Source organism: Schistocerca nitens, unplaced genomic scaffold, assembly GCF_023898315.1.
Source record: "Schistocerca nitens isolate TAMUIC-IGC-003100 unplaced genomic scaffold, iqSchNite1.1 HiC_scaffold_528, whole genome shotgun sequence".
Classification (NCBI taxonomy): Eukaryota; Metazoa; Arthropoda; class Insecta; order Orthoptera; family Acrididae; genus Schistocerca; species Schistocerca nitens.
This window is the reverse complement of record NW_026046061.1, coordinates 7,710,186-7,782,274: the sequence shown is the minus strand read 5'-3', so window position 1 is coordinate 7,782,274 and position 72,089 is coordinate 7,710,186.

Sequence of the window (72,089 nt, the reverse complement as noted above, 5' to 3'; positions counted from 1 at the left end):
GAGCGCGGGATGCAGTAACGGAGGAATAACGAATCGGAAAAGAGATACCCGACTCCCAAAAGAAAATCCTATCGTTTCCGTAGAATCGAATCTAGATTTAGAAGGACAGTGCAGGGAACCCAGAGTATTTCATATGGACGCAAATTGTGTGTTAATTCGTCAATGTGAGGGAGCGAGGAATGCAGTAAAGGAGGAGTAATCCATCGGAAAAGAGATACATGACTCCCAAAAGAAAATTCTGTCGTTTCCGTAGAATCGAATCTCGATTTAGAAGGACTTTGCTGGGAACCCAGAGTATTTTATATGGACGCAAATTGTGTGTTCATTCGTCAATGTGGGGGAGCGAGGGATGCAGTAAAGGAGGAATAATGCATCGGAAAAGAGATACTCGACCCCCAATAAAAAATCCTATCGTTTCAGTAGAAACATATCTCGATTTAGAAAGACAATGCAGGGAACCCAGAGTATTTCATATGAACGCAAATTGTGTGTTAATTCGTCAATGTGACGGAGCGAGGAATGCAGTAAAGGAGGAGTAATCCATCGGAAAAGAGATACTCGATTCCCAAATAAAAATCCTATCGTTTCCGTAGAATCGAATCTCGATTTAGGGGGAGATGGCAGGGAAACCAGAGTATTTCATATGGACGCAAATTGTGTGTTAATTCGTCAATGTGGGGGACCGACGGTTGCAGTGAAGGTGGAATAATGCATCGGAAAAGAGATACTCGACTCCCAAAAGAAAATCCTATCGTTTCTGTAGAGACGTATCTCGATTTAGTAGGACAATGCAGGGAATTCAGAGTATTTCATATGGACGCAATTTGTGTGTTAATTCGTCAATGTGAGGGAGCGAGGAATGCAGTAAAGGAGGAGTAATCCATCGGAAAAGAGATACTCGATTACCAAATGAAAATCCTATCGTTTCCGTAGAATCTAACCTCGATGTAGGGTGAGATGGCAGGGAACCCAGAGTATTTCATATGGACGCAAATTGTGTGTTAATTCGTCAATGTTAGGGACCGAGGGTTGCAGTGAAGGTGGAATAATGCATCGGAAAAGAGATACTCGACTCCCAAAAGAAAATCCTATTGTTTCCGTAGCAACGTATCTCGATTTAGAAGGAGATGTCAGGGAACCCAGATTATTTCACATGGACGCAAATATTGTGTTAATTCATCAATGTGAGGGAGCGAGGGATGCAGTAAAGGAGGAATAATGCATCGGAAAAGAGATAATCGATTCCCAAAAGAAAATCCTATCGTTTCCGTAGAAACGTACATCGATTTAGAAGGACAATGCAGGGAATCCAGAGTATTTCATACGGATGCAAGTTGTGTGTTAATTCGTCAATGTGAGGGAGCGAGGAATGCAGTAAAGGAGGAATAATGCATCGGAAAAGAGATACTCGACTCCCAAAAGAAAATCCTGTCGTTTCCGTAGAAACGTATCTCGATTTAGAAGGAGATGGCAAGAAACCCAGAGTATTTCATATGGGAGCAAATTGTGTGTTAATTCGTCAATGTGAGGGAGCGAGGGATGCAGTAAAGGAGTAATAATGCATCGGAAAAGAGATACTCGCCTCCCAAAAGAAAATCCTGTCGTTTCCGTAAAAAGTATCTCGATTTATAAGGACAATGCAGGGAACCCAGAGTATTTTATATGGATGCAAATTGTGTGTTAATTCGTCAATGTGAGGGAGCGAGGGATGCAGTAGTGGAGGAGAAAGCATCGGAAAAGAGATACACGACTCCCAAAAGAAAATCCTATCGTTTCCGAGGAATCGTATCGCGATTTAGAAGGACAGTACAGGGAAGCCAGAGTATTTCATATGGACGCAAATTGTGTGTTAATTCGTCAATGTGAGGGAGCAAGTGATGCAGTAAAGGAGGAATAATGCATCGGAAAAGAGATACTCGACTCCCAAACGGAAATCCTATCGTTTCCGTAGAAACGTATCTCGATTTAGACGGACAATGCAGGGAACGCAGAGTATTTTATATGGACGCAAATTGTGTGTTAATTCATCAATGTGAGGGATCGAGGGATGCAGTAAAGGAGGAATAAAGCATCGGAAAAGAGATACTCGACTCCCAAAAGAAAATCCTCTCGTTTCTGTAGAGACATATCTCGATTTAGAAGGACAATGCAGGGAAGCCAGAGTATTTCATATGGACGCAATTTGTGTGTTCATTCGTCAATGTGAGGGAGCGAGGGATGCAGTAAAGGAGGAATAATGAATCGGAAAAGAGATATCCGACTCCCAAAAGAAAATCCTATCGTTTCCGTAATATGGAATCTAGATTTAGAAGGACAGTGCAGGGAAACCAGAGTATTTCATATGGACGCAAATTGTGCGATAATTCGTCAATGTGAGGGAGCGAGGAATGCAGTAAAGGAGGAGTAATCCATGGGAAAAGAGATACACGACTCCCAAAAGAAAATCCTGTCGTTTCCGTAGAATCGAGTCTCGATTTAGAAGGACAGTGCTGGGAACACAGGGTATTTCATACGGACGCAAATTGTGTGTTAATTCGTCAATGTGGGGGAGCGAGGGATGCAGTAAAGGAGGAATAATGCATCGGGTAAGAGATACTCGACTCTCAATAAAAAATCCTATCGTTTCGGTAGAAACGTGTCTCAATTTTGAAGGACAATGCTGGGAACCCAGAGTATTTCATATGAACGCAAATTATGTGTTAATTCGTCAATGTGAGGGAGCGAGGAATGCAGTAAACGAGGAGTAATCCATCGGAAAAGAGATACCCTATTCCCAGATGTAAATCCTATCGTTTCCGTAGAATCGAATCTCGAATTAGGGGGAGATTGCAGGGAACCCAGAGTATTTCATATGGATGCAAGTTGTGTGTTAATTCATCAATGTGAGGGATCGAGGGATGCAGTAAAGGAGGAATAAAGCATCGGAAAAGAGATACTCGACTCCCAAAAGAAATACTTATCGTTTTCGTAGAAACGTATCTCGAATTAGAAGGACAATGCAGGGAACCCCGAGTATTTCATATGGACGCAAATTGTGTGTTAATTCGTCAATGTTAGGGACCGAGGGTTGCAGTGAAAGTGGAATAATGCATCGGAAAAGAGATACTCGACTCCCAAAAGAAAATCCTATCGTTTCTGTAGAGACGTATCTCGATTTAGAAGGACAATGCAGGGAACCCAGAGTATTTCATATGGACGCAAATTGTGTGTTCATTCGTCAATGTGGGGGAGCGAGGGATGCAGTAAAGGAGGAATAATGCATCGGAAAAGAGATACTCGACTCCCAATAAAAAATCCTATCGTTTCAGTAGAAACGTATCTCGATTTAGAACCACAATGCAGGGAATCCAGAGTATTTCATATGAACGCAAATTGTGTGTTAATTCGTCAATGTGAGGGAGCGAGGGACGCAGTAGATGAGGAATAAAGCATCGGAAAAGAGATACACGACTCCCAAAAGAAAGTCCTGTCGTTTCCGTAGAATCGTATCGCGATTTGGAAGGACAGTACAGGGACACCAGAGTATTTCATATGGACGCAAATTGTGTGTTAATTCGTAAATGTGAGGGAGCGAGTGATGCAGTAAAGGAGGAATAATGCATCGGAAAAGAGGTACTCGACTCCCAAACGAAAATCCAATCGTTTCCGTAGAAACGTATCTCGATTTAGAAGGACAATGCAGGGAAACCAGAGTATTTTATATGGACGCAAATTGTGTGTTAATTCGTCAATGTGAGGGAGCGAGGGATGCAGTAGAGGAGGAATAAAGCATCGGAAAAGAGATACACGACTCCCAAAAGAAAATCCTGTCGTTTCCGTAAAATCGTATCTCGATTTAGAAGGACAGTACAGGGAATCCAGATTATTTCATATGGACTCAAATTGTGTGTTAATTCATCAATGTGAGGGAGCGAGGGATGCAGTAAAGGAGGAATAATGCATCGGCAAAGAGATACCCAAATCCCAAAAGAAAATCTAATTGTTTCCGTAGCAACGTATCTCGATTTAGAAGGAGATGACAGGGAACCCAGATTATTTCATATGGATGCAAATTGTGTGTTAATTCGTCAATGTGAGGGAGCGAGGAATGCAGTAAAGGAGGAATAATGCATCGGAAAAGAGATACTCGACTCCCAAAAGAAAATCCTGTCGTTTCCGTAGAAACGTATCTCGATTTAGAAGGAGATGGCAAGAAACCCAGAGTATTTCATATGGACGCAAATTGTGTGTTAATTCGTCAATGTGACGGAGCGAGTGATGCAGTAAAGGAGGAATAATGCATCGGAAATGAGATACTCGACTCCCAAGAGAAAATCCTATCGTTTCCGTAGAAACGTATCTCGATTTAGAAGGACAATGCCGGGAACCCAGAGTACTTCATACGAACGCAAATTGTGTGTTAATTCGTCAATGTGAGGGAGCGAGGAATGCAGTAAAGGAGGAGTAATCCATCGGAAAAGAGATACTCGATTCCCAAATGAAAATCCTATCGTTTCCGTAGAATCGAATCTCGATTTACGAGGAGATGGCAGGGAACGCAGAGTATTTCATATGGACGCAAATTGTGTGTTAATTCGTCAATGTGAGGGACCGAGGGTTGCAGTGAAGGTGGAATAATGCATCGGAGAAGAGATACTCGACTCCCAAAAGAAAATCCTAACGTTTCTGTAGAGAAGTCTCTCGATTTAGAAGGACAATGCAGGGAATCCAGAGTATTTCATATGGACGCAATTTGTGTGTTAATTCGTCAATGTGAGGGAGCGAGGGATGCAGTAAAGGAGGAATAATGAATCGGAAAAGAGATACTCGACTCCCAAAAGAAAATCCTATCGTTTCCGTAGAATCGAATGTCGATTTAGAAGGACAATGCAGGGAACCCAGAGTATTTCATATGGACGCAAATTGTGTGTTAATTCGTCAATGTGAGGGAGCGAGGAATGCAGTAAATGAAGAGTAATCCATCGGAAAAGAGATAACCGAATCCCAAAAGAAAATCCTGTCGTTACCGTAGAATCGAATCTCGATTTAGAAGGACAGTGCTGGGAACCCAGAGTATTTCATATGGACGCAAATTGTCTGTTAATTCCTCAATGTGGGGGAGCGAGGGATGCACTAAAGAAGGAATAATGCATCGGAAAAGAGATACTCGACTCCAAAAAGAAAATCCTATCGTTTCAGTAGAAACGTATCTCGATTTAGAAGGAAAATGCAGGGAATCCAGAGTATTTCATATGAACGCAAATTGTGTGTTAATTCGTCAATGTGAGGGAGCGAGGGATGCTGTAGAGGAGGAATAAAGCATCGGAAAAGAGATACACGACTCCCAAAAGAAAATCCTGTCGTTTCCGTAGAATCGAATGTCGATTTAGATGGACAGTACAGGGAAACCAGAGTATTTCATATGGACGCAATTTGTGTGTTAATTCGTCAATGTGAGGGAGCGAGGGATGCAGTAAAGGAGGAATAATGAATCGGAAAAGAGATACTCGACTCCCAAAAGAAAATCCTATCGTTTCCGTAGAATCGAATCTCGATTTACAAGGACAATGCAGGGATCCCAGAGTATTTCATATGGACGCAAATTGTGTGTTAATTCGTCAATGTGAGGGAGCGAGTGATGCAGTAACGGAGAAATAATGCATCGGAAAAGAGATACTCGACTCCCAAACGAAAATCCAATCGTTTCCGTAGAAACGTATCTCGATTTAGAAGGACAATGCAGGGAATCCAGAGTATTTTATATGGACACAAATTGTGTGTTAATTCTTCAATGTGAGATAGCGAGGGATGCAGTAGAGGAGGAATAAAGCATCGGAAAAGAGATACACGACTCCCAAAAGAAAATCCTGTCGTTTCCGTAAAATCGTATCTCGATTTAGAAGGACAGTACAGGGAACCCAGATTATTTAATATGGACGCAAATTGTGTGTTAATTCATCAATGTGAGAGAGCGAGGGATGCAGTAGAGGAGGAATCATGCATCGGCAAAGAGATACCCAAATCCCAAAAGAAAATCTAATTGTTTCCGTATCAACGTATCTCGATTTAGAAGGAGATGTCAGGGAACCCAGATTATTTCATATGGATGCAAATTGTGTGTTAATTCGTCAATGTGAGGGAGCGAGGAATGCAGTAAAGGAGGAATAATGCATCGGAAAAGAGATACTCGACTCCCAAAAGAAAATCCTGTCGTTTCCGTAGAAACGTATCTCGATTTAGAAGGAGATGGCAAGAAACCCAGAGTATTTCATATGGACGCAAATTGTGTATTAATTCGTCAATGTGAGGGAGCGAGGGATGCAGTCAAGGAGGAATAATGCATCGGAAAAGAGATACTCGACTCCCAAAAGAAAATCCTATCGTTTCCGTAAAAACGTATCTCGATTTATAAAGACAATGCAGGGAACCCAGAGTATTTCATATGGACCCAAATTGTGTGTTAATTCGTCAATGTGAGGGAGCGAGTTATGCAGTAAAGGAGGAATAATGCATCGGAAAAGAGATACACGACTCCCAAAATAAAATCCTGTCGTTTCCGTAAAATCGTATCGCCATTTAGAAGGACAGTACAGGGAAACCAGAGTATTTCATATGGACGCAAATTGTGTGTTAATTCGTCAATGTGAGGGAGCGAGTGATGCAGTAAAGGACGAATAATGCATCGGAAAAGAGATACCCAAATCCCAAAAGAAAATTCTATTGTTTCCGTAGAAACGTATCTCGATTTAGAAGGACAGTACAGGGAACTCAGTTTATTTCATATGGACGCAAATTGTGTGTTAATTCATCAATGTGAGGGAGCGAGGGATGCAGTAAAGGAGGAATAATGCATCGGAAAAGAGATACTCGACTCCCAAAAGAAATTCCTATCGTTTTCGTAGAAACATATCTCGATTTAGAAGGACAATGCAGGGAACCCAGAGTATTTCATATGGACGCAAATTGTGTGTTAATTCGTCAATGTGAGGGACCGAGGGATGCAGTGAAGGTGGAATAATGAATCGGAAAAGAGATACTCGGCTCCCAATAAAAAATCCTATCGTTTCAGTAGAAACGTATCTCGATTTAGAAGGACAATGCAGGGAATCCAGAGTATTTCATATGAACGCAAATTGTGTGTTAATTCGTCAATGTGAGGGAGCGAGGGATGCAGTAGAGGAGGAATAAAGCATCGGAAAAGAGATACACGACTCCCAAAAGAAAGTCCTGTCGTTTCCGTAGAATCGTAACGCGATTTAGAAGGACAGTACAGGGACACCAGAGTATTTCATATGGACGCAAATTGTGTGTTAATTCGTCAATGTGAGGGAGCGAGTGATGCAGTAAAGGAGGAATAATGCATCGGAAAAGGGATACTCGACTCCCAAACGAAAATCCAATCGTTTCCGTAGAAACGTATCTCGATTTAGAAGGACAATGCAGGGAACCCAGAGTATTTTATATGGACACAAATTGTGTGTTAATTCGTCAATGTGAGGGAGCGAGGGATGCAGTAGAGGAGGAATAAAGCATCGGAAAAGAGATACACGACTCCCAAAAGAAAATACTGTCGTTTCCGTAAAATCGTATCTCGATTTAGAAGGACAGTACAGGGAATCCAGATTATTTCATATGGACGCAAATTGTGTGTTAATTCATCAATGTGAGGGAGCGAGGGATGCAGTAAAGGAGGAATAATGCATCGGCAAAGAGATACCCAAATCCCAAAGAAAATCTAATTGTTTCCGTAGCAACGTATCTCGATTTAGAAGGAGATGTAAGGGAACCCAGATTATATCATATGGATGCAAATTGTGTGTTAATTCGTCAATGTGAGGCAGCGAGGAATGCTGTAAAGGAGGAGTAATCCATCGCAAAAGAGATACTCGATTCCCAAATGAAAATCCTATGGTTTCCGTAGAATCAAATCTCGATTAAGGAGGAGATAGCGGGGAACCCAGAGTATTTCATATGGACGCAAATTGTGTGTTAATTCGTCAATGTGAGGGACCGAGGGTTGCAGTGAAGGTGGAATAATGCATCGGAAAAGAGATACTCGACTCCCAAAAGAAAATCCTATCGTTTCTGTTGAGACGTATCTCGATTTAGAAGGACAATGCAGGGAATCCAGAGTATTTCATATGGACGCAATTTGTGTGTTAATTCGTCAATGTGAGGGAGCGAGGGATGCAGTAAAGGAGGAATAATGAATCGGAAAAGAGATACTCGAATCCCAAAAGAAAATCCTATCGTTTCCGTAGAATCGAATGTCGATTTAGAAGGACAATGCAGGGAACCCAGAGTATTTCATACGGACGCAAATTGTGTGTTAATTCGTCTATGTGAGGGAGGGTGGGATGCAGTAAAGGAGGAATAATGCATCGGAAAAGAGATACACGAATCCCAAAAGAAAATCCTGTCGTTTCCGTAGAATCGAATCTCGATTTAGAAGGACAGTGCTGGGAACCCAGAGTATTTCATATGGACGCAAATTGTGTGTTAATTCCTCAATGTGGGGGAGCGAGGGATGCAGTAAAGGAGGAATAATGCATCGGAAAAGAGATACTCGACTCCCAAAAGAAAATCCTATAGTTTCAGTAGAAACGTATCTCGATTTAGAAGGAAAATGCAGGGAATCGAGAGTATTTCATATGAACGCAAATTGTGTGTTAATTCGTCAATGTGAGGGAGCGAGGGATGCAGTAGAGGAGGAATAAAGCATCGGAAAAGAGATACACGACCCCCAAAAGAAAATCCTGTCGTTTCCGTAGAATCGAATGTCGAATTAGAAGGACAGTACAGGGAAACCAGAGTATTTCATATGGACGCAATTTGTGAGTTAATTCGTCAATGTGAGGGAGCGAGGGATGCAGTAAAGGAGGAATAATGAATCGGAAAAGAGATACTCGACTCCCAAAAGAAAATCCTATCGTTTCCGTAGAATCGAATCTCGATGTAGAAGGACAATGCAGGGAACCCAGAGTATTTCATATGGACGCAAATTGTGTGGTAATTCGTCAATGTGAGGGAGCGAGTGATGCAGTAAAGGAGGACTAATGCATCGGAAAAGAGATACTCGACTCCCAAACGAAATTCCAATCGTTTCCGTAGAAACGTATCTCGATTTAGACAGACAATGCAGGGAACCCAGAGTATTTTATATGGACACAAATTGTGTGTTAATTCGTCAATGTGAGGGAGCGAGGGACGCAGTAAATTAGGAATCATGCATCGGCAAAGAGATACCCAAATCCCAAAAGAAAATCTAATTGTTTCCGTAGCAACGTATCTCGATTTAGAAGGAGATGTCAGGGAACCCAGATTATTTCATATGGATGCAAATTGTGTGTTAATTCGTCAATGTGAGGCAGCGAGGAATGCAGTAAAGGAGGAATAATGCATCGGAAAAGAGATACTCGACTCCCAAAAGAAATTCCTGTCGTTTCCGTAGAAACGTATCTCCATTTAGAAGGAGACGGCAAGAAACACAGAGTATTTCATATAGACGCAAATTGTGTGTTAATTCGTCAATGTGAGGGAGCGAGGGATGCAGTCAAGGAGGAATAATGCATCGGAAAAGAGATACTCGACTCCCAAAAGAAAATCCTATCGTTTCCGTAAAAACGTATCTCGATTTATAAAGACAATGCAGGGAACCCAGAGTATTTCATATGGACCCAAATTGTGTGTTAATTCGTCAATGTGAGGGAGCGAGGAATGCAGTGAAGGAGGAGTAATCCATCGGAAAAGAGATACTCGAATCCCAAATGAAAATCCTATCGTTTCCGTAGAATCGAATCTCGATTTAGGAGGAGATGGCGGGGAACCCAGAGTATTTCATATGGACGCAAATTGTGTGTTAATTCGTCAATGTGAGGGACCGAGTGTTGCAGTGAAGGTGGAATAATGCATCGGAAAAGAGATACACGACTCCCAAAAGAAAATCCTGTCGTTTCCGTAAAATCGTATCGCGATTTAGAAGGACAGTACAGGGAAACCAGAGTATTTCATATGGACGCAAATTGTGTGTTAATTCGTCAATGTGAGGGAGCGAGTGATGCAGTAAAGGACGAATAATGCATCGGAAAAGAGATATCCAAATCCCAAAAGAAAATTCTATTGTTTCCGTAAAAAACGTATCTCGATTTAGAAGGACAGTACAGGGAACCCAGATTATTTCATATGGACGCAAATTGTGTGTTAATTCATCAATGTGAGGGAGCGAGGGATGCAGTAAAGGAGGATAAATGTATCGGAAAAGAGATACTCGACTCCCAAAAGAAATTCCTATCGTTTTCGTAGAAACATATCTCGATTTAGAAGGACAATGCAGGGAACCCAGAGTATTTCATATGGACACAAATTGTGTGTTAATTCGTCAATGTGAGGGACCGAGGACTGCAGTGAAGGTGGAATAATGCATCGGAAAAGAGATACTCGACTCCCAAAAGAAACTGCTATCGTTTCTGTAGAGACGTATCTCGATTTAGAAGGACGATGCAGGGAACCCAGAGTAATTCATATGGACGCAATTTGTGTGTTAATTCGTCAATGTGAGGGAGCATGGGATGCAGTAAAGGAGGAATAATGAATCGGAAAAGAGATACTCGACTCCCAAAAGAAAATCCTATCGTTTCCGTAGAAACGAATCTCGATTTAGGACAATGCAAGGAACCCAGAGTATTTTATATGGACGCAAATTGTGTGTTAATTCGTCAATGTGAGGGAGCGAGGAATGCAGTAAAGGAGGAGTAATCCATCGGAAAAGAGATACACGACTCCCAAAAGAAAATCCTGTCGTTTCCGTAGAATCGAATCTCGATTTAGAAGGACAGTGCTGGGAACCCAGAGTATTTCATATGGACGCAAATTGTGTGTTAATTACTCAATGTGGGGGAGCGAGGGATGCAGTAAAGGAGGAATAATGCATTGGAAAAGAGATACCCAACTCCCAATAAAAAATCCTATCGTTTCAGTAGAAACGTATCTCGATTTAGAAGGAGAATGCAGGGAATCCAGAGTATTTCATACGAACGCAAATTGTGTGTTAATTCGTCAATGTGAGGGAGCGAGGGATGCATTAGAGGAGGAATAAAGCATCGGAAAAGAGATACACGACACCCAAGGGAAAATCCTGTTGTTTCCGTAGAATCGTATCGCGATTTAGAAGGACAGTACAGGGAAACCAGTGTATTTCATATGGACGCAAATTGTGTGTTAATTCGTCAATGTGAGGGAGCGAGTGATGCAGTAAAGGAGGAATAATGCATCGGAAAAGAGATACTCGACTCCCAAACGAAAATCCAATCGTTTCCGTAGAAACGTATCTCGATTTAGAAGGACAATGCAGGGAACCCGGAGTATTTTATATGGACGCAAAATGTGTGTTAATTCGTCAATGTGAGGGAGCGAGTGATGCAGTAAAGGAGGAATAATGCATCGGAGAAGAGATACTCGACTCCCAAACGAAAATCCAATCGTATCCGTAGAAACGTATCTCGATTTAGAAGGACGATGCAGGGAACCCAGAGTATTTTATATGGACACAAATTGTGTGTTAATTCGTCAATGTGAGGGAGCGAGGGATGCAGTAGAGGAGGAATAAAGCATCCGAAAAGAGATACACGACTCCCAAAAGAAAATCCTGTCGTTTCCGTAGAATCGTATCTCGATTTCGAAGGACAGTACAGGGAATCCAGATTATTTCATATGGACGCAAATTGTGTGTTAATTCATCAATGTGAGGGAGCAGGGGATGCAGTAAAGGAGGATAAATGCATCGGAAAAGAGATACTCGACTCCCAAAAGAAATTCCTATCGTTTTCGTAGAAACATATCTCGATTTAGAAGGACAATGCAGGGAACCCAGAGTATTTCATATGGACGCAAATTGTGTGTTAATTCGTCAATGTGAGGGACCGAGGAATGCAGTGAAGGTGGAATAATGCATCGGAAAAGAGATTCTCGACTCCCAAAAGAAAATCCTATCGTTTCTGTAGAGACGTATCTCGATTTAGAAGGACAATGCAGGGAACCCAGAGTATTTCATATGGACGCAAATTGTGTGTTCATTCGTCAATGTGGGGGAGCGAGGGATGCAGTAAAGGAGGAATAATGCATCGGAAAAGAGATACTCGACTCCCAATAAAAAATCCTTTCGTTTCAGTAGAAACGTATCTCGATTTAGAAGGACAATGCAGGGAATCCAGAGTATTTCATATGAACGCAAATTGTGTTTTAATTCGTCAATGTGAGGGAGCGACGGATGCAGTAGAGGAGGAATAAAGCATCGGAAAAGAGATACACGACTCCCAAAAGAAAGTCCTGTCGTTTCCGTAGAATCGTATCGCGATTTAGAAGGACAGTACAGGGACACCAGAGTATTTCATATGGACGCAAATTGTGTGTTAATTCGTCAATGTGAGGGAGCGAGTGATGCAGTAAAGGAGGAATAATGCATCGGAAAAGGGATACTCGACTGCCAAACGAAAATCCAATCGTTTCCGTAGAAACGTATCTCGATTTAGAAGGACAATGCAGGGAACCCAGAGTATTTTATATGGACACAAATTGTGTGTTAATTCGTCATTGTGAGGGAGCGAGGGATGCAGTAGAGGAGGAATAAAGCATCGGAAAAGAGATACACGACTCCCAAAAGAAAATCCTGTCGTTTCCGTAAAATCGTATCTCGATTTAGAAGGACAGTACAGGGAATCCAGATTATTTCATATGGACGCAAATTGTGTGTTAATTCATCAATGTGAGGGAGCGAGGGATGCAGTAAAGGAGGAATAATGCATCGGCAATGAGATACCCAAATCCCAAAAGAAAATCTAATTGTTTCCGTAGCAACGTATCTCGATTTAGAAGGAGATGTAAGGGAACCCAGATTATTTCATATGGATGCAAATTGTGTGTTAATTCGTCAATGTGAGGGAGCGAGGAATGCAGTAAAGGAGGAATAATGCATCGGAAAAGAGATACTCGACTCCCAAAAGAAAATCCTGTCGTTTCCTTAGAAATGTATCTCGATTTAGAAGGAGATGGCAAGAAACCCAGAGTATTTCATATGGACGCAAATTGTGTGTTAATTCGTCAATGTGAGGGAGCGAGGGATGCAGTCAAGGAGGAATAATGCATCGGAAAAGAGATACTCGACTCCCAAAAGAAAATCCTATCGTTTCCGTAAAAACGTATCTCGATTTATAAAGACAATGCAGGGAACCCAGAGTATATCATATGGACGCAAATTGTGTGTTAATTCGTCAATGTGAGGGAGCGAGTGATGCAGTAAAGGAGGAATAATGCATCGGAAATGAGATACTCGACTCCCAAAAGAAAATCCTGTCGTTTCCGTAAAATCGTATCGCGATTTAGAAGGACAGTACAGGGAAAGCAGAGTATTTCATATGGACGCAATTTGTGTGTTAATTCGTCAATGTGAGGGAGCGAGGGATGCAGTAAAGGAGGAATAATGAATCGGAAAAGAGATACTCGACTCCCAAAAGAAAATCCTATCGTTTCCGTAGAATCGAATCTCGATTTAGAAGGACAATGCAGGGAACCCAGAGTATTTCATATGAACGCAAATTGTGTGTTAATTCGTCAATGTGAGGCAGCGAGGAATGCAGTAAAGGAGGAGTAATCCATCGGAAAAGAGATACTCGATTCCCAAATGAAAATCCTATCGTTTCCGTAGAATCGAATCTCGATTTAGGAGGAGATGGCGGGGAACCCAGAGTATTTCATATGGAAGCAAATTGTGTGTTAATTCGTCAATGTGAGGGATCGAGTGTTGCAGTGAAGGTGGAATAATGCATCGGAAAAGAGATACTCGACTCCCAAAAGAAAATCCTATCGTTTCTGTAGAGGCGTATCTCGATTTAGAAAGAAAATGCAGGGAATCGAGAGTATTTCATATGAACGCAAATTGTGTGTTAATTCGTCAATGTGAGGGAGCGAGGGATGCAGTAGAGGAGGAATAAAGCATCGGAAAAGAGATACACGACCCCCAAAAGAAAATCCTGTCGTTTCCGTAGAATCGAATGTCGATTTAGAAGGACAGTACAGGGAAACCGGAGTATTTCATATGGACGCAATTTGTGTGTTAATTCGTCAATGTGAGGGAGCGAGGGATGCAGTAAAGGAGGAATAATGCATCGGAAAAGAGATACTCGACTCCCAAAAGAAAATCCTATCGTTTCCGTAGAATCGAATCTCGATTTAGAAGGACAATGCAGGGAACCCAGAGTATTTCATATGGACGCAAATTGTGTGTTAATTCGTCAATGTGAGGGAGCGAGGAATGCAGTAAAGGAGGAGTAATCCATCGGAAAAGAGATACACGACCACCAAAAGAAAATCCTGTCGTTTCCGTAGAATCGAATCTCGATTTAGAAGGACAGTGCTGGGAACCCAGAGTATTTCATATGGACGCAAATTGTGTGTTAATTACTCAATGTGGGGGAGCGAGGGATGCTGTAAAGGAGGAATAATGCATTGGAAAAGAGATACTCAACTCCCAATAAAAAATCCTATCGTTTCAGTAGAAACGTATCTCGATTTAGAAGGAGAATGCAGGGAATCAAGAGTATTTCATACGAACGCAAATTGTGTGTTAATTCGTCAATGTCAGGGAGCGAGGGATGCATTGGAGGAGGAATAAAGCATCGGAAAAGAGATACACGACACCCAAAGGAAAATCCTGTCGTTTCCGTAGAATCGTATCTCGAGTTAGTAGGAGATGTCAGGGAACCCAGATTATTTCATATGGACGCAAATTGTGTGTTAATTCATCAATGTGAGGGAGCGAGGGATGCAGTAAAGGAGGAATAATGCATCGGAAAAGAGATAATCGACTCCCAAAAGAAAATCCTATCGTTTCTGTAGAAACGTACCTCGATATAGAAGGACATTGCAGGGAACCCAGAGTATTTCATAAGGACGCAAATTGTGTGTTAATTCGTCAATGTGAGGGAGCGAGGGATGCAGTCATGGAGGAATAATGCATCGGAAAAGAGATACTCGACTCCCAAACGAAAATCCTATCGTTTCCGTAGAAACGTATCTCGATTTAGAAGGACAATGCAGGGAACCCAGAGTATTTCATATGAACGCAAATTGTGTGTTAATTCGTCAATGTGAGGGAGCGAGGAATTCAGTAAAGGAGGAGTAATCCATCGGAAAAGAGATACTCGATTCCCAAATGAAAATCCTATCGTTTCCGTAGAATCGAATCTCGATTTAGGAGGAGATGGCGGGGAACCCAGAGTATTTCGTATGGACACAAATTGTGTATTAATTCGTGAATGTGAGGGACCGAGGGTTGCAGTGAAGGTGGAATAATGCATCGGAAAAGAGAACTCGACTCCCGAAAGAAAATCCTATCGTTTCTGAAGAGACGTATCTCGATTTAGAAGGACAATGCAGGGAATCCAGAGTATTTCATATGGACGCAATTTGTGTGTTAATTCGTCAATGTGAGGGAGCGAGGGATGCAGTAAAGGAGGAATAATGAATCGGAAAAGAGATACTCGACTCCCAAAAGAAAATCCTATCGTTTCCGTAGAATCGAATGTCGATTTAGAAGGACAATGCAGGGAACACAGAGTATTTCATATGGACGCAAATTGTGTGTTAATTCGTCAATGTGAGGGAGCGAGGGATGCAGTAAAGGAGGAATAATGAATCGGAAGAGAGATACTCGACTCCCAAAAGAAAATCCTATCGTTTCCGTAGAATCGAATGTCGATTTAGAAGGACAATGCAGGGAACCCAGAATATTTCATATGGACGCAAATTGTGTGTTAATTCGTCAATGTGAGGAAGCGAGGAATGCAGTAATTGAAGAGTAATCCATCGGAAAAGAGATACACGACACCCAAAAGAAAATCCTGACGTTTCCGTAGAATCGAATATCGATTTAGAAGGACAGTGCTGGGAACCCAGATTATTTCATATGGACGCAAATTGTGTGTTAATTCCTCAATGTGGGGGAGCGAGGGATGCAGTACAGGAGGAATAATGCATCGGAAAAGAGATACTCAACTCCCAAACGAAAATCCTATCGTTTCAGTAGAAACGTATCTCGATTTGGAAGGAAAATGCAGGGAATCCAGAGTATTTCATATGAACGCAAATTGTGTGTTAATTCGTCAATGTGAGGGAGCGAGGGATGCAGTAGAGGAGGAATAAAGCATCGGAAAAGAGATACACGACTCCCAAAAGAAAATCCTGTCGTTTCCGTAGAATCGTATCGCGATTTAGAAGGACAGTACAGGGAAACCAGAGTATTTCATATGGACGCAAATTGTGTGTTAATTCGTCAATGTGAGGGAGCGAGTGATGCAGTAAAGGAGGAATAATGCATCGGAAAAGAAATACTCGACTCCCAAACGGAAATCCTATCGTTTCCGTAGAAACGTATCTCGATTTAGAAGGACAATGCAGGGAACCCAGAGTATTTCATATGAACGCAAATTGTGTGTTAATTCGTCAATGTGAGGGAGCGAGGAATGCAGTAAAGGAGGAGTAATCCATCGGAAAAGAGATACTCGATTCCCAAATGAAAATCCTATGGTTTCCGTAGAATCGAATCTCGATTTAGGAGGAGATGGCGGGGAACCCAGAGTATTTCACATGGACGCAAATTGTGTGTTAATTCGTCAATGTGAGGGACCAAGGGTTGCAGTGAAGGTGGAATAATGCATCGGAAAAGAGATACTCGACTCCCAAAAGAAAATCCTACCGTTTCTGTAGAGACGTATCTCGACTTAGAAGGACAATGCAGGGAATCCAGAGTATTTCATATGGACGCAATTTGTGTGTTAATTCGTCAATGTGAGGGAGCGAGGGATGCAGTAAAGGAGGAATAATGAATCGGAAAAGAGATACTCGACTCCCAAAAGAAAATCATATCGTTTCCGTAGAATCGAATGTCGATTTAGAAGGACAATGCAGAAAACCCAGAGTATTTCATATGGACGCAAATTGTGTGTTAATTCGTCAATGTGAGGGAGCGAGGAATGCAGTAAAGGAGGAGTAATCCATCGGAAAAGAGATACTCGATTCCCAAATGAAAATCCTATGGTTTCCGTAGAATCGAATCTCGATTTAGGAGGAGATGGTGGGGAACCCAGAGTATTTCATATGGACGCAAATTGTGTGTTAATTCGTCAATGTGAGGGACCGAGGGTTGCAGTGAAGGTGGAATAATGCATCGGAAAAGAGATACTCGACTCCCAAAAGAAAATCCTATTGTTTCTGTAGAGACGTATCTCGATTTAGAAGGAAAATGCAGGGAATCCAGAGTATTTCATATGAACGCAAATTGTGTGTTAATTCGTCAATGTGAGGGAGCGAGGGATGCAGTAGAGGAGGAATAAAGCATCGGAAAAGAGATACATGACTCCCAAAAGAAAATCCTGTCGTTTCCGTAGAATCGAATGTCGATTTAGAAGGACAGTACAGGGAAACCAGAGTATTTCATATGGACGCAATTTGTGTGTTAATTCGTCAATGTGAGGGAGCGAGGGATGCAGTAAAGGAGGAATAATGAATCGGAAAAGAGATACTCGACTCCCAAAAGAAATTCCTATCGTTTCCGTAGAATCGAATCTCGATTTAGAAGGACAATGCAGGTAACCCAGAGTATTTCATATGGACGCAAATTGTGTGTTAATTCATCAATGTGAGGGAGCGAGGGATGCAGTAAAGGAGGAGTAATGCATCGAAAAAGAGATAATCGACTCCCAAAATAAAATCCTATCGTTTCCGTAGAAACGTATCTTGATTTAGAAGGACAATGCAGGGAACCCAGAGTATTTCATATGGACGCAAATTGTGTGATAATTCGTCAATGTGCGGGATCGAGTGATGCAGTAAAGGAGGAATAATGCATCGGAAAAGAGATACTCGACTCCCAAAAGAAAATCCTATCGTTTCCGTGGAAATGTATCTCGATTTAGAAGGACATTGCAGGGAACCCAGAGTATTTTATATGGACGCAAATTGTGTGTTAATTCGTCAATGTGAGGGAGCGAGGGATGCAGTAGAGGAGGAGTAAAGCATCGGAAAAGAGATACCCGACTCCCAAAAGAAAATCCTGTCGTTTCCGTAGAATCGTGTCGCGATTTAGAAGGGCAGTACAGGGAAACCAGAGTATTTCATACGGACGCAAATTGTGTGTTAATTCGTCAATGTGAGGGAGCGAGTGATGCAGTAAAGGAGGAATAATGCATCGGAAAAGAGATACTCGACACCCAAACGAAAATCCTATAATTTCCGTAGAAACGTATCTCGATTTAGAAGGACAATGCAGGGAGCACAGAGTATTTTATATGGACGCAAATTGTGTGTTAATTCGTTAATGTGAGGGAGCGAGGGATGCAGTAGAGGAGGAATAAAGCATCGGGAAAGAGATACACGACTCCCAAAAGCAAATCCTGTCGTTTCCGTAGAATCGTATCGCGATTTAGAAGGACAGTACAGGGAAACCAGAGTATTTCATATGGACGCAATTTGTGTGTTAATTCGTCAATGTGAGGGAGCGAGGGATGCAGTAAAGGAGGAATAATGAATCGGAAAAGAGATACTCGACTCCCAAAAGAAAATCCTATCGTTTCCGTAGAATCGAATCTCGATTTAGAAGGACAATGCAGGGAACTCAGAGTATTTCATATGGACGCAAATTGTGTGTTAATTCGTCAATGTGAGGGAGCGAGGAATGCAGTAAAGGAGGAGTAATCCATCGGAAAAGAGATACTCGACTCCCAAACGAAAATCCTATCGTTTCCGTAGAAACGTATCTCGATTTAGAAGGACAATGCAGGGAACCCAGAGTATTTCATATGAACGCAAATTGTGTGTTAATTCGTCAATGTGAGGGAGCGAGGAATGCAGTAAAGGAGGAGTAATCCATCGGAAAAGAGATACTCGATTCCCAAATGAAAATCCTATGGTTTCCGTAGAATCGAATCTCGATTTAGGAGGAGATGGTGGGGAACCCAGAGTATTTCATATGGACGCAAATTGTGTGTTAATTCGTCAATGTGACAGACCGAGGGTTGCAGTGAAGGTGGAATAATGCATCGGAAAAGAGATACTCGACTCCCAAAAGAAAATCCTATTGTTTCTGTAGAGACGTATCTCGACTTAGAAGGACAATGCAGGGAATCCAGAGTATTTCATATGGACGCAATTTGTGTGTTAATTCGTCAATGTGAGGGAGCGAGGGATGCTGTAAAGGAGGAATAATGAATCGGAAGAGAGATACTCGACTCCCAAAAGAAAATCCTATCGTTTCCGTAGAATCGAATGTCGATTTAGAAGGACAATGCAGGGAAACCAGAGTATTTCATATGGACGCAATTTGTGTGTTAATTCGTCAATGTGAGGGAGCGAGGGATGCAGTAAAGGAGGAATAATGAATCGGAAAAGAGATACTCGACTCCCAAAAGAAAATCCTATCGTTTCCGTAGAATCGAATGGCGATTTAGAAGGACCGTACAGGGAAACCAGAGTATTTCATATGGACGCAATTTGTGTGTTAATTCGTCAATGTGAGGGAGCGAGGGATGCAGTAAAGGAGGAATAATGAATCGGAAAAGAGATACTCGACTCCCAAAAGAAATTCCTATCGTTTCCGTAGAATCGAATCTCGATTTAGAAGGACAATGCAGGGAACCCAGAGTATTTCATATGGACGCAAATTGTGTGTTAATTCATCAATGTGAGGGAGCGAGGGATGCAGTAAAGGAGGGGTAATGCATCGAAAAAGAGATAATCGACTCCCAAAATAAAATCCTATCGTTTCAATAGAAACGTATCTTGATTTAGAAGGACAATGCAGGGAACCCAGAGTATTTCATATGGACGCAAATTGTGTGTTAATTCGTCAATGTGAGGGATCGAGTGATGCAGTAAAGGAGGAATAATGCATCGGAAAAGAGATACTCGACTCCCAAAAGAAAATCCTATCGTTTCCGTGGAAATGTATCTCGATTTAGAAGGACATTGCAGGGAACCCAGAGTATTTTATATGGACGCAAATTGTGTGTTAATTCGTCAATGTGAGGGAGCGAGGGATGCAGTAGAGGAGGAGTAAAGCATCGGAAAAGAGATACACGACTCCCAAAAGAAAATCCTGTCGTTTCCGTAGAATCGTGTCGCGATTTAGAAGGGCAGTACAGGGAAACCAGAGTATTTCATACGGACGCAAATTGTGTGTTAATTCGTCAATGTGAGGGAGCGAGTGATGCAGTAAAGGAGGAATAATGCATCGGAAAAGAGATACTCGTCACCCAAACGAAAATCCTATAATTTCCGTAGAAACGTATCTCGATTTAGAAGGACAATGCAGGGAGCACAGAGTATTTTATATGGACGCAAATTGTGTGTTAATTCGTTAATGTGAGGGAGCGAGGGATGCAGTAGAGGAGGAATAAAGCATCGGGAAAGAGATACACGACTCCCAAAAGCAAATCCTGTCGTTTCCGTAGAATCGTATCGCGATTTAGAAGGACAGTACAGGGAAACCAGAGTATTTCATATGGACGCAATTTGTGTGTTAATTCGTCAATGTGAGGGAGCGAGGGATGCAGTAAAGGAGGAATAATGAATCGGAAAAGAGATACTCGACTCCCAAAAGAAAATCCTATCGTTTCCGTAGAATCGAATCTCGATTTAGAAGGACAATGCAGGGAACTCAGAGTATTTCATATGGACGCAAATTGTGTGTTAATTCGTCAATGTGAGGGAGCGAGGAATGCAGTAAAGGAGGAGTAATCCATCGGAAAAGAGATACACGACTCCCAAAAGAAAATCCTGTCGTTTCCGTAGAATCGTATCGCGATTTAGAAGGACAGTACAGGGAAACCAGAGTATTTCATATGGACGCAAATTGTGTGTTAATTCGTCAATGTGAGGGAGCGAGTGATGCAGTAAAGGAGGAATAATGCATCGGAAAAGAGATACCCAAAACCCAACGAAAATCCTATTGTTTCCGTAGCAACGTATCTCGATTTAGAAGGAGATGTCAGGGAACCCAGATTATTTCATATGGACGCAAATTGTGTGTTAATTCATCAATGTGAGGGAGCGAGGGATGCAGTAAAGGAGGAATAATGCATCGGAAAAGAGATAATCGACTCCCAAAAGAAAATCCTATCGTTTCTGTAGAAACGTACCTCGATATAGAAGGACATTGCAGGGAACCCAGAGTATTTCATATGGACGCAAATTGTGTGTTAATTCGTCAATGTGAGGGAGCGAGGGATGCAGTCAAGGAGGAATAATGCATCGGAAAAGAGATACTCGACTCCCAAACGAAAATCCTATCGTTTCCGTAGAAACGTATCTCGATTTAGAAGGACAATGCAGGGAACCCAGAGTATTTCATATGAACGCAAATTGTGTGTCAATTCGTCAATGTGAGGGAGCGAGGAATGCAGTAAAGGAGGAGTAATCCATCGGAAAAGAGATACTCGATTCCCAAATGAAAATCCTATCGTTTCCGTAGAATCGAATCTCGATTTAGGAGGAGATGGCGGGGAACCCAGAGTATTTCGTATGGACACAAATTGTGTGTTAATTCGTCAATGTAAGGGACCGAGGGTTGCAGTGAAGGTGGAATAATGCATCGGAAAAGAGATACTCGACTCCCGAAAGAAAATCCTATCGTTTCTGAAGAGACGTATCTCGATTTAGAAGGACAATGCAGGGAATCCAGAGTATTTCATATGGACGCAATTTGTGTGTTAATTCGTCAATGTGAGGGAGCGAGGGATGCAGTAAAGGAGGAATAATGAATCGGAAAAGAGATACTCGACTCCCAAAAGAAAATCCTATCGTTTCCGTAGAATCGAATGTCGATTTAGAAGGACAATGCAGGGAACACAGAGTATTTCATATGGACGCAAATTGTGTGTTAATTCGTCAATGTGAGGGAGCGAGGGATGCAGTAAAGGAGGAATAATGCATCGGAAAAGAGATAATCGACTCCCAAAAGAAAATCCTATCGTTTCTGTAGAAACGTACCTCGATATAGAAGGACATTGCAGGGAACCCAGAGTATTTCATATGGACGCAAATTGTGTGTTAATTCGTCAATGTGAGGGAGCGAGGGATGCAGTCAAGGAGGAATAATGCATCGGAAAAGAGATACTCGACTCCCAAACGAAAATCCTATCGTTTCCGTAGAAACGTATCTTGATTTAGAAGGACAATGCAGGGAACCCAGAGTATTTCATATGGACGCAAATTGTGTGTTAATTCGTCAATGTGAGGAATCGAGTGATGCAGTAAAGGAGGAATAATGCATCGGAAAAGAGATACTCGACTCCCAAAAGAAAATCCTATCGTTTCCGTGGAAATGTATCTCGATTTAGAAGGACATTGCAGGGAACCCAGAGTATTTTATATGGACGCAAATTGTGTGTTAATTCGTCAATGTGAGGGAGCGAGGGATGCAGTAGAGGAGGAGTAAAGCATCGGAAAAGAGATACACGACTCCCAAAAGAAAATCCTGTCGTTTCCGTAGAATCGTGTCGCGATTTAGAAGGGCAGTACAGGGAAACCAGAGTATTTCATACGGACGCAAATTGTGTGTTAATTCGTCAATGTGAGGGAGCGAGTGATGCAGTAAAGGAGGAATAATGCATCGGAAAAGAGATACTCGGCACCCAAACGAAAATCCTATAATTTCCGTAGAAACGTATCTCGATTTAGAAGGACAATGCAGGGAGCACAGAGTATTTTATATGGACGCAAATTGTGTGTTAATTCGTTAATGTGAGGGAGCGAGGGATGCAGTAGAGGAGGAATAAAGCATCGGGAAAGAGATACACGACTCCCAAAAGCAAATCCTGTCGTTTCCGTAGAATCGTATCGCGATTTAGAAGGACAGTACAGGGAAACCAGAGTATTTCATATGGACGCAATTTGTGTGTTAATTCGTCAATGTGAGGGAGCGAGGGATGCAGTAAAGGAGGAATAATGAATCGGAAAAGAGATACACGACACCCAAAAGAAAATCCTGACGTTTCCGTAGAATCGAATATCGATTTAGAAGGACAGTGCTGGGAGCCCAGATTATTTCATATGGACGCAAATTGTGTGTTAATTCCTCAATGTGGGGGAGCGAGGGATGCAGTACAGGAGGAATAATGCATCGGAAAAGAGATACTCAACTCCCAAACGAAAATCCTATCGTTTCAGTAGAAACGTATCTCGATTTAGAAGGAAAATGCAGGGAATCCAGAGTATTTCATATGAACGCAAATTGTGTGTTAATTCGTCAATGTGAGGGAGCGAGGGATGCAGTAGAGGAGGAATAAAGCATCGGAAAAGAGATACACGACTCCCAAAAGAAAATCCTGTCGTTTCCGTAGAATCGAATGTCGATTTAGAAGGACTGTACAGGGAAAGCAGAGTATTTCATATGGACGCAATTTGTGTGTTAATTCGTCAATGTGAGGGAGCGAGGGATGCAGTAAAGGAGGAATAATGAATCGGAAAAGAGATACTCGACTCCCAAAAGAAATTCCTATCGTTTCCGTAGAATCGAATCTCGATTTAGAAGGACAATGCAGGGAACCCAGAGTATTTCATATGGACGCAAATTGTGTGTTAATTCATCAATGTGAGGGAGCGAGGGATGCAGTAAAGGAGGAGTAATGCATCGAAAAAGAGATAATTGACTCCCAAAATAAAATCCTATCGTTTCCGTAGAAACGTATCTTGATTTAGAAGGACAATGCAGGGAACCCAGAGTATTTCATATGGACGCAAATTGTGTGTTAATTCATCAATGTCAGGGAGCGAGGGATGCAGTAAAGGAGGAGAAAAGCATCGGAAAAGAGATACACGACTCCCAAAAGAAAATCCTGTCGTTTCCGTAGAATCGTATCGCGATTTAGAAGGACAGTACAGGGAAACCAGAGTATTTCATATGGACGCAAATTGTGTGTTAATTCGTCAATGTGAGGGAGCGAGTGATGCAGTAAAGGAGGAATAATGCATCGGAAAAGAAATACTCGACTCCCAAACGGAAATCCTATCGTTTCCGTTGAAACGTATCTCGATTTAGAAGGACAATGCAGGGAACCCAGAGTATTTCATATGAACGCAAATTGTGTGTTAATTCGTTAATGTGAGGGAGCGAGGAATGCAGTAAAGGAGGAGTAATCCATCGGAAAAGAGATACTCGATTCCCAAATGAAAATCCTATGGTTTCCGTAGAATCGAATCTCGATTTAGGAGGAGATGGCGGGGAACCCAGAGTATTTCACATGGACGCAAATTGTGTGTTAATTCGTCAATGTGAGGTACCAAGGGTTGCAGTGAAGGTGGAATAATGCATCGGAAAAGAGATACTCGACTCCCAAAAGAAAATCCTACCGTTTCTGTAGAGACGTATCTCGACTTAGAAGGACAATGCAGGGAATCCAGAGTATTTCATATGGACGCAATTTGTGTGTTAATTCGTCAATGTGAGGGAGCGAGGGATGCAGTAAAGGAGGAATAATGAATCGGAAAAGAGATACTCGACTCCCAAAAGAAAATCATATCGTTTCCGTAGAATCGAATGTCGATTTAGAAGGACAATGCAGGGAACCCAGAGTATTTCATATGGACGCAAATTGTGTGTTAATTCGTCAATGTGAGGGAGCGAGGAATGCAGTAAAGGAGGAGTAATCCATCAGAAAAGAGATACTCGATTCCCAAATGAAAATCCTATGGTTTCCGTAGAATCGAATCTCGATTTAGGAGGAGATGGTGGGGAACCCAGAGTATTTCATATGGACGCAAATTGTGTGTTAATTCGTCAATGTGAGGGACCGAGGGTTGCAGTGAAGGTGGAATAATGCACCGGAAAAGAGATACTCGACTCCCAAAAGAAAATCCTATTGTTTCTGTAGAGACGTATCTCGACTTTGAAGGACAATGCAGGGAATCCAGAGTATTTCATATGGACGCAATTTGTGTGTTAATTCGTCAATGTGAGGGAGCGAGGGATGCTGTAAAGGAGGAATAATGAATCGGAAGAGAGATACTCGACTCCCAAAAGAAAATCCTATCGTTTCCGTAGAATCGAATGTCGATTTAGAAGGACAATGCAGGGAACCCAGAGTATTTCATATGGACGCAAATTGTTTGTTAATTCGTCAATGTGAGGAAGCGAGGAATGCAGTAATTGAAGAGTAATCCATCGGAAAAGAGATACACGACACCCTAAAGAAAATCCTGTCGTTTCCGTAGAATCGAATCTCGATTTAGAAGGACAGTGCTGGGAACCCAGAGTATTTCATATGGACGCTAATTGTGTGTTAATTCCTCAATGTGGGGGAGCGAGGGATGCAGTACAGGAGGAATAATGCATCAGAAAAGAGATACTCGACTCCCAATAAAAAATCCTTTCGTTTCAGTAGAAACGTATCTCGATTTAGAAGGAAAATGCAGGGAATCCAGAGTATTTCATATGAACGCAAATTGTGTGTTAATTCGTCAATGTGAGGGAGCGAGGGATGCAGTAGAGGAGGAATAAAGCATCGGAAAAGAGATACATGACTCCCAAAAGAAAATCCTGTCGTTTCCGTAGAATCGAATGTCGATTTAGAAGGACAGTACAGGGAAACCAGAGTATTTCATATGGACGCAATTTGTGTGTTAATTCGTCAATGTGAGGGAGCGAGGGATGCAGTAAAGGAGGAATAATGAATCGGAAAAGAGATACTCGACTCCCAAAAGAAATTCCTATCGTTTCCGTAGAATCGAATCTCGATTTAGAAGGACAATGCAGGGAACCCAGAGTATTTCATATGGACGCAAATTGTGTGTTAATTCATCAATGTGAGGGAGCGAGGGATGCAGTAAAGGAGGAGTAATGCATCGAAAAAGAGATAATCGACTCCCAAAATAAAATCCTATCGTTTCCGTAGAAACGTATCTTGATTTAGAAGGACAATGCAGGGAACCCAGAGTATTTCATATGGACGCAAATTGTGTGATAATTCGTCAATGTGCGGGATCGAGTGATGCAGTAAAGGAGGAATAATGCATCGGAAAAGAGATACTCGACTCCCAAAAGAAAATCCTATCGTTTCCGTGGAAATGTATCTCGATTTAGAAGGACATTGCATGGAACCCAGAGTATTTTATATGGACGCAAATTGTGTGTTAATTCGTCAATGTGAGGGAGCGAGGGATGCAGTAGAGGAGGAGTAAAGCATCGGAAAAGAGATACACGACTCCCAAAAGAAAATCCTGTCGTTTCCGTAGAATCGTGTCGCGATTTAGAAGGGCAGTACAGGGAAACCAGAGTATTTCATACGGACGCAAATTGTGTGTTAATTCGTCAATGTGAGGGAGCGAGTGATGCAGTAAAGGAGGAATAATGCATCGGAAAAGAGATACTCGACACCCAAACGAAAATCCTATAATTTCCGTAGAAACGTATCTCGATTTAGAAGGACAATGCAGGGAGCACAGAGTATTTTATATGGACGCAAATTGTGTGTTAATTCGTTAATGTGAGGGAGCGAGGGATGCAGTAGAGGAGGAATAAAGCATCGGGAAAGAGATACACGACTCCCAAAAGCAAATCCTGTCGTTTCCGTAGAATCGTATCGCGATTTAGAAGGACAGTACAGGGAAACCAGAGTATTTCATATGGACGCAATTTGTGTGTTAATTCGTCAATGTGAGGGAGCGAGGGATGCAGTAAAGGAGGAATAATGAATCGGAAAAGAGATACTCGACTCCCAAAAGAAAATCCTATCGTTTCCGTAGAATCGAATCTCGATTTAGAAGGACAATGCAGGGAACTCAGAGTATTTCATATGGACGCAAATTGTGTGTTAATTCGTCAATGTGAGGGAGCGAGGAATGCAGTAAAGGAGGAGTAATCCATCGGAAAAGAGATACTCGACTCCCAAACGAAAATCCTATCGTTTCCGTAGAAACGTATCTCGATTTAGAAGGACAATGCAGGGAACCCAGAGTATTTCATATGAACGCAAATTGTGTGTTAATTCGTCAATGTGAGGGAGCGAGGAATGCAGTAAAGGAGGAGTAATCCATCGGAAAAGAGATACTCGATTCCCAAATGAAAATCCTATGGTTTCCGTAGAATCGAATCTCGATTTAGGAGGAGATGGTGGGGAACCCAGAGTATTTCATATGGACGCAAATTGTGTGTTAATTCGGCAATGTGAGGGACCGAGGGTTGCAGTGAAGGTGGAATAATGCATCGGAAAAGAGATACTCGACTCCCAAAAGAAAATCCTATTGTTTCTGTAGAGACGTATCTCGACTTAGAAGGACAATGCAGGGAATCCAGAGTATTTCATATGGACGCAATTTGTGTGTTAATTCGTCAATGTGAGGGAGCGAGGGATGCTGTAAAGGAGGAATAATGAATCGGAAGAGAGATACTCGACTCCCAAAAGAAAATCCTATCGTTTCCGTAGAATCGAATGTCGATTTAGAAGGACAATGCAGGGAAACCAGAGTATTTCATATGGACGCAAATTGTGTGTTAATTCGTCAATGTGAGGGTGCGAGGGATGCAGTAAAGGAGGAATAATGAATCGGAAAAGAGATACTCGACTCCCAAAAGAAAATCCTATCGTTTCCGTAGAATCGAATGTCGATTTAGAAGGACCGTACAGGGAAACCAGAGTATTTCATATGGACGCAATTTGTGTGTTAATTCGTCAATGTGAGGGAGCGAGGGATGCAGTAAAGGAGGAATAATGAATCGGAAAAGAGATACTCGACTCCCAAAAGAAATTCCTATCGTTTCCGTAGAATCGAATCTCGATTTAGAAGGACAATGCAGGGAACCCAGAGTATTTCATATGGACGCAAATTGTGTGTTAATTCATCAATGTGAGGGAGCGAGGGATGCAGTAAAGGAGGAGTAATGCATCGAAAAAGAGATAATCGACTCCCAAAATAAAATCCTATCGTTTCCGTAGAAACGTATCTTGATTTAGAAGGACAATGCAGGGAACCCAGAGTATTTCATATGGACGCAAATTGTGTGTTAATTCGTCAATGTGAGGGATCGAGTGATGCAGTAAAGGAGGAATAATGCATCGGAAAAGAGATACTCGACTCCCAAAAGAAAATCCTATCGTTTCCGTGGAAATGTATCTCGATTTAGAAGGACATTGCAGGGAACCCAGAGTATTTTATATGGACGCAAATTGTGTGTTAATTCGTCAATGTGAGGGAGCGAGGGATGCAGTAGAGGAGGAGTAAAGCATCGGAAAAGAGATACACGACTCCCAAAAGAAATTCCTGTCGTTTCCGTAGAATCGTGTCGCGATTTAGAAGGGCAGTACAGGGAAACCAGAGTATTTCATACGGACGCAAATTGTGTGTTAATTCGTCAATGTGAGGGAGCGAGTGATGCAGTAAAGGAGGAATAATGCATCGGAAAAGAGATACCCAAAACCCAACGAAAATCCTATTGTTTCCGTAGCAACGTATCTCGATTTAGAAGGAGATGTCAGGGAACCCAGATTATTTCATATGGACGCAAATTGTGTGTTAATTCATCAATGTGAGGGAGCGAGGGATGCAGTAAAGGAGGAATAATGCATCGGAAAAGAGATAATCGACTCCCAAAAGAAAATCCTATCGTTTCTGTAGAAACGTACCTCGATATAGAAGGACATTGCAGGGAACCCAGAGTATTTCATATGGACGCAAATTGTGTGTTAATTCGTCAATGAGAGGTAGCGAGGGATGCAGTCAAGGAGGAATAATGCATCGGAAAAGAGATACTCGACTCCCAAACGAAAATCCTATCGTTTCCGTAGAAACGTATCTCGATTTAGAAGGACAATGCAGGGAACCCAGAGTATTTCATATGAACGCAAATTGTGTGTTAATTCGTCAATGTGAGGGAGCGAGGAATGCAGTAAAGGAGGAGTAATCCATCGGAAAAGAGATACTCGATTCCCAAATGAAAATCCTATCGTTTCCGTAGGATCGAATCTCGATTTAGGAGGAGATGGCGGGGAACCCAGAGTATTTCGTATGGACACAAATTGTGTGTTAATTCGTCAATGTAAGGGACCGAGGGTTGCAGTGAAGGTGGAATAATGCATCGGAAAAGAGATACTCGACTCCCGAAAGAAAATCCTATCGTTTCTGAAGAGACGTATCTCGATTTAGAAGGACAATGCAGGGAATCCAGAGTATTTCATATGGACGCAATTTGTGTGTTAATTCGTCAATGTGAGGGAGCGAGGAATGCAGTAAAGGAGGAGTAATCCATCGGAAAAGAGATACTCGACTCCCAAACGAAAATCCTATCGTTTCCGTAGAAACGTATCTCGATTTAGAAGGACAATGCAGGGAACCCAGAGTATTTCATATGAACGCAAATTGTGTGTTAATTCGTCAATGTGAGGGAGCGAGGAATGCAGTAAAGGAGGAGTAATCCATCGGAAAAGAGATACTCGATTCCCAAATGAAAATCCTATGGTTTCCGTAGAATCGAATCTCGATTTAGGAGGAGATGGTGGGGAACCCAGAGTATTTCATATGGACGCAAATTGTGTGTTAATTCGGCAATGTGAGGGACCGAGGGTTGCAGTGAAGGTGGAATAATGCATCGGAAAAGAGATACTCGACTCCCAAAAGAAAATCCTATTGTTTCTGTAGAGACGTATCTCGACTTAGAAGGACAATGCAGGGAATCCAGAGTATTTCATATGGACGCAATTTGTGTGTTAATTCGTCAATGTGAGGGAGCGAGGGATGCTGTAAAGGAGGAATAATGAATCGGAAGAGAGATACTCGACTCCCAAAAGAAAATCCTATCGTTTCCGTAGAATCGAATGTCGATTTAGAAGGACAATGCAGGGAAACCAGAGTATTTCATATGGACGCAATTTGTGTGTTAATTCGTCAATGTGAGGGAGCGAGGGATGCAGTAAAGGAGGAATAATGAATCGGAAAAGAGATACTCGACTCCCAAAAGAAAATCCTATCGTTTCCGTAGAATCGAATGTCGATTTAGAAGGACCGTACAGGGAAACCAGAGTATTTCATATGGACGCAATTTGTGTGTTAATTCGTCAATGTGAGGGAGCGAGGGATGCAGTAAAGGAGGAATAATGAATCGGAAAAGAGATACTCGACTCCCAAAAGAAATTCCTATCGTTTCCGTAGAATCGAATCTCGATTTAGAAGGACAATGCAGGGAACCCAGAGTATTTCATATGGACGCAAATTGTGTGTTAATTCATCAATGTGAGGGAGCGAGGGATGCAGTAAAGGAGGAGTAATGCATCGAAAAAGAGATAATCGACTCCCAAAATAAAATCCTATCGTTTCCGTAGAAACGTATCTTGATTTAGAAGGACAATGCAGGGAACCCAGAGTATTTCATATGGACGCAAATTGTGTGTTAATTCGTCAATGTGAGGGATCGAGTGATGCAGTAAAGGAGGAATAATGCATCGGAAAAGAGATACTCGACTCCCAAAAGAAAATCCTATCGTTTCCGTGGAAATGTATCTCGATTTAGAAGGACATTGCAGGGAACCCAGAGTATTTTATATGGACGCAAATTGTGTGTTAATTCGTCAATGTGAGGGAGCGAGGGATGCAGTAGAGGAGGAGTAAAGCATCGGAAAAGAGATACACGACTCCCAAAAGAAATTCCTGTCGTTTCCGTAGAATCGTGTCGCGATTTAGAAGGGCAGTACAGGGAAACCAGAGTATTTCATACGGACGCAAATTGTGTGTTAATTCGTCAATGTGAGGGAGCGAGTGATGCAGTAAAGGAGGAATAATGCATCGGAAAAGAGATACCCAAAACCCAACGAAAATCCTATTGTTTCCGTAGCAACGTATCTCGATTTAGAAGGAGATGTCAGGGAACCCAGATTATTTCATATGGACGCAAATTGTGTGTTAATTCATCAATGTGAGGGAGCGAGGGATGCAGTAAAGGAGGAATAATGCATCGGAAAAGAGATAATCGACTCCCAAAAGAAAATCCTATCGTTTCTGTAGAAACGTACCTCGATATAGAAGGACATTGCAGGGAACCCAGAGTATTTCATATGGACGCAAATTGTGTGTTAATTCGTCAATGAGAGGTAGCGAGGGATGCAGTCAAGGAGGAATAATGCATCGGAAAAGAGATACTCGACTCCCAAACGAAAATCCTATCGTTTCCGTAGAAACGTATCTCGATTTAGAAGGACAATGCAGGGAACCCAGAGTATTTCATATGAACGCAAATTGTGTGTTAATTCGTCAATGTGAGGGAGCGAGGAATGCAGTAAAGGAGGAGTAATCCATCGGAAAAGAGATACTCGATTCCCAAATGAAAATCCTATCGTTTCCGTAGGATCGAATCTCGATTTAGGAGGAGATGGCGGGGAACCCAGAGTATTTCGTATGGACACAAATTGTGTGTTAATTCGTCAATGTAAGGGACCGAGGGTTGCAGTGAAGGTGGAATAATGCATCGGAAAAGAGATACTCGACTCCCGAAAGAAAATCCTATCGTTTCTGAAGAGACGTATCTCGATTTAGAAGGACAATGCAGGGAATCTAGAGTATTTCATATGGACGCAATTTGTGTGTTAATTCGTCAATGTGAGGGAGCGAGGGATGCAGTAAAGGAGGAATAATGAATCGGAAAAGAGATACTCGACTCCCAAAAGAAAATCCTATCGTTTCCGTAGAATCGAATGTCGATTTAGAAGGACAATGCAGGGAACCCAGAGTATTTCATATGGACGCAAATTGTGTGTTAATTCGTCAATGTGAGGGAGCGAGGGATGCAGTAAAGGAGGAATAATGAATCGGAAGAGAGATACTCGACTCCCAAAAGAAAATCCTATCGTTTCCGTAGAATCGAATGTCGATTTAGAAGGACAATGCAGGGAACCCAGAATATTTCATATGGACGCAAATTGTGTGTTAATTCGTCAATGTGAGGAAGCGAGGAATGCAGTAATTGAAGAGTAATCCATCGGAAAAGAGATACACGACACCCAAAAGAAAATCCTGACGTTTCCGTAGAATCGAATATCGATTTAGAAGGTCAGTGCTGGGAACCCAGATTATTTCATATGGACGCAAATTGTGTGTTAATTCCTCAATGTGGGGGAGCGAGGGATGCAGTACAGGAGGAATAATGCATCGGAAAAGAGATACTCAACTCCCAAACGAAAATCCTATCGTTTCAGTAGAAACGTATCTCGATTTAGAAGGAAAATGCAGGGAATCCAGAGTATTTCATATGAACGCAAATTGTGTGTTAATTCGTCAATGTGAGGGAGCGAGGGATGCAGTAGAGGAGGAATAAAGCATCGGAAAAGAGATACACGACTCCCAAAAGAAAATCCTGTCGTTTCCGTAGAATCGAATGTCGATTTAGAAGGACAGTACAGGGAAACCAGAGTATTTCATATGGACGCAATTTGTGTGTTAATTCGTCAATGTGAGGGAGCGAGGGATGCAGTAAAGGAGGAATAATGAATCGGAAAAGAGATACTCGACTCCCAAAAGAAATTCCTATCGTTTCCGTAGAATCGAATCTCGATTTAGAAGGACAATGCAGGGAACCCAGAGTATTTCATATGGACGCAAATTGTGTGTTAATTCATCAATGTGAGGGAGCGAGGGATGCAGTAAAGGAGGAGTAATGCATCGAAAAAGAGATAATTGACTCCCAAAATAAAATCCTATCGTTTCCGTAGAAACGTATCTTGAATTAGAAGGACAATGCAGGGAACCCAGAGTATTTCATATGGACGCAAATTGTGTGTTAATTCATCAATGTCAGGGAGCGAGGGATGCAGTAAAGGAGGAATAATGCATCGGAAAAGAGATAATCGACTCCCAAAAGAAAATCCTATCGTTTCCGTAGAAACGTACCTCGATTTAGAAGGACATTGCAGGGAACCCAGAGTATTTCATATGGACGCAAATTGTGTGTTAATTCGTCAATGTGAGGGAGCGTGGGATGCAGTAGAGGAGGAGAAAAGCATCGGAAAAGAGATACACGACTCCCAAAAGAAAATCCTGTCGTTTCCGTAGAATCGTATCGCGATTTAGAAGGACAGTACAGGGAAACCAGAGTATTTCATATGGACGCAAATTGTGTGTTAATTCGTCAATGTGAGGGAGCGAGGGAGGCAGTAAAGGAGGAATAATGCATCGGAAAAGAAATACTCGACTCCCAAACGGAAATCCTATCGTTTCCGTAGAAACGTATCTCGATTTAGGAGGACAATGCAGGGAACCCAGAGTATTTCATATGAACGCAAATTGTGTGTTAATTCGTCAATGTGAGGGAGCGAGGAATGCAGTAAAGGAGGAGTAATCCATCGGAAAAGAGATACTCGATTCCCAAATGAAAATCCTATGGTTTCCGTAGAATCGAATCTCGATTTAGGAGGAGATGGCGGGGAACCCAGAGTATTTCATATGGACGCAAATTGTGTGTTAATTCGTCAATGTGAGGGACCAAGGGTTGCAGTGAAGGTGGAATAATGCATCGGAAAAGAGATACTCGACTCCCAAAAGAAAATCCTATCGTTTCTGTAGAGACGTATCTCGACTTAGAAGGACAATGCAGGGAATCCAGAGTATTTCATATGGACGCAATTTGTGTGTTAATTCGTCAATGTGAGGGAGCGAGGGATGCAGTAAAGGAGGAATAATGAATCGGAAAAGAGATACTCGACTCCCAAAAGAAAATCATATCGTTTCCGTAGAATCGAATGTCGATTTAGAAGGACAATGCAGGGAACCCAGAGTATTTCATATGGACGCAAATTGTGTGTTAATTCGTCAATGTGAGGGAGCGAGGAATGCAGTAAAGGAGGAGTAATCCATCGGAAAAGAAATACTCGATTCCCAAATGAAAATCCTATGGTTTCCGTAGAATCGAATCTCGATTTAGGAGGAGATGGTGGGGAACCCAGAGTATTTCATATGGACGCTAATTGTGTGTTATTTCCTCAATGTGGGGGAGCGAGGGATGCAGTACAGGAGGAATAATGCATCGGAAAAGAGATACTCGACTCCCAATAAAAAATCCTATCGTTTCAGTAGAAACGTATCTCGATTTAGAAGGAAAATGCAGGGAATCCAGAGTATTTCATATGAACGCAAATTGTGTGTTAATTCGTCAATGTGAGGGAGCGAGGGATGCAGTAGAGGAGGAATAAAGCATCGGAAAAGAGATACACGACTCCCAAAAGAAAATCCTGTCGTTTCCGTAGAATCGAATGTCGATTTAGAAGGACAGTACAGGGAAACCAGAGTATTTCATATGGACGCAATTTGTGTGTTAATTCGTCAATGTGAGGGAGCGAGGGATGCAGTAAAGGAGGAATAATTAATCGGAAAAGAGATACTCGACTCCCAAAAGAAATTCCTATCGTTTCCGTAGAATCGAATCTCGATTTAGAAGGACAATGCAGGGAACCCAGAGTATTTCATATGGACGCAAATTGTGTGTTAATTCATCAATGTGAGGGAGCGAGGGATGCAGTAAAGGAGGAGTAATGCATCGAAAAAGAGATAATCGACTCCCAAAATAAAATCCTATCGTTTCCGTAGAAACGTATCTTGATTTAGAAGGACAATGCAGGGAACCCAGAGTATTTCATATGGACGCAAATTGTGTGTTAATTCGTCAATGTGAGGGATCGAGTGATGCAGTAAAGGAGGAATAATGCATCGGAAAAGAGATACTCGACTCCCAAAAGAAAATCCTATCGTTTCCGTAAAAACGTATCTCGATTTATAAAGACAATGCAGGGAACCCAGAGTATTTTATATGGACGCAAATTGTGTGTTAATTCGTCAATGTGAGGGAGCGAGGGATGCAGTAGAGGAGGAGTAAAGCATCGGAAAAGAGATACACGACTCCCAAAAGAAAATCCTGTCGTTTCCGTAGAATCGTGTCGCGATTTAGAAGGGCAGTACAGGGAAACCAGAGTATTTCATACGGACGCAAATTGTGTGTTAATTCGTCAATGTGAGGGAGCGAGTGATGCAGTAAAGGAGGAATAATGCATCGGAAAAGAGATACTCGACTCCCAAACGAAAATCCTATAATTTCCGTAGAAACGTATCTCGATTTAGAAGGACAATGCAGGGAGCACAGAGTATTTTATATGGACGCAAATTGTGTGTTAATTCGTTAATGTGAGGGAGCGAGGGATGCAGTAGAGGAGGAATAAAGCATCGGGAAAGAGGTACACGACTCCCAAAAGCAAATCCGGTCGTTTCCGTAGAATCGTATCGCGATTTAGAAGGACAGTACAGGGAAACCAGAGTATTTCATATGGACGCAATTTGTGTGTTAATTCGTCAATGTGAGGGAGCGAGGGATGCAGTAAAGGAGGAATAATGAATCGGAAAAGAGATACTCGACTCCCAAAAGAAAATCCTATCGTTTCCGTAGAATCGAATCTCGATTTAGAAGGACAATGCAGGGAACTCAGAGTATTTCATATGGACGCAAATTGTGTGTTAATTCGTCAATGTGAGGGAGCGAGGAATGCAGTAAAGGAGGAGTAATCCATCGGAAAAAAGATACACGACTCCCAAAAGAAAATCCTGTCGTTTCCGTAGAATCGTATCGCGATTTAGAAGGACAGTACAGGGAAACCAGAGTATTTTATATGGACGCAAATTGTGTGTTAATTCGTCAATGTGAGGGGCGAGTGATGCAGTAAAGGAGGAATAATGCATCGGAAAAGAGATACCCAAATCCCAAAAGAAAATCCTTTTGTTTCCGTACCAACGTATGTCGATTTAGAAGGAGATGTCAGGGAACCCAGATTATTTCATATGGACGCAAATTGTGTGTTAATTCATCAATGTGAGGGAGCGAGGGATGCAGTAAAGGAGGAATAATGCATCGAAAAAGAGATAATCGACTCCCAAAAGAAAATCCTATCGTTTCCGTAGAAATGTATCTCGATTTAGAAGGACATTGCAGGGAACCCAGAGTATTTTATATGGACGCAAATTGTGTGTTAATTCGTCAATGTGAGGGAGCGAGGGATGCAGTAGAGGAGGAGTAAAGCATCGGAAAAGAGATACACGACTCCCAAAAGAAAATCCTGTCGTTTCCGTAGAATCGTATCGCGATTTAGAAGGACAGTACAGGGAAACCAGAGTATTTCATATGGACGCAAATTGTGTGTTAATTCGTCAATGTGAGGGAGCGAGTGATGCAGTAAAGGAGGAATAACGCATCGGAAAAGAGATACTCGACTCCCAAACGAAAATCCTATAATTTCCGTAGAATCGTATCGCGATTTAGAAGGACAGTACAGGGAAACCAGAGTATTTCATATGGACGCAAATTGTGTGTTAATTCGTCAATGTGAGGGACGAGTGATGCAGTAAAGGACGAATAATGCATCGGAAAAGTGATACTCGACTCCCACTAAAAAATCCTATCGTTTCAGTAGAAACGTATCTCGATTTAGAAAGACAATGCAATGAACCCAGAGTATTTCATATGAACGCAAATTGTGTGTTAATTCGTCAATGTGAGGGAGCGAGGAATGCAGTAAAGGAGGAGTAATCCATCGGCAAAGAGATACTAGATTCCCAAATGAAAATCCTATCGTTTCCGTAGAATCGAATCTCGATTTAGGAGGAGATGGCAGGGAACCCAGAGTATTTCATATGGACGCAAATTGTGTGTTAATTCGTCAAGGTGAGGGACCGAGGGTTGTAGTGTAGGTGGACTAATGCATCGGAAAAGAGATACTCGACTCCCAAAAGAAAATCCTATCGTTTCTGTAGAGACGTATCCCAATTTAGAAGGACAATGCAGGGAACCCAGAGTATTTCATATGGACGCAATTTGTGGGTTAATTCGTCAATATGAGGGAGCGAGGGATGCAGTAAAGGGGGAATAATGAATCGGAAAAGAGATACTCGACTCCCAAAAGAAAATCCTATCGTTTCCGTAGAATCGAATCTCGATTTAGAAGGACAATGCAGGGAACTTAGAGTACTTCATATTGACGCAAATTGTGTGTTAATTCGTCAATGTGAGGGAGCGAGGAATGCAGTAAAGGAGGAGTAATCCATCGGAAAAGAGATACACGACTCCCAAAAGAAAATCCTGTCGTTTCCGTAGAATCGAATCTCGATTTAGAAGGACAGTGCTGGGAACCCAGAGTATTTCATATGGACTCAAATTGTGTGTTAATTCCTCAATGTGGGGGAGCGAGGGATGCAGTAAAGGAGGAATAATGCATCGGAAAAGAGATACTCGACCCCCAATGAGAAATCCTATCGTTTCAGTAGAAATGTATCTCGATTTAGAAGGACAATGCAGGGAATCCAGAGTATTTCATATGAACGCAAATTGTGTGTTAATTCTTCAACGTGAGGGAGCGAGTGATGCAGTAAAGGAGGAATAATGCATCGGAAAAGAGATACTCGACTCCCAAACGAAAATCCAATCGTTTCCGTAGAAATGCATCTCGATTTAGAAGGACAATGCAGGGAACCCAGAGTATTTTATATGGACGCAAATTGTGTGTTAATTCGTTAATGTGAGGGAGCGAGGGATGCAGTAGAGGAGGAATAAAGCATCGGAAAAGAGATACACGACTCCCAAAAGAAAATCATGTCGTTTCCGTAGAATCGTATATCGATTTAGAAGGGCATTACAGGGAAACCAGAGTATTTCATATGGACGCAAATTGTGTGTTAATACATCAATGTGAGGGAGCGAGGGATGCAGTAGAGGAGGAATAATGCACTGGAAAAGAGATACTCGACTACCAAAAGAAAATCCTATCGTTTCCATAGAAACGTATCTCGATTTAGAAGGACAATGCAGGGAACACAGAGTATTTCATATGAATGCAAATTATGAGTTAATGCGGCAGTGTGAGGGATCGAGGAATGCAGTAAAGGAGGAATAATGCATCGGAAAAGAGATACTCGAGTCCCAATAGAAAATCCTGTCGTTCCGTAGAAACGTATCTCGATTAAGAAGGAGATGGCAAGAAACACAGAGTATTTCATATGGACGCAAATTATGTGTTAATTCGTCAATGTGAGGGAGCGAGGGATGCAGTCAAGGAGGAATAATGCATCGGAAAAGAGATACTCGACTCCCAAAAGAAAATCCTATCGTTTCCGTAGAAATGCATCTCGATTTAGAAGGACAATGCAGGGAACCCAGAGTATTTTATATGGACGCAAATTGTGTGTTAATTCGTTAATGTGAGGGAGCGAGGGATGCAGTAGAGGAGGAATAAAGCATCGGAAAAGAGATACACGACTCCCAAAAGAAAATCATGTCGTTTCCGTAGAATCGTATATCGATTTAGAAGGGCATTACAGGGAAACCAGAGTATTTCATATGGACGCAAATTGTGTGTTAATACATCAATGTGAGGGAGCGAGGGATGCAGTAGAGGAGGAATAATGCACTGGAAAAGAGATACTCGACTACCAAAAGAAAATCCTATCGTTTCCATAGAAACGTATCTCGATTTATAAGGACAATGCAGGGAACACAGAGTATTTCATATGGACGCAAATTGTGTGTTAATTCGTCAATGTGAGAGAGCGAGTGAAGCAGTAAAGGAGGAATAATGCATCGGAAAAGAGATACTCGACTCCCAAAAGAAAATCCTATCGTTTCCGTAGAAACGGATCTCGATTTAGAAGGACATTGCCGGGAACCCAGAGTATTTTATATGGACGCAAATTGTGTGTTAATTCGTCAATGTGAGGGAGCGAGGGATGCAGTAGAGGAGGACAGATCAGACACAGAAATCGCATCGGAATTAAATATAAAAGACTCAATGCCGACATAAGGACAAGAAGAAAGAATCTTCTAAGAGTTTGTGCTTTGAGCGGCTCCTGGGAGACCGGTATTAGATTCCGATGCACCAGTGCAGGTTTACTGTATCCCTTGGACCTTCACATTAACGATGAAACACAGAAATCGCATCGGAATTGAATATAAAAGACACAATGCCGACTTAAGTATAAGAAGAGTGACTCTTCTATGAGTTTGTGCTTTGAGCGGCTCCTGGGAGACCAGTATTAGATTCCGATGCACCAGTGCAGGTTTACCCTATCCCTTGGACCTTCACATTGACGATGAAACACAGAAATCGCATCGGAATTGAATATAAAAAGCACAATGCCGACTTAAGTAGAAGAAGAGTGAATCTTGTAAGAGTTTGTGCTTTGAGCGGCTCCTGGGAGACCAGTATTAGATTCCGATGCACCAGTGGAGGTTTACTGTATCCCTTGGACCTTCACATTGACGATGAAACACAGAAATCGCATCGGAATTGAATATTAAAGGCACAATGCCGACTTAAGTACAAGAAGAGTGAATCTTCTAAGAGTTTGTGCTTTGAGCGGCTCCTGAGAGACCACTATTAGATTCCAATGCACCAGTTTAGGTTTACTGTATCCCTTGGACCTTCACATTGACGATGAAACACAGAAATCGCATCGGAATTGAAGATTAAAGGCACAATGCCGACTTAAGTACAAGAAGAGTCAATCTTCTAAGAGTTTGTGCTTTGAGCGGCTCCTGGAAGACCAGTATTAGATTCCGATGCACCAGTGCAGGTTTACTGTATCCCTTGGACCTTCACATTGACGATGAAACACAGAAATTGCATCGGAATTGAATATAAGAGGCACAATGCCGACTTAAGTACAAGAAGAGTGAATCTTCAAAGAGTTTGTGGTTTGAGCGGCTCCTGGGAGACCAGTATTAGATTCCGATGCACCAGTGCAGGTTTACTGTATCCCTTTGACCTTGACATTGACGATGAAACACAGAAATCGCATCGGAATTAAATATAAAAGTCACAATTCCGACTTAAGTACAAGAAGAGTGAATCTTCTAAGAGTTTGTGCTTTGAGCGGCTAATGGGAGACCAGTATTAGATTCCGATGCACCAGTGCAGGTTTACTGTATCCCTTGGACCTTCACATTGACTACGAAACACAGAAATCGAATCGGAATTGAATATAAAAAGCACAATACCAACTTAAATACAAGAAGAGTGAATCTTCTAAGAGTTTGTGGTTTGAGCGGCTCCTGGGAGACCAGTATTAGATTCCGGTGCACCAGTTCAGGTTTACTGTATCCCTTGGAGCTTCACATTGACGATGAAACACAGAAATCGCATCGGAGTTGAATATAAAATGCTCAATGCCGACTTAAGTACAAGAAGAGTGAATCTTCTAAGAGTTTGTGCTTTGAGCGGCTCCTGGGAGACCAGTATTAGATTCCGATGCACCAGTGCAGGTTCACTGTATCCCTTGGATCTTCACATTGACGATGAAACACAGAAATCGCATCGGAGTTGAATATAAAAGGCTCAATGCCGACTTAAGTAGAAGAAGAGTGAATCTTCTAAGAGTTTGTGCTTTGAGCGGCTCCTGGGAGACCAGTATTGGATTCCGATGCACCAGTGTAGGTTTACTGTACCCTTGGACCTTCACATTGACGATGAAACACAGAAATCGCATCGGAATTGAATATAAAAAGCACAATGCCGACTTAAGTAGAAGAAGAGTGAATCTTGTAAGAGTTTGTGCTTTGAGCGGCTCCTGGGAGACCAGTATTAGATTCCGATGCTCCAGTGCAGGTTTACTGTATCCCTTGGACCTTCACATTGACGATGAAACATAGAAATCGCATCGGATTTGCATATAAAAGGCACAATGCCGACTTAAGTACAAGAAGAGTGAATCTTCTAAGAGTTTGTGCTTTGAGCGGCTCCTGGGAGACCAGTATTAGATTCCGATGCACCAGTGCAGGTTTACTGTATACTTGGACCTTCACATTGACGATGAAACACAGAAATCGCATCGGAATTGAATGGAAGAGGCAAATTGCCGACGTAAGTACAAGAAGAGTGAATCTTCTAAGAGTTTGTGCTCTGAAAGGCTCCTGGGAGACCACTATTAGATTACAATGCACCAGTTCAGGTTTACTGTATCCCTTTGACCTTCACATAGACGATGAAACACAGAAATCGCATCGGAATTGAATATAAAGGGCACAATGCCGACTTAAGTACAAGAAGAGTGAATCTTCTAAGAGTTTGTGCTTTGAGCGGCTCCTGGGAGACCAGTATTAGATTCCGATGCACCAGTGCAGGTTTACTGTATCCCTTGGACCTTCACATTGACGATGAAACACAGAAATCGCATCGGAATTGAATATAAGAGGCACAATGCCGACATAAGTACAAGAAGAGTGAATCTTCTAAGAGTTTGTGGTTTGAGCGGCTCCTGGGAGACCAGTATTAGATTCCGATGCACCAGTGCAGGTTTACTGTATCCCTTGGACCTTCACATTGACGATGAAACACAGAAATCGCATCGGAATTGAATATAAAAGGCACAATGCCGACTTAAGTACAAGAAGAGTGAATCTTCTAAGAGTTTGTGGTTTGAGCGGCTCCTGGGAGACCAGTATTAGATTCCGATGCACCAGTGCAGGTTTACTGTATCCCTTGGACCTTCACATTGACGATGAAACACAGAAATCGCATTGGAACTGAATATATATGGCACAATGCCGACTTAAGTAGAAGAAGAGTGAATCTTCTAAGAGTTTGTGCTTTGAGCGGCTCCTGGGAAACCAGTATTAGATTCCGATGCACCAGTGCAGGTTTACTGTATCCCTTGGACCTTCACATTGACGATGAAACACAGAAATCTCATCGGAATTGAATATAAAAAGCACAAATCCGACTTAAGTAGAAGAAGAGTGAATCTTGTAAGAGTTTGTGCTTTAAGCGGCTCCTGGGAGACCAGTACTAGATTCCGATGCTCCAGTGCAGGTTTACTGTATCCCTTGGACTTTCACATTGACGATGAAACATGGAAATCGCATCGGATTTGCATATAAAAGGCACAATGCCGACTTAAGTACAAGAAGAGTGAATCTTCTAAGAGTTTGTGCTTTGAGCGGCTCCTGGGAGACCAGTATTAGATTCCGATGCACCAGTGCAGGTTTACTGTATACTTGGACCTTCACATTGACGATGAAAGACAGAAATCGCATCGGAATTGAATGGAAGAGGCAAATTGCCGATGTAAGTACAAGAAGAGTGAATCTTCTAAGAGTTTGTGCTCTGAGCGGCTCCTGGGAGACCACTATTAGATTACAATGCACCAGTTCAGGTTTACTGTACCCCTTGGACCTTCACATTGACGATGAAACACAGAAATCGCATCGGAATTGAATATAAAAGGCACAATGCCGACTTAAGTACAAGAAGAGTGAATCTTCTAAGAGTTTGTGGTTTGAGCGGCTCCTGGGAGACCAGTATTAGATTCCGATGCACCAGTGCAGGTTTACTGTATCCCTTGGACCTTCACATTGACGATGAAACACAGAAATCGCATCGGAATTGAATATAAAAGGCACAATGCCGACTTAAGTACAAGAAGAGTGAATCTTCTAAGAGTTTGTGCTTTGAGCGGCTAATGGGAGACCAGTATTAGATTCCGATGCACCAGTGCAGGTTTACTGTATCCCTTGGACCTTCACATTGATGATGAAATACAGAAATCGCATCGGAATTGAATATAAAAAGCACAATACCAACTTAAGTACAAGAAGAGTGAATCTTCTAAGAGTTTGTGGTGTATGCGGCTCCTGGGAGACCAGTATTAGATTCCGATGCACCAGTACAGGTTTACTGTATCCCTTGGACCTTCACATTGACGATGAAACACAGAAATCGCATCGGAATTGAATATAAAAGGCACAATGCCGACTTAAGTACAAGAAGAGTGAATCTTCCAAGAGTTTGTGCTGTGAGCGGCTCCTGGGAGACCAGTATTAGATTCCGATGCACCAGTGCAGGTTTACTGTATCCCTTGGACCTTCACATTGACGATGAAACACAGAAATCGCATTGGAATTGAATATATATGGCACAATGCCGACTTAAGTAGAAGAAGAGTGAATCTTCTAAGAGTTTGTGCTTTGAACGGCTCCTGGGAGACCAGTATTAGATTCCGAAGCACCAGTGCAGGTTTACTGTATCCCTTGGACCTTCACATTGACGATGAAACACAGAAATCGCATCGGAATTGAATATAAAAAGCACAATGCCGACTTAAGTAGAAGAAGAGTGAATCTTGTAAGAGTTTGTGCTTTGTGCGGCTCCTGGGAGACCAGTACTAGATTCCGATGCTCCAGTGCAGGTTTACTGTATCCCTTGGACCTTCACATTGACGATGAAACATAGAAATCGCATCGGATTTGCATATAAAAGGCACAATGCCGACTTAAGTACAAGAAGAGTGAATCTTCTAAGAGTTTGTGCTTTGAGCGGCTCCTGGGAGACCAGTATTAGATTCCGATGCACCAGTGCAGGTTTACTGTATACTTGGACCTTCACATTGACGATGAAACACAGAAATCGCATCGGAATTGAATGGAAGAGGCAAATTGCCGACGTAAGTACAAGAAGAGTGAATCTTCTAAGGGTTTGTGCTCTGAGCGGCTCCTGGGAGACCACTATTAGATTACAATGCACCAGTTCAGGTTTACTGTATCCCTTTGACCTTCACATAGACGATGAAACACAGAAATCGCATCGGAATTGAATATAAAGGGCACAATGCCGACTTAAGTACAAGAAGAGTGAATCTTCTAAGAGTTTGTGCTTTGAGCGGCTCCTGGGAGACCAGTATTAGATTCCGATGCACCAGTGCAGGTTTACTGTATCCCTTGGACCTTCACATTGACGATGAAACACAGAAATCGCATCGGAATTGAATATAAGAGGCACAATGCCGACATAAGTACAAGAAGAGTGAATCTTCTAAGAGTTTGTGGTTTGAGCGGCTCCTGGGAGACCAGTATTAGATTCCGATGCACCAGTGCAGGTTTACTGTATCCCTTGGACCATCACATTGACGATGAAACACAGAAATCGCATCGGAATTGAATATAAAAGGCACAATGCCGACTTAAGTACAAGAAGAGTGAATCTTCTAAGAGTTTGTGGTTTGAGCGGCTCCTGGGAGACCAGTATTAGATTCCGATGCACCAGTGCAGGTTTACTGTATACCTTGGACCTTCACATTGATGATGAAAGACAGAAAACGCATCGGAATTGAATATAAAAAGCACAATACCAACTTAAGTACAAGAAGAGTGAATCTTCTAAGAGTTTGTGGTTTGAGCGTCTCCTGGGAGACCAGTATTACATTCCGATGCACCAGTACAGGTTTACTGTATCCCTTGGACCTTCACATTGATGATGAAACACAGAAATCGCATCGGAATTGAATATAAAAGGCACAATGCCGACTTAAGTACAAGAGGAGTGAATCTTCCAAGAGTTTGTGCTGTGAGCGGCTCCTGGGAGACCAGTATTAGATTCCGATGCACCAGTGCAGGTTTACTGTATCCCTTGGACCTTCACATTGACGATGAAACACAGAAATCGCATTGGAACTGAATATATATGGCACAATGCCGACTTAAGTAGAAGAAGAGTGAATCTTCTAAGAGTTTGTGCTTTGAGCGGCTCCTGGGAGACCAGTATTAGATTCCGATGCACCAGTGGAGGTTTACTGTATCCCTTGGACCTTCACATTGACGATGAAACACAGAAATCGCATCGGAATTGAATATAAAAAGCACAATGCCGACTTAAGTAGAAGAAGAGTGAATCTTGTAAGAGTTTGTGCTTTGAGCGGCTCCTGGGAGACCAGTACTAGATTCCGATGCTCCAGTGCAGGTTTACTGTATCCCTTGGACTTTCACATTGACGATGAAACATGGAAATCGCATCGGATTTGCAAATAAAAGGCACAATGCCGACTTAAGTACAAGAAGAGTGAATCTTCTAAGAGTTTGTGCTTTGAGCGGCTCCTGGGAGACCAGTATTAGATTCCGATGCACCAGTGCAGGTTTACTGTATACTTGGACCTTCACATTGACGATGAAAGACAGAAATCGCATCGGAATTGAATGGAAGAGGCAAATTGCCGATGTAAGTACAAGAAGAGTGAATGTTCTAAGAGATTGTGCTCTGAGCGGCTCCTGGGAGACCACTATTAGATTACAATGCACCAGTTCAGGTTTACTGTATCCCTTTGACCTTCACATTGACGATGAAACACAGAAATCGCATCGGAATTGAATATAAAAGGCACAATGCCGACTTAAGTACAAGAAGAGTGAATCTTCTAAGAGTTTGTGGTTTGAGCGGCTCCTGGGAGACCAGTATTAGATTCCGATGCACCAGTGCAGGTTAACTGTATCCCTTGGACCTTCACATTGACGATGAAACACAGAAATCGCATCGGAATTGAATATAAAAGGCACAATGCCGACTTAAGTACAAGAAGAGTGAATCTTCTAAGAGTTTGTGCTTTGAGCGGCTAATGGGAGACCAGTATTAGATTCCGATGCACCAGTGCAGGTTTACTGTATCCCTTGGACCTTCACATTGATGATGAAATACAGAAATCGCATCGGAATTGAATATAAAAAGCACAATACCAACTTAAGTACAAGAAGAGTGAATCTTCTAAGAGTTTGTGGTGTATGCAGCTCCTGGGAGACCAGTATTAGATTCCGATGCACCAGTACAGGTTTACTGTATCCCTTGGACCTTCACATTGACGATGAAACACAGAAATCGCATCGGAATTGAATATAAAAGGCACAATGCCGACTTAAGTACAAGAAGAGTGAATCTTCCAAGAGTTTGTGCTGTGAGCGGCTCCTGGGATACCAGTATTAGATTCCGATGCACCAGTGCAGGTTTACTGTATCCCTTGGACCTTCACATTGACGATGAAACACAGAAATCGCATTGGAATTGAATATATATGGCACAATGCCGACTTAAGTAGAAGAAGAGTGAATCTTCTAAGAGTTTGTGCTTTGAACGGCTCCTGGGAGACCAGTATTAGATTCCGATGCACCAGTGCAGGTTTACTGTATCCCTTGGACCTTCACATTGACGATGAAACACAGAAATCGCATCGGAATTGAATATAAAAAGCACAATGCCGACTTAAGTAGAAGAAGAGTGAATCTTGTAAGAGTTTGTGCTTTGTGCGGCTCCTGGGAGACCAGTACTAGATTCCGATGCTCCAGTGCAGGTTTACTGTATCCCTTGGACCTTCACATTGACGATGAAACATAGAAATCGCATCGGTTTTGCATATAAAAGGCACAATGCCGTCTTAAGTACAAGAAGAGTGAATCTTCTAAGAGTTTGTGCTTTGAGCGGCTCCTGGGAGACCAGTATTAGATTCCGATGCACCAGTGCAGGTTTACTGTATACTTGGACCTTCACATTGACGATGAAAGACAGAAATCGCATCGGAATTGAATGGAAGAGGCAAATTGCCGACGTAAGTACAAGAAGAGTGAATCTTCTAAGAGTTTGTGCTCTGAGCGGCTCCTGGGAGACCACTATTAGATTACAATGCACCAGTTCAGGTTTACTGTATCCCTTGGACCTTCACATTGACGATGAAACACAGAAATCGCATCGGAATTGAATATAAAGGGCACAATGCCGACTTAAGTACAAGAAGAGTAAATCTTCTAAGAGTTTGTGGTTTGAGCGGCTCCTGGGAGACCAGTATTAGATTCCGATGCACCAGTGCAGGTTTACTGTATCCCTTGGACCTTCACATTGACGACGAAACACAGAAATCGCATCGGAATTGAATATAAAAGGCACAATGCCGACTTAAGTACAAGAAGAGTGAATCTTCTAAGAGTTTGTGGTTTGAGCGGCTCCTGGGAGACCAGTATTAGATTCCGATGCACCAGTGCAGGTTTACTGTATCCCTTGGACCTTCACATTGACGATGAAACACAGAAATCGCATCGGAATTGAATATAAGAGGCACAATGCCGACTTAAGTACAAGAAGAGTGAATCTTCTAAGAGTTTGTGGTTTGAGCGGCTCCTGGGAGACCAGTATTAGATTCCGATGCACCAGTGCAGGTTTACTGTATCCCTTGGACCTTCACATTGACGATGAAACACAGAAATCGCATCGGAATTGAATATAAAAGGCACAATGCCGACTTAAGTACAAGAAGAGTGAATCTTCTAAGAGTTTGTGTGTATGCGGCTCCTGGGAGACCAGTATTAGATTCCGATGCACCAGTGCAGGTTTACTGTATCCCTTGGACCTTCACATTGACGATGAAACACAGAAATCGCATCGGAATTGAATATAAAAGGCACAATGCCGACTTAAGTACAAGAAGAGTGAATCTTCTAAGAGTTTGTGCTTTGAGCGGCTAATGGGAGACCAGTATTAGATTCCGATGCACCAGTGCAGGTTTACTGTATCCCTTGGACCTTCACATTGATGATGAAACACAGAAATCGCATCGGAATTGAATATAAAAGGCACAATGCCGACTTAAGTACAAGAAGAGTGAATCTTCCAAGAGTTTATGCTTTGAGCGGCTCCTGGGAGACCAGTATTAGATTCCGATGCACCAGTGCAGGTTTACTGTATCCCTTGGACCTTCACATTGACGATGAAACACAGAAATCACATTGAAATTGAATATAAAAGGCACAATGCTGACTTAAGTACAAGAAGAGTGAATCTTCTAAGAGTTCGTGCTGTGAGCGGCTCCTGGGAGACCAGTATTAGATAACGATGCACCAGTACAGGTTTACTGTATCCCTTGGACCTTCACATTGACGATGAAACACAGAAATCGCATCGGAATTGAATATAAAAGGCACAATGCCGACTTAAGTACAAGAAGAGTGAATCTTCTAAGAGTTTGTGCTTTGAGCGGCTAATGGGAGACCAGTATTAGATTCCGATGCACCAGTGCACGTTTACTGTATCCCTTGGACCTTCACATTGATGATGAAACACAGAAATCGCATCGGAATAGAATATAAAAAGGACAATACCTACTTAAGTACAAGAAGAGTGAATCTTCTAAGAGTTTGTGGTTTGAGCGTCTCCTGGGAGACCAGTATTAGATTCCGTTGCACCAGTACAGGTTTACTGTATCCCTTGGACCTTCACATTGACGATGAAACACAGAAATCGCATCGGAATTGAATATAAGAGGCACAATGCCGACTTAAGTACAAGAAGAGTGAATCTTCCAAGAGTTTGTGCTTTGAGCGGCTCCTGGGAGACCAGTATTAGATTCCGATGCACCAGTGCAGGTTTACTGTATCCCTTGGACCTTCACATTGACGATGAAACACAGAAATCACATTGAAATTGAATATAAAAGGCACAATGCTGACTTAAGTACAAGAAGAGTGAATCTTCTATGAGTTTGTGCTGTGAGCGGCTCCTGGGAGACCAGTATTAGATACCGATGCACCAGTGCAGGTTTACTGTATCCCTTGGACCTTCACATTGACGATGAAACACAGAAATCGCATCGGAATTGAATATAAGAGGCACAATGCCGACTTAAGTACAAGAAGAGTGAATCTTCTAAGAGTTTGTGGTTTGAGCGGCTCCTGGGAGACCAGTATTAGATTCCGATGCACCAGTGCAGGTTTACTGTATCCCTTGGACCTTCACATTGACGATGAAACACAGAAATCGCATCGGAATTGAATATAAAAGGCACAATGCCGACTTAAGTACAAGAAGAGTGAATCTTCTAAGAGTTTGTGGTTTGAGCGGCTCCTGGGAGACCAGTATTAGATTCCGATGCACCAGTGCAGGTTTACTGTATCCCTTGGACCTTCACATTGACGATGAAACACAGAAATCGCATCGGAATTGAATATAAAAGGCACAATGCCGACTTAAGTACAAGAAGAGTGAATCTTCTAAGAGTTTGTGGTTTGAGCGGCTCCTGGGAGACCAGTATTAGATTCCGATGCACCAGTGCAGGTTTACTGTATCCCTTGGACCTTCACATTGACGATGAAACACAGAAATCGCATCGGAATTGAATATAAAAGGCACAATGCCGACTTAAGTACAAGAAGAGTGAATCTTCTAAGAGTTTGTGGTTTGAGCGGCTCCTGGGAGACCAGTATTAGATTCCGATGCACCAGTGCAGGTTTACTGTATCCCTTGGTCCTTCACATTGACGATGAAACACAGAAATCGCATCGGAATTGAATATAAAAGGCACAATGCCGACTTAAGTACAAGAAGAGTGAATCTTCTAAGAGTTTGTGCTTTGAGCGGCTAATGGGAGACCAGTATTAGATTCCGATGCACCAGTGCAGGTTTACTGTATCCCTTGGACCTTCACATTGATGATGAAACACAGAAATCGCATCGGAATAGAATATAAAAAGGACAATACCTACTTAAGTACAAGAAGAGTGAATCTTCTAAGAGATTGTGGTTTGAGCGTCTCCTGGGAGACCAGTATTAGATTCCGTTGCACCAGTACAGGTTTACTGTATCCCTTGGACCTTCACATTGACGATGAAACACAGAAATCGCATCGGAATTGAATATAAGAGGCACAATGCCGACTTAAGTACAAGAAGAGTGAATCTTCCAAGAGTTTGTGCTTTGAGCGGCTCCTGGGAGACCAGTATTAGATTCCGATGCACCAGTGCAGGTTTACTGTATCCCTTGGACCTTCACATTGACGATGAAACACAGAAATCGCATCGGAATTGAATATAAAAGGCACAATGCCGACTTAAGTACAAGAAGAGTGAATCTTCTAAGAGTTTGTGGTTTGAGCGGCTCCTGGGAGACCAGTATTAGATTCCGATGCACCAGTGCAGGTTTACTGTATCCCTTGGACCTTCACATTGACGATGAAACACAGATATCGCATCGGAATTGAATATAAAAGGCACAATGCCGACTTAAGTACAAGAAGAGTGAATCTTCTAAGAGTTTGTGGTTTGAGCGGCTCCTGGGAGACCAGTATTAGATTCCGATGCACCAGTGCAGGTTTACTGTATCCCTTGGACCTTCACATTGACGATGAAACACAGAAATCGCATCGGAATTGAATATAAAAGGCACAATGCCGACTTAAGTACAAGAAGAGTGAATCTTCTAAGAGTTTGTGGTTTGAGCGGCTCCTGGGAGACCAGTATTAGATTCCGATGCACCAGTGCAGGTTTACTGTATCCCTTGGACCTTCACATTGACGATGAAACACAGAAATCGCATCGGAATTGAATATAAAAGGCACAATGCCGACTTAAGTACAAGAAGAGTGAATCTTCTAAGAGTTTGTGGTTTGAGCGGCTCCTGGGAGACCAGTATTAGATTCCGATGCACCAGTGCAGGTTTACTGTATACCTTGGACCTTCACATTGACGATGAAACACAGAAATCGCATCGGAATAGAGTATAAAAAGGACAATACCTACTTAAGTACAAGAAGAGTGAATCTTCTAAGAGTTTGTGGTTTGAACGTCTCCTGGGAGACCAGTATTAGATTCCGTTGCACCAGTACAGGTTTACTGTATCCCTTGGACCTTCACATTGACGATGAAACACAGAAACCGCATCGGAATTGAATATAAGAGGCACAATGCCGACTTAAGTACAAGAAGAGTGAATCTTCCAAGAGTTTGTGCTTTGAGCGGCTCCTGGGAGACCAGTATTAGATTCCGATGCACCAGTGCAGGTTTACTGTATCCCTTGGACCTTCACATTGACGATGAAACACAGAAATCACATTGAAATTGAATATAAAAGGCACAATGCTGACTTAAGTACAAGAAGAGTGAATCTTCTATGAGTTTGTGCTGTGAGCGGCTCCTGGGAGACCAGTATTAGATTCCGATGCACCAGTGCAGGTTTACTGTATCCCTTGGACCTTCACATTGACGATGAAACACAGATATCGCATCGGAATTGAATATAAAAGGCACAATGCCGACTTAAGTACAAGAAGAGTGAATCTTCTAAGAGTTTGTGGTTTGAGCGGCTCCTGGGAGACCAGTATTAGATTCCGATGCACCAGTGCAGGTTTACTGTATCCCTTGGACCTTCACATTGACGATGAAACACAGAAATCGCATCGGAATTGAATATAAAAGGCACAATGCCGACTTAAGTACAAGAAGAGTGAATCTTCTAAGAGTTTGTGGTTTGAGCGGCTCCTGGGAGACCAGTATTAGATTCCGATGCACCAGTGCAGGTTTACTGTATCCCTTGGACCTTCACATTGACGATGAAACACAGAAATCGCATCGGAATAGAATATAAAAAGGACAATACCTACTTAAGTACAAGAAGAGTGAATCTTCTAAGAGATTGTGGTTTGAGCGTCTCCTGGGAGACCAGTATTAGATTCCGTTGCACCAGTACAGGTTTACTGTATCCCTTGGACCTTCACATTGACGATGAAACACAGAAATCGCATCGGAATTGAATATAAAAGGCACAATGCCGACTTAAGTACAAGAAGAGTGAATCTTCTAAGAGTTTGTGCTTTGAGCGGCTAATGGGAGACCAGTATTAGATTCCGATGCACCAGTGCAGGTTTACTGTATCCCTTGGACCTTCACATTGATGATGAAACACAGAAATCGCATCGGAATAGAATATAAAAAGGACAATACCTACTTAAGTACAAGAAGAGTGAATCTTCTAAGAGTTTGTGGTTTGAGCGTCTCCTGGGAGACCAGTATTAGATTCCGTTGCACCAGTACAGGTTTACTGTATCCCTTGGACCTTCACATTGACGATGAAACACAGAAATCGCATCGGAATTGAATATAAGAGGCACAATGCCGACTTAAGTACAAGAAGAGTGAATCTTCCAAGAGTTTGTGCTTTGAGCGGCTCCTGGGAGACCAGTATTAGATTCCGATGCACCAGTGCAGGTTTACTGTATCCCTTGGACCTTCACATTGACGATGAAACACAGAAATCACATTGAAATTGAATATAAAAGGCACAATGCTGACTTAAGTACAAGAAGAGTGAATCTTCTATGAGTTTGTGCTGTGAGCGGCTCCTGGGAGACCAGTATTAGATACCGATGCACCAGTGCAGGTTTACTGTATCCCTTGGACCTTCACATTGACGATGAAACACAGAAATCGCATCGGAATTGAATATAAGAGGCACAATGCCGACTTAAGTACAAGAAGAGTGAATCTTCTAAGAGTTTGTGGTTTGAGCGGCTCCTGGGAGACCAGTATTAGATTCCGATGCACCAGTGCAGGTTTACTGTATCCCTTGGACCTTCACATTGACGATGAAACACAGAAATCGCATCGGAATTGAATATAAAAGGCACAATGCCGACTTAAGTACAAGAAGAGTGAATCTTCTAAGAGTTTGTGGTTTGAGCGGCTCCTGGGAGACCAGTATTAGATTCCGATGCACCAGTGCAGGTTTACTGTATCCCTTGGACCTTCACATTGACGATGAAACACAGAAATCGCATCGGAATTGAATATAAAAGGCACAATGCCGACTTAAGTACAAGAAGAGTGAATCTTCTAAGAGTTTGTGGTTTGAGCGGCTCCTGGGAGACCAGTATTAGATTCCGATGCACCAGTGCAGGTTTACTGTATCCCTTGGACCTTCACATTGACGATGAAACACAGAAATCGCATCGGAATTGAATATAAAAGGCACAATGCCGACTTAAGTACAAGAAGAGTGAATCTTCTAAGAGTTTGTGGTTTGAGCGGCTCCTGGGAGACCAGTATTAGATTCCGATGCACCAGTGCAGGTTTACTGTATACCTTGGACCTTCACATTGACGATGAAACACAGAAATCGCATCGGAATAGAGTATAAAAAGGACAATACCTACTTAAGTACAAGAAGAGTGAATCTTCTAAGAGTTTGTGGTTTGAACGTCTCCTGGGAGACCAGTATTAGATTCCGTTGCACCAGTACAGGTTTACTGTATCCCTTGGACCTTCACATTGACGATGAAACACAGAAATCGCATCGGAATTGAATATAAGAGGCACAATGCCGACTTAAGTACAAGAAGAGTGAATCTTCCAAGAGTTTGTGCTTTGAGCGGCTCCTGGGAGACCAGTATTAGATTCCGATGCACCAGTGCAGGTTTACTGTATCCCTTGGACCTTCACATTGACGATGAAACACAGAAATCACATTGAAATTGAATATAAAAGGCACAATGCTGACTTAAGTACAAGAAGAGTGAATCTTCTATGAGTTTGTGCTGTGAGCGGCTCCTGGGAGACCAGTATTAGATACCGATGCACCAGTGCAGGTTTACTGTATCCCTTGGACCTTCACATTGACGATGAAACACAGAAATCGCATCGGAATTGAATATAAGAGGCACAATGCCGACTTAAGTACAAGAAGAGTGAATCTTCTAAGAGTTTGTGGTTTGAGCGGCTCCTGGGAGACCAGTATTAGATTCCGATGCACCAGTGCAGGTTTACTGTATCCCTTGGACCTTCACATTGACGATGAAACACAGAAATCGCATCGGAATTGAATATAAAAGGCACAATGCCGACTTAAGTACAAGAAGAGTGAATCTTCTAAGAGTTTGTGGTTTGAGCGGCTCCTGGGAGACCAGTATTAGATTCCGATGCACCAGTGCAGGTTTACTGTATCCCTTGGACCTTCACATTGACGATGAAACACAGAAATCGCATCGGAATTGAATATAAAAGGCACAATGCCGACTTAAGTACAAGAAGAGTGAATCTTCTAAGAGTTTGTGGTTTGAGCGGCTCCTGGGAGACCAGTATTAGATTCCGATGCACCAGTGCAGGTTTACTGTATCCCTTGGACCTTCACATTGACGATGAAACACAGAAATCGCATCGGAATTGAATATAAAAGGCACAATGCCGACTTAAGTACAAGAAGAGTGAATCTTCTAAGAGTTTGTGGTTTTAGCGGCTCCTGGGAGACCAGTATTAGATTCCGATGCACCAGTGCAGGTTTACTGTATCCCTTGGTCCTTCACATTGACGATGAAACACAGAAATCGCATCGGAATTGAATATAAAAGGCACAATGCCGACTTAAGTACAAGAAGAGTGAATCTTCTAAGAGTTTGTGCTTTGAGCGGCTAATGGGAGACCAGTATTAGATTCCGATGCACCAGTGCAGGTTTACTGTATCCCTTGGACCTTCACATTGATGATGAAAGACAGAAATCGCATCGGAATTGAATATAAAAGGCACAATGCCGACTTAAGTACAAGAAGAGTGAATCTTCCAAGAGTTTGTCCTGTGAGCGGCTCCTGGGAGACCAGTATTAGATTCCGATGCACCAGTGCAAGTTTACTGTATCCCTTGGACCTTCACATTGACGATGAAACACAGAAATCGCATTGGAATTGAATATATATGGCACAATGCCGACTTAAGTAGAAGAAGAGTGAATCTTCTAAGAGTTTGTGCTTTGAGCTGCTCCTGGGAGACCAGTATTAGATTCCGATGCACCAGTGCAGGTTTACTGTATCCCTTGGACCTTCACATTGACGATGAAACACAGAAATCGCATCGGAATTGAATATAAAATGCACAATGCCGACTTAAGTAGAAGAAGAGTGAATCTTCTAAGAGTTTGTGCTTTGAGCGGCTCCTGGGAGACCAGTACTAGATTCCGATGCTCCAGTGCAGGTTTACTGTATCCCTTGGACCTTCACATTGACGATGAAACATAGAAATCGCATCGGATTTGCATATAAAAGGCAGTATGCCGACTTAAGTACAAGAAGAGTGAATCTTCTAAGAGTTTGTGCTTTGAGCGGCTCCCGGGAGACCAGTATTAGATTCCGATGCACCAGTGCAGGTTTACTCTATACCTGGACCTTCACATTGACGATGAAAGACAGAAATCGCATCGGAATTGAATGGAAGAGGCAAATTGCCGACGTAAGTACAAGAAGAGTGAATCTTCTAAGAGTTTGTGCTCTGAGCGGCTCCTGGGAGACCACTATTAGATTACAATGCACCAGTTCAGGTTTACTGTATCTCTTGGACCTTCACATTGACGATGAAACACAGAAATCGCATCGGAATTGAATATAAAGGGCACAATGCCGACTTAAGTACAAGAAGAGTGAATCTTCTAAGAGTTTGTGGTTTGAGCGGCTCCTGAGAGACCAGTATTAGATTCCGATGCACCAGTGCAGGTTTACTGTATCCCTTGGACCTTCACATTGACGATGAAAGACAGAAATCGCATCGGAATTGAATGTAAAAGGCACAATGCCGACTTAAGTACAAGAAGAGTGAATCTTCTAAGAGTTTGTGCTTTGAGCGGCTAATGGGAGACCAGTATTAGATTCCGATGCACCAGTGCAGGTTTACTGTATCCCTTGGACCTTCACATTGATGATGAAACACAGAAATCGCATCGGAATTGAATATAAAAAGCACAATACCAACTTAAGTACAAGAAGAGTGAATCTTCTAAGAGTTTGTGGTTTGAGCGTCTCTTGGGAGACCAGTATTAGATTCCGATGCACCAGTACAGGTTTACTGTATCCCTTGGACCTTCACATTGACGATGAAACACAGAAATCGCATCGGAATTGAATATAAAAGGCACAATGCCGACTTAAGTACAAGAAGAGTGAATCTTCCAAGAGTTTGTGCTTTGAGCGGCTCCTGGGAGACCAGTATTAGATTCCGATGCACCAGTGCAGGTTTACTGTATCCCTCGGACCTTCACATTGACGATGAAACACAGAAATCGCATCGGAATTGAATATAAAAGGCACAATGCCGACTTAAGTACAAGAAGAGTGAATCTTCTAAGAGTTTGTGCTTTGAGCGGCTCCTGCGAGACCAGTATTACATTCCGATGCACCAGTACAGGTTTACTGTATCCCTTGGACCTTCACATTGACGATGAAACACAGAAATCGCATTGGAATAGAATATAAATGGCACAATGCCGACTTAAGTACAAGAAGAGTGAATCTTCTAAGAGTTTGTGCTTTGGGCGGCACCTGGGAGACCAGTATTGGATTCCGATGCACCAGTGTAGGTTTACTGTATCCCTTGGACCTTCACATTGACGATGAAACACAGAAATCACATTGAAATTGAATATAAAAAGAACAATGCTGACTTAAGTACAAGAAGGGTGAATCTTCTAAGAGTTTGTGCTGTGAGCGGCTCCTGGGAGACCAGTATTAGATACCGATGCACCAGTGCAGATTTACTGTATCCCTTGGACCTTCACATTGACGATGAAACACAGAAATCGCATTGGAATTGAATATAAATGGCACAATGCCGACTTAAGTAGAAGAAGAGTGAATCCTCTAAGAGTTTGTGCTTTGAGCGGCTCCTGGGAGACCAGTATTGGATTCCGATGCACCAGTGTAGGTTTACTGTATCCCTTGGACCTTCACATTGACGATGAAACACAGAAATCGCATCGGAATTGAATATAAAAGGCACGATAACGACTTAAGTACAAGAAGAGTGAATCTTCCAAGAGTTTGTGCTTTGAGCGGCTCCTGGGAGACCAGTATTAGATTCCGATGCACCAGTGCAGGTTTACTGTATCCCTTGGACCTTCACATTGACGATGAAACACAGAAATCGCATCGGAATTAAATATAAAAGGCACAATGCCGACTTAAGTACAAGAAGAGTGAATCTTCTAAGAGTTTGTGCTTTGAGCGGCTCCTGCGAGACCGGTATTACATTCCGATGCACCAGTACAGGTTTACTGTATCCCTTGGACCTTCACATTGACGATGAAACACAGAAATCGCATTGGAATTGAATATAAATGGCACAATGCCGACTTAAGTAGAAGAAGAGTGAATCTTCTAAGAGTTTGTGCTTTGAGCGGCTCCTGGGAGACCAGTATTGGATTCCGATGCACCAGTGTAGGTTTACTGTATCCCTTGGACCTTCACATTGACGTTGAAACACAGAAATCGCATCGGAATTGAATATAAGAGACACAATGCCGACTTAAGTACAAGAAGAGTGAATCTTCTAAGAGTTTGTGGTTTGAGCGGCTCCTGGGAGACCAGTATGAGAATCCGATACACCAGTGCAGGTTTACTGTATCCCTTGGACCTTCACATTGACGATGAAACACAGAAATCGCATCGGAATTGAATATAAAAGGCACAATGCCGACTTAAGTACAAGAAGAGTGAATCTTCTAAGAGTTTGTGCTTTGAGCGGCTCCTGGGAGACCAGTATTAGATTCCGATGCACCAGTGCAGGTTTACTGTATCCCATGGACCTTCACATTGACGATGAAACACAGAAATCGCATAGGAATTGAATATAAAAGGCACAATGCCAACTTAAGTACAGGAAGAGTGAATCTTCTAAGAGTTTGTGCTTTCAGCGGCTCCTGCGAGACCAGTATTACATTCCGATGCACCAGTACAGGTTTACTGTATCCCTTGGACCTTCACATTGACGATGAAACACAGAAATCGCATTGGAATTGAATATAAATGGCACAATGCCGACTTAAGAAGAAGAAGAGTGAATCTTCTAAGATTTTGTGCTTTGAGCGGCTCCTGAGAGACCAGTATTGGATTCCGATGCACCAGTGTAGGTTTACTGTATCACTGGGACCTTCACATTGACGATGAAACACAGAAATCGCATCGGAATTGAATATAAAAGGCACGATGCCGACTTAAGTACAAGAAGAGTGAATCTTCCAAGAGTTTGTGCTTTGAGCGGCTCCTGGGAGACCAGTATTAGATTCCGATGCACCAGTGCAGGTTTACTGTATCCCTTGGACCTTCACATTGACGATGAAACACAGAAATCGCATCGAAATTGAATATAAAAGGCACAATGCCGACTTAAGTACAAGAAGAGTGAATCTTCTAAGAGTTTGTGCTTTGAGCGGCTCCTGCGAGACCAGTATTACATTCCGGTGCACCAGTACAGGTTTACTGTATCCCTTGGACCTTCACATTGACGATGAAACACAGAAATCGCATCGGATTTGAATATAAAAAGGACAACACCAACTTAAGTACAAGAATGGTGAATCTTCTAAGAGTTTGTGCTTTGAGCGGCTCCTGGGAGACCAGTATTGGATTCTGGTGCACCAGTGCAGGTTTACTGTATTCCTTCGACCTTCAAATTGACGCTGAAACACAGAAATCGCATCGGAATTGAATATAAAAGGCACAATGCCGACTTAAGTACAAGAAGAGTGAATCTTCTTAGTGTTTGTGCTTTGAGCGGCTCCTGGGAGACCAGTATTGGATTCCGATGCACCAGTGCAGGTTTACTGTATCCCTTGGACCTTCACATTGACGATGAAACACAGAAATCGCATCGGAATTGAATATAAAAGGCACAATGCCGACTTAAGTACAAGAAGAGTGAATCTTCTAAGAGTTTGTGCTTTGAGCGGCTCCTGGGAGACCAGTATTAGATTCCGATTCAACAGTGCAGGTTTACTGTATCCCTTGGACCTTCACATTGACGATGAAACACAGAAATCGCATCGGAATTGAATATAAAAGGCACAATGCCGACTGAAGTACAAGAAGAGTGAATCTTCTAAGAGTTTGTGGTTTGAGCGGCTCCTGGGAGTCCAGTATTACATTCCGATGCACCAGTGCAGGTTTACTGTATCCCTTGGACCTTCACATTGACGATGAAAGCCAGAAATCGCTTCGGAATTGAATATAAAACGCTCAATGCCGACTTAGGTACAAGAAGAGTGAATCTTCTAAGAGTTTGTGCTTTGAGCGGCTCCTGGGGGACCAGTATTACATTCCGATGCACCAGTGCACTTTTACTGTATCCCATGGAACTTCAAATTGACGATGAAACACAGAAATCGCATCGGAATTGAATATAAAAGGCACAATGCTACTTAAGTACAAGAAGAGTGAATCTTCTAAGAGTTTGTGCTTTGAGCGGCTCCTGGGAGACAATTATTAGATTCCGATGCACCAGTGCAGGTTTACTGTATCCCTTGGACCTTCACATTGACGATGAAACACAGAAATCGCATCGGAATTGAATATAGAAGACACAATGCCGACTCAAGTATAAGAAGAGTGATTCTTCTATGAGTTTGTGCCTTGTGCTGCTCCTGGGAGACCAGTACTAGATTCCGATGCACCAGTGCATGTTTACTGTATCCCTTGGACATTCACATTGACGATGAAACACAGAAATCGCATCGGATTTGAATATAAAAGGCACAATGCCGACTTAAGTACAAGAAGAGTGAATCTTCTAAGATTTTGTGCTACGAGCGGCTCCTGGGAGACCAGTATTAGATTCCGATGCACCAGTGCAGGTTTACTGTATCCCTTGGACCTTCACATTGACGATAAAACACACAAATCGCATCGGAATTGATTATAAAAGGCACAATGCCGACTTAAGTACAAGAAGAGTGAATCTTCTGAGAGTTTGTGCTTTGAGCGGCTCCTGGGAGACCAGTATTAGATTCCGATGCACCAGTGCAGGTTTACTGTATCCCTTGGACTTTCACATTGACGATGAAACATGGAAATCGCATCGGATTTGCATATAAAAGGCACAATGCCGACTTAAGTACAAGAAGAGTGAATCTTCTAAGAGTTTGTGCTTTGAGCGGCTCCTGGGAGACCAGTATTAGATTCCGATGCACCAGTGCAGGTTTACTGTATACTTGGACCTTCACATTGACGATGAAAGACAGAAATCGCATCGGAATTGAATGGAAGAGGCAAATTGCCGATGTAAGTACAAGAAGATTGAATCTTCTAAGAGTTTGTGCTCTGAGCGGCTCCTGGGAGACCACTATTAGATTACAATGCACCAGTTCAGGTTTACTGTATCCCTTGGACCTTCACATTGACGATGAAACACAGAAATCGCATCGGAATTGAATATAAAAGGCACAATGCCGACTTAAGTACAAGAAGAGTGAATCTTCTAAGAGTTTGTGGTTTGAGCGGCTCCTGGGAGACCAGTATTAGATTCCGATGCACCAGTGCAGGTTTACTGTATCCCTTGGACCTTCACATTGACGATGAAACACAGAAATCGCATCGGAATTGAATATAAAAGGCACAATGCCGACTTAAGTACAAGAAGAGTGAATCTTCTAAGAGTTTGTGCTTTGAGCGGCTAATGGGAGACCAGTATTAGATTCCGATGCACCAGTGCAGGTTTACTGTATCCCTTGGACCTTCACATTGATGATGAAATACAGAAATCGCATCGGAATTGAATATAAAAAGCACAATACCAACTTAAGTACAAGAAGAGTGAATCTTCTAAGAGTTTGTGGTTTGAGCGTCTCCTGGGAGACCAGTATTAGATTCCGATGCACCAGTGCAGGTTTACTGTATCCCTTGGACCTTCACATTGACGATGAAACACAGAAATCGCATCGGAATTGAATATAAAAGGCACAATGCCGACTTAAGTACAAGAAGAGTGAATCTTCTAAGAGTTTGTGCTTTGAGCGGCTCCTGGGAGACCAGTATTAGATTCCGATTCAACAGTGCAGGTTTACTGTATCCCTTGGACCTTCACATTGACGATGAAACACAGAAATCGCATCGGAATTGAATATAAAAGGCACAATGCCGACTGAAGTACAAGAAGAGTGAATCTTCTAAGAGTTTGTGGTTTGAGCGGCTCCTGGGAGTCCAGTATTACATTCCGATGCACCAGTGCAGGTTTACTGTATCCCTTGGACCTTCACATTGACGATGAAAGCCAGAAATCGCTTCGGAATTGAATATAAAACGCTCAATGCCGACTTAGGTACAAGAAGAGTGAATCTTCTAAGAGTTTGTGCTTTGAGCGGCTCCTGGGGGACCAGTATTACATTCCGATGCACCAGTGCACTTTTACTGTATCCCATGGAACTTCAAATTGACGATGAAACACAGAAATCGCATCGGAATTGAATATAAAAGGCACAATGCTACTTAAGTACAAGAAGAGTGAATCTTCTAAGAGTTTGTGCTTTGAGCGGCTCCTGGGAGACAATTATTAGATTCCGATGCACCAGTGCAGGTTTACTGTATCCCTTGGACCTTCACATTGACGATGAAACACAGAAATCGCATCGGAATTGAATATAGAAGACACAATGCCGACTCAAGTATAAGAAGAGTGATTCTTCTATGAGTTTGTGCCTTGTGCTGCTCCTGGGAGACCAGTACTAGATTCCGATGCACCAGTGCATGTTTACTGTATCCCTTGGACATTCACATTGACGATGAAACACAGAAATCGCATCGGATTTGAATATAAAAGGCACAATGCCGACTTAAGTACAAGAAGAGTGAATCTTCTAAGATTTTGTGCTACGAGCGGCTCCTGGGAGACCAGTATTAGATTCCGATGCACCAGTGCAGGTTTACTGTATCCCTTGGACCTTCACATTGACGATAAAACACACAAATCGCATCGGAATTGATTATAAAAGGCACAATGCCGACTTAAGTACAAGAAGAGTGAATCTTCTGAGAGTTTGTGCTTTGAGCGGCTCCTGGGAGACCAGTATTAGATTCCGATGCACCAGTGCAGGTTTACTGTATCCCTTGGACTTTCACATTGACGATGAAACATGGAAATCGCATCGGATTTGCATATAAAAGGCACAATGCCGACTTAAGTACAAGAAGAGTGAATCTTCTAAGAGTTTGTGCTTTGAGCGGCTCCTGGGAGACCAGTATTAGATTCCGATGCACCAGTGCAGGTTTACTGTATACTTGGACCTTCACATTGACGATGAAAGACAGAAATCGCATCGGAATTGAATGGAAGAGGCAAATTGCCGATGTAAGTACAAGAAGATTGAATCTTCTAAGAGTTTGTGCTCTGAGCGGCTCCTGGGAGACCACTATTAGATTACAATGCACCAGTTCAGGTTTACTGTATCCCTTGGACCTTCACATTGACGATGAAACACAGAAATCGCATCGGAATTGAATATAAAAGGCACAATGCCGACTTAAGTACAAGAAGAGTGAATCTTCTAAGAGTTTGTGGTTTGAGCGGCTCCTGGGAGACCAGTATTAGATTCCGATGCACCAGTGCAGGTTTACTGTATCCCTTGGACCTTCACATTGACGATGAAACACAGAAATCGCATCGGAATTGAATATAAAAGGCACAATGCCGACTTAAGTACAAGAAGAGTGAATCTTCTAAGAGTTTGTGCTTTGAGCGGCTAATGGGAGACCAGTATTAGATTCCGATGCACCAGTGCAGGTTTACTGTATCCCTTGGACCTTCACATTGATGATGAAATACAGAAATCGCATCGGAATTGAATATAAAAAGCACAATACCAACTTAAGTACAAGAAGAGTGAATCTTCTAAGAGTTTGTGGTTTGAGCGTCTCCTGGGAGACCAGTATTAGATTCCGATGCACCAGTACAGGTTTACTGTATCCCTTGGACCTTCACATTGACGATGAAACACAGAAATCGCATCGGAATTGAATATAAAAGGCACAATGCCGACTTAAGTACAAGAAGAGTGAATCTTCCAAGAGTTTGTGCTTTGAACGGCTCCTGGGAGACCAGTATTAGATTCCGATGCACCAGTGCAGGTTTACTGTATACTTGGACCTTCACATTGACGATGAAAGACAGAAATCGCATCGGAATTGAATGGAAGAGGCAAATTGCCGACGTAAGTACAAGAAGAGTGAATCTTCTAAGAGTTTGTGCTCTGAGCGGCTCCTGGGAGACCACTATTAGATTACAATGCACCAGTTCAGGTTTACTGTATCCCTTGGACCTTCACATTGACGATGAAACACAGAAATCGCATCGGAATTGAATATAAAGGGCACAATGCCGACTTCAGTACAAGAAGAGTAAATCTTCTAAGAGTTTGTGGTTTGAGCGGCTCCTGGGAGACCAGTATTAGATTCCGATGCACCAGTGCAGGTTTACTGTATCCCTTGGACCTTCACATTGACGACGAAACACAGAAATCGCATCGGAATTGAATATAAAAGGCACAATGCCGACTTAAGTACAAGAAGAGTGAATCTTCTAAGAGTTTGTGGTTTGAGCGGCTCCTGGGAGACCAGTATTAGATTCCGATGCACCAGTGCAGGTTTACTGTATCCCTTGGACCTTCACATTGACGATGAAACACAGAAATCGCATCGGAATTGAATATAAGAGGCACAATGCCGACTTAAGTACAAGAAGAGTGAATCTTCTAAGAGTTTGTGGTTTGAGCGGCTCCTGGGAGACCAGTATTAGATTCCGATGCACCAGTGCAGGTTTACTGTATCCCTTGGACCTTCACATTGACGATGAAACACAGAAATCGCATCGGAATTGAATATAAAAGGCACAATGCCGACTTAAGTACAAGAAGAGTGAATCTTCTAAGAGTTTGTGGTGTATGCGGCTCCTGGGAGACCAGTATTAGATTCCGATGCACCAGTGCAGGTTTACTGTATCCCTTGGACCTTCACATTGACGATGAAACACAGAAATCGCATCGGAATTGAATATAAAAGGCACAATGCCGACTTAAGTACAAGAAGAGTGAATCTTCTAAGAGTTTGTGCTTTGAGCGGCTAATGGGAGACCAGTATTAGATTCCGATGCACCAGTGCAGGTTTACTGTATCCCTTGGACCTTCACATTGATGATGAAACACAGAAATCGCATCGGAATTGAATATAAAAGGCACGATGCCGACTTAAGTACAAGAAGAGTGAATCTTCCAAGAGTTTGTGCTTTGAGCGGCTCCTGGGAGACCAGTATTAGATTCCGATGCACCAGTGCAGGTTTACTGTATCCCTTGGACCTTCACATTGACGATGAAACACAGAAATCGCATCGAAATTGAATATAAAAGGCACAATGCCGACTTAAGTACAAGAAGAGTGAATCTTCTAAGAGTTTATGCTTTGAGCGGCTCCTGCGAGACCAGTATTACATTCCGGTGCACCAGTACAGGTTTACTGTATCCCTTGGACCTTCACATTGACGATGAAACACAGAAATCGCATCGGATTTGAATATAAAAAGGACAACACCAACTTAAGTACAAGAATGGTGAATCTTCTAAGAGTTTGTGCTTTGAGCGGCTCCTGGGAGACCAGTATTGGATTCCGGTGCACCAGTGCAGGTTTACTGTATTCCTTCGACCTTCAAATTGACGCTGAAACACAGAAATCGCATCGGAATTGAATATAAAAGGCACAATGCCGACTTAAGTACAAGAAGAGTGAATCTTCTTAGTGTTTGTGCTTTGAGCGGCTCCTGGGAGACCAGTATTGGATTCCGATGCACCAGTGCAGGTTTACTGTATCCCTTGGACCTTCACATTGACGATGAAACAGAGAAATCGCATCGGAATTGAATATAAAAGGCACAATGCCGACTTAAGTACAAGAAGAGTGAATCTTCTAAGAGTTTGTGCTTTGAGCGGCTCCTGGGAGACCAGTATTAGATTCCGATTCAACAGTGCAGGTTTACTGTATCCCTTGGACCTTCACATTGACGATGAAACACAGAAATCGCATCGGAATTGAATATAAAAGGCACAATGCCGACTGAAGTACAAGAAGAGTGAATCTTCTAAGAGTTTGTGGTTTGAGCGGCTCCTGGGAGTCCAGTATTACATTCCGATGCACCAGTGCAGGTTTACTGTATCCCTTGGACCTTCACATTGACGATGAAAGCCAGAAATCGCTTCGGAATTGAATATAAAACGCACAATGCCGACTTAGGTACAAGAAGAGTGAATCTTCTAAGAGTTTGTGCTTTGAGCGGCTCCTGGGGGACCAGTATTACATTCCGATGCACCAGTGCACTTTTACTGTATCCCATGGAACTTCAAATTGACGATGAAACACAGAAATCGCATCGGAATTGAATATAAAAGGCACAATGCCGACTCAAGTATAAGAAGAGTGATTCTTCTATGAGTTTGTGCCTTGTGCTGCTCCTGGGAGACCAGTACTAGATTCCGATGCACCAGTGCATGTTTACTGTATCCCTTGGACATTCACATTGACGATGAAACACAGAAATCGCATCGGATTTGAATATAAAAGGCACAATGCCGACTTAAGTACAAGAAGAGTGAATCTTCTAAGATTTTGTGCTACGAGCGGCTCCTGGGAGACCAGTATTAGATTCCGATGCACCAGTGCAGGTTTACTGTATCCCTTGGACCTTCACATTGACGATAAAACACACAAATCGCATCGGAATTGATTATAAAAGGCACAATGCCGACTTAAGTACAAGAAGAGTGAATCTTCTGAGAGTTTGTGCTTTGAGCGGCTCCTGGGAGACCAGTATTAGATTCCGATGCACCAGTGCAGGTTTACTGTATCCCTTGGACTTTCACATTGACGATGAAACATGGAAATCGCATCGGATTTGCATATAAAAGGCACAATGCCGACTTAAGTACAAGAAGAGTGAATCTTCTAAGAGTTTGTGCTTTGAGCGGCTCCTGGGAGACCAGTATTAGATTTCGATGCACCAGTGCAGGTTTACTGTATACTTGGACCTTCACATTGACGATGAAAGACAGAAATCGCATCGGAATTGAATGGAAGAGGCAAATTGCCGATGTAAGTACAAGAAGAGTGAATCTTCTAAGAGTTTGTGCTCTGAGCGGCTCCTGGGAGACCACTATTAGATTACAATGCACCAGTTCAGGTTTACTGTATCCCTTGGACCTTCACATTGACGATGAAACACAGAAATCGCATCGGAATTGAATATAAAAGGCACAATGCCGACTTAAGTACAATAAGAGTGAATCTTCTAAGAGTTTGTGGTTTGAGCGGCTCCTGGGAGACCAGTATTAGATTCCGATGCACCAGTGCAGGTTTACTGTATCCCTTGGACCTTCACATTGACGATGAAACACAGAAATCGCATCGGAATTGAATATAAAAGGCACAATGCCGACTTAAGTACAAGAAGAGTGAATCTTCTAAGAGTTTGTGCTTTGAGCGGCTAATGGGAGACCAGTATTAGATTCCGATGCACCAGTGCAGGTTTACTGTATCCCTTGGACCTTCACATTGATGATGAAATACAGAAATCGCATCGGAATTGAATATAAAAAGCACAATACCAACTTAAGTACAAGAAGAGTGAATCTTCTAAGAGTTTGTGGTTTGAGCGTCTCCTGGGAGACCAGTATTAGATTCCGATGCACCAGTACAGGTTTACTGTATCCCTTGGACCTTCACATTGACGATGAAACACAGAAATCGCATCGGAATTGAATATAAAAGGCACAATGCCGACTTAAGTACAAGAAGAGTGAATCTTCCAAGAGTTTGTGCTGTGAGCGGCTCCTGGGAGACCAGTATTAGATTCCGATGCACCAGTGCAGGTTTACTGTATCCCTTGGACCTTCACATTGACGATGAAACACAGAAATCGCATTGGAATTGAATATATATGGCACAATGCCGACTTAAGTAGAAGAAGAGTGAATCTTCTAAGAGTTTGTGCTTTGAACGGCTCCTGGGAGACCAGTATTAGATTCCGATGCACCAGTGCAGGTTTACTGTATCCCTTGGACCTTCACATTGACGATGAAACACAGAAATCGCATCGGAATTGAATATAAAAAGCACAATGCCGACTTCAGTAGAAGAAGAGTGAATCTTGTAAGAGTTTGTGCTTTGTGCGGCTCCTGGGAGACCAGTACTAGATACCGATGCTCCAGTGCAGGTTTACTGTATCCCTTGGACCTTCACATTGACGATGAAACATAGAAATCGCATCGGTTTTGCATATAAAAGGCACAATGCCGACTTAAGTACAAGAAGAGTGAATCTTCTAAGAGTTTGTGCTTTGAGCGGCTCCTGGGAGACCAGTATTAGATTCCGATGCACCAGTGCAGGTTTACTGTATACTTGGACCTTCACATTGACGATGAAGACAGAAATCGCATCGGAATTGAATGGAAGAGGCAAATTGCCGACGTAAGTACAAGAAGAGTGAATCTTCTAAGAGTTTGTGCTCTGAGCGGCTCCTGGGAGACCACTATTAGTTTACAATGCACCAGTTCAGGTTTACTGTATCCCTTGGACCTTCACATTGACGATGAAACACAGAAATCGCATCGGAATTGAATATAAAGGGCACAATGCCGACTTAAGTACAAGAAGAGTAAATCTTCTAAGAGTTTGTGGTTTGAGCGGCTCCTGGGAGACCAGTATTAGATTCCGATGCACCAGTGCAGGTTTACTGTATCCCTTGGACCTTCACATTGACGATGAAACACAGAAATCGCATCGGAATTGAATATAAGAGGCACAATGCCGACTTAAGTACAAGAAGAGTGAATCTTCTAAGAGTTTGTGGTTTGAGCGGCTCCTGGGAGACCAGTATTAGATTCCGATGCACCAGTGCAGATTTACTGTATCCCTTGGACCTTCACATTGACGATGAAACACAGAAATCGCATCGGAATTGAATATAAAAGGCACAATGCCGACTTAAGTACAAGAAGAGTGAATCTTCTAAGAGTTTGTGGTGTATGCGGCTCCTGGGAGACCAGTATTAGATTCCGATGCACCAGTGCAGGTTTACTGTATCCCTTGGACCTTCACATTGACGATGAAACACAGAAATCGCATCGGAATTGAATATAAAAGGCACAATGCCGACTTAAGTACAAGAAGAGTGAATCTTCTAAGAGTTTGTGCTTTGAGCGGCTAATGGGAGACCAGTATTAGATTCCGATGCACCAGTGCAGGTTTACTGTATCCCTTGGACCTTCACATTGATGATGAAACACAGAAATCGCATCGGAATTGAATATAAAAGGCACAATGCCGACTTAAGTACAAGAAGAGTGAATCTTCCAAGAGTTTATGCTTTGAGCGGCTCCTGGGAGACCAGTATTAGATTCCGATGCACCAGTGCAGGTTTACTGTATCCCTTGGACCTTCACATTGACGATGAAACACAGAAATCACATTGAAATTGAATATAAAAGGCACAATGCTGACTTAAGTACAAGAAGAGTGAATCTTCTAAGAGTTCGTGCTGTGAGCGGCTCCTGGGAGACCAGTATTAGATACCGATGCACCAGTACAGGTTTACTGTATCCCTTGGACCTTCACATTGACGATGAAACACAGAAATCGCATCGGAATTGAATATAAAAGGCACAATGCCGACTTAAGTACAAGAAGAGTGAATCTTCTAAGAGTTTGTGCTTTGAGCGGCTAATGGGAGACCAGTATTAGATTCCGATGCACCAGTGCAGGTTTACTGTATCCCTTGGACCTTCACATTGATGATGAAACACAGAAATCGCATCGGAATTGAATATAAAAAGGACAATGCCGACTTAAGTACAAGAAGAGTGAATCTTCCAAGAGTTTGTGCTTTGAGCGGCTCCTGGGAGACCAGTATTAGATTCCGATGCACCAGTGCAGGTTTACTGTATCCCTTGGAGCTTCACATTGACGATGAAACACAGAAATCACATTGAAATTGAATATAAAAGGCACAAAGCTGACTTAAGTACAAGAAGAGTGAATCTTCTATGAGTTTGTGCTGTGAGCGGCTCCTGGGAGACCAGTATTAGATACCGATGCACCAGTGCAGGTTTACTGTATCCCTTGGACCTTCACATTGACGATGAAACACAGAAATCGCATCGGAATTGAATATAAGAGGCACAATGCCGACTTAAGTACAAGAAGAGTGAATCTTCTAAGAGTTTGTGGTTTGAGCGGCTCCTGGGAGACCAGTATTAGATTCCGATGCACCAGTGCAGGTTTACTGTATCCCTTGGACCTTCACATTGACGATGAAACACAGAAATCGCATCGGAATTGAATATAAAAGGCACAATGCCGACTTAAGTACAAGAAGAGTGAATCTTCTAAGAGTTTGTGGTTTGAGCGGCTCCTGGGAGACCAGTATTAGATTCCGATGCACCAGTGCAGGTTTACTGTATCCCTTGGACCTTCACATTGACGATGAAACACAGAAATCGCATCGGAATTGAATATAAAAGGCACAATGCCGACTTAAGTACAAGAAGAGTGAATCTTGTAAGAGTTTGTGGTTTGAGCGGCTCCTGGGAGACCAGTATTAGATTCCGATGCACCAGTGCAGGTTTACTGTATCCCTTGGACCTTCACATTGACGATGAAACACAGAAATCGCATCGGAATTGAATATAAAAGGCACAATGCCGACTTAAGTACAAGAAGAGTGAATCTTCTAAGAGTTTGTGGTTTGAGCGGCTCCTGGGAGACCAGTATTAGATTCCGATGCACCAGTGCAGGTTTACTGTATCCCTTGGACCTTCACATTGACGATGAAACACAGAAATCGCATCGGAATTGAATATAAAAGGAACAATGCCGACTTAAGTACAAGAAGAGTGAATCTTCTAAGAGTTTGTGCTTTGAGCGGCTAATGGGGGACCAGTATTAGATTCCGATGCACCAGTGCCGGTTTACTGTATCCCTTGGACCTTCACATTGATGATGAAAGACAGAAATCGCATCGGAATTGAATATAAAAGGCACAATGCCGATTTAAGTACAAGAAGAGTGAATCTTCCAAGAGTTTGTGCTGTGAGCGGCTCCTGGGAGACCAGTATTAGATTCCGATGCACCAGTGCAAGTTTACTGTATCCCTTGGACCTTCACATTGACGATGAAACACAGAAATCGCATTGGAATTGAAAATATATGGCACAATGCCGACTTAAGTAGAAGAAGAGTGAATCTTCTAAGAGTTTGTGCTTTGAGCTGCTCCTGGGAGACCAGTATTAGATTCCGATGCACCAGTGCAGGTTTACTGTATCCCTTGGACTTTCACACTGACGATGAAACACAGAAATCGCATCGGAATTGAATATAAAATGCACAATGCCGACTTAAGTAGAAGAAGAGTGAATCTGCTAAGAGTTTGTGCTTTGAGCGGCTCCTGGGAGACCAGTACTAGATTCCGATGCTCCAGTGCAGGTTTACTGTATCCCTTGGACCTTCACATTGACGATGAAACATAGAAATCGCATCGGATTTGCATATAAAAGGCACTATGCCGACTTAAGTACAAGAAGAGTGAATCTTCTAAGAGTTTGTGCTTTGAGCGGCTCCCGGGAGACCAGTATTAGATTCCGATGCACCAGTGCAGGTTTACTGTATACCTGGACCTTCACATTGACGATGAAAGACAGAAATCGCATCGGAATTGAATGGAAGAGGCAAATTGCCGTCGTAAGTACAAGAAGAGTGAATCTTCTAAGAGTTTGTGCTCTGAGCGGCTCCTGGGAGACCAGTATTAGATTCCGATGCACCAGTGCAGGTTTACTGTATACTTGGACCTTCACATTGACGATGAAGACAGAAATCGCATCGGAATTGAATGGAAGAGGCAAATTGCCGACGTAAGTACAAGAAGAGTGAATCTTCTAAGAGTTTGTGCTCTGAGCGGCTCCTGGGAGACCACTATTAGATTACAATGCACCAGTTCAGGTTTACTGTATCCCTTGGACCTTCACATTGACGATGAAACACAGAAATCGCATCGGAATTGAATATAAAGGGCACAATGCCGACTTAAGTACAAGAAGAGTAAATCTTCTAAGAGTTTGTGGTTTGAGCGGCTCCTGGGAGACCAGTATTAGATTCCGATGCACCAGTGCAGGTTTACTGTATCCCTTGGACCTTCACATTGACGACGAAACACAGAAATCGCATCGGAATTGAATATAAAAGGCACAATGCCGACTTAAGTACAAGAAGAGTGAATCTTCTAAGAGTTTGTGGTTTGAGCGGCTCCTGGGAGACCAGTATTAGATTCCGATGCACCAGTGCAGGTTTACTGTATCCCTTGGACCTTCACATTGACGATGAAACACAGAAATCGCATCGGAATTGAATATAAGAGGCACAATGCCGACTTAAGTACAAGAAGAGTGAATCTTCTAAGAGTTTGTGGTTTGAGCGGCTCCTGGGAGACCAGTATTAGATTCCGATGCACCAGTGCAGGTTTACTGTATCCCTTGGACCTTCACATTGACGATGAAACACAGAAATCGCATCGGAATTGAATATAAAAGGCACAATGCCGACTTAAGTACAAGAAGAGTGAATCTTCTAAGAGTTTGTGGTGTATGCGGCTCCTGGGAGACCAGTATTAGATTCCGATGCACCAGTGCAGGTTTACTGTATCCCTTGGACCTTCACATTGACGATGAAACACAGAAATCGCATCGGAATTGAATATAAAAGGCACAATGCCGACTTAAGTACAAGAAGAGTGAATCTTCTAAGAGTTTGTGCTTTGAGCGGCTAATGGGAGACCAGTATTAGATTCCGATGCACCAGTGCAGGTTTACTGTATCCCTTGGACCTTCACATTGATGATGAAACACAGAAATCGCATCGGAATTGAATATAAAAGGCACAATGCCGACTTAAGTACAAGAAGAGTGAATCTTCCAAGAGTTTATGCTTTGAGCGGCTCCTGGGAGACCAGTATTAGATTCCGATGCACCAGTGCAGGTTTACTGTATCCCTTGGACCTTCACATTGACGATGAAACACAGAAATCACATTGAAATTGAATATAAAAGGCACAATGCTGACTTAAGTACAAGAAGAGTGAATCTTCTAAGAGTTCGTGCTGTGAGCGGCTCCTGGGAGACCAGTATTAGATACCGATGCACCAGTACAGGTTTACTGTATCCCTTGGACCTTCACATTGACGATGAAACACAGAAATCGCATCGGAATTGAATATAAAAGGCACAATGCCGACTTAAGTACAAGAAGAGTGAATCTTCTAAGAGTTTGTGCTTTGAGCGGCTAATGGGAGACCAGTATTAGATTCCGATGCACCAGTGCAGGTTTACTGTATCCCTTGGACCTTCACATTGATGATGAAACACAGAAATCGCATCGGAATTGAATATAAAAAGGACAATGCCGACTTAAGTACAAGAAGAGTGAATCTTCCAAGAGTTTGTGCTTTGAGCGGCTCCTGGGAGACCAGTATTAGATTCCGATGCACCAGTGCAGGTTTACTGTATCCCTTGGAGCTTCACATTGACGATGAAACACAGAAATCACATTGAAATTGAATATAAAAGGCACAATGCTGACTTAAGTACAAGAAGAGTGAATCTTCTATGAGTTTGTGCTGTGAGCGGCTCCTGGGAGACCAGTATTAGATACCGATGCACCAGTG